This window comes from Triticum dicoccoides, chromosome 5A (assembly GCF_002162155.2).
Source record: "Triticum dicoccoides isolate Atlit2015 ecotype Zavitan chromosome 5A, WEW_v2.0, whole genome shotgun sequence".
NCBI classification, from domain to species: Eukaryota; Viridiplantae; Streptophyta; class Magnoliopsida; order Poales; family Poaceae; genus Triticum; species Triticum dicoccoides.
The window spans coordinates 20,867,918-20,940,006 of NC_041388.1; the positions used below are offsets into that span (position 1 = coordinate 20,867,918).

The window sequence follows — 72,089 nt, forward strand, 5'->3', positions numbered from 1 at the left end:
TGAAGCATGGCATGGCAACGTGCAACAAACAACACTACAAATTAAGTGGAGCTCAATATGCCACGGAGTTGCATATTGAAGAAAACACCACATGACTTATTTAGTTCTCTCTCGTTAGGTACTCAACAATATTAAATGTTGGTTAGCATGGAAAGGGGTGAAGCAAATGATAACTACCTATAGGCAAGTTTAAATGAGGCCGGAACAACAAAACAACATTTCCGGAAAAACCTCATATGCATATATTAGGTTTGGTACTGTTCTGCCCTAAACCATATTTTAGAGTTGTTAAACATGCAAAGCAAGTACCACATGTTAAACTAGGCAAAATTCTACCCCATTTACATATAAAGGTTATTTAAAACCGAGCTACGGTTATTAAGTTATGAATTAAATCATTTTAACAAGTTATTTAAGCAAATTTAAACAAACAGCAGTTTAAACATTTTAAACATGATTGAAAGTTGGATATTACTAAAAAGATGAAATTCTAAGCATTTTACATATATAATGTTTTAACAAAAGATGCATAGTTGTTGAGTTATTATATGCATGAAGTTTAGGGGCTACACTGTAAAACTGGCGCTCTCTGGAATAATAGACAAATCACAGACGCTAGAAAAAACATACGCGGGCCGAATTGGCTGGCCCAACAGGAGGAAAAAGAAAAAATAAGAGGAGGGGGCGCTTGGGGGCTGCTCACCCTGGGCCTGGCCCAGTCGGTGGGAGGCAGGGCTAGCAGGCCTCCTGGACTGGCTGGATCGACGAGGAGGTGGAAGGGGGCGCAGTCAACGCGAGCGGTGGCTGCGTGCGTTCGTCGTCCTACTCGAACGAAACAGATAAGCGGCGCAGGCGGGGCAGTAGCGGGTCGGCGAGGAAGTGGCTTCGGCAACCGTAGGTTTGGAGGCCGGGGCGGGCTCCGTCGGTGGCCATCCATGGCGCTGCTGGTTCAAGGAAAAAGAGAGGGAGATGTGAGACAGGGAAAGATGCAGGGGGAAGACTCAGGAACGGTGCAGGGGGCGCGGTGACCGAGAGAGGAACTGGGGGAAGGAGAGGTGCAGCAGTCGAGGATAGACGGCGGCGAGGTTCAGCGAGGCAGGGCTGATCAACGCGAGCGCTTCCCTCGCTCGCTCGATGCAAACAAAACAGAGGCCGCGACAGGGGACTTGGCGAAGCAGGGAGGTTCAGGCGGCGATGGACTTGGCGCATGGCGAGGCTAACGAAGGAGGTCGTGCTCTGGTAGATTAGAGCGCGGTCAACGGAAGCGGAAGCAGCGAGCGGGTCTTGGCCTCAGAGCAGCGGGGCGGCACATCTTATGCGGGACGACGGAGGTCGAGGCCATGGATGCTCCTGTCGAAGGAAAAAAAGAAAGGTTCAGAGAGAGCAGAGAGAGACACGGGAGAGATAGAGAATGAGAGAGGATGAGTGACGAGGCTCACCGGAGATGGGGGTGAGGGCGTCGAGGATGGAGGTTCCGTCGGCGAGGTTCGATGAAGGTGTCACACCCTAGCTAGTTCAAGCATTAGAGTGTGCATCATATTTAAATTCCCTTAAATTTGAAATGGGGAAGACAGAAACCCCAGCACCCCCAGGAAACAACTAGGGTTTACTAAAATTATTTTCAATGAACCCAAAATGCCCTTCACAAAATGTTCATCATTTCTGGTTGGGCTAAAACCCCCGGTAAAAATGGTGCACTCTTTTCTAGGACATTCTGGATTCTCTGAATTAAATCATAAGTATTTGAATTTGGGCATTTAAATGCTATAAAATAATTTAAATGCTCAAATAATTCTGGAAATAAGTGTGGGCTGTTGGGAATAATCTAAACAGAGCCCCTGATTATTTTCAGGATTTTTAAAGATGTCTAGGTATTTTTAATAAAACCCAACAGTTGCAGAAAAATAGATAAAAGAAAACAAACAAGAAAAAGGAGAGAGAGAGAAGTTACCTGGCCGCAGCCCATCAGCCGGCCCACCTGGCGGCCCAGCGCTATGCTGGCCCATGCCAGCCAGCTGCTTTGTCCCCGCCAGGCAGGCAGAGAGCTGACGACGGCAGGCGCGAGCTCGCCACGGCGCCAGCAGCTTGCCGCGTCACGCGCCTGGACGCTGGATAGGCTCCACGTCGCCGCCCCAACCCGCGGACACCTCACTCGCCCCTGCCTCTCTCCCTCGCTCTCCCGCACCATGGCCGACGCACCTGCCGCCGTCTCACCGCCGTAGTCGCGCCCTCCGTCGTTCCCGCGCCGAGCCACCGTGTCCAGAAGCTCCGCCGCCCTCCACTCCTTCGAGCAAGCCGAGCCCCGAGCGCTCGCTTGCCCCGCAGCCTCTGCAACAACCTCGCCTGACTCCGCCATCGCCGGAGATCCTCTTCGTCGTCGCCACCGCATCATCTCATCCCCGACGGCGCCGTCCATTTCTACATGACCGATGTGAGCCCAACTCCGTCCTCCCCCTCTCCATTAACCCCCTCCTGCACCGTGTGCACCGTACCACGCTCACCCGAGCTCCCGCCGCCGCTGAGCTCGTCGCCGACGTGTCTCCGACCACCCACCGGCCACACCATTGCGACCAACGCACTCACCGCACCCGCAGGAGCCCGTAGCACCATTCCACGCGCCTCGTCGTGCCCCGCAGCCTCGGTTTAGGCCTCGCCCGAACTCCGGCGGCCGCCAAGGTCGTCGCCGGCGATGTTTCCAGCCACCCTAGCTCCACCCACTGCCACCACCCGATGCGGCTTGCTCCCAGCTATGCGTAGATGCTCTCTGCCGTCGTTTTGGTTGCCGGAGCACGAAACCCGCAGCCCTCCGCCGCGTCTGGCCTCGCCGGCGGCTAAACGCCGGCGAGTTTGACTTTGTTTGACCCCTGGGTGGGCCCAGGTTGACTCCCCTGCGTCTATGACAAGTGGGCCCCCCCTCTGCTAATTAACCCAGATTAATTTTAACTAAATTTAGTTAGTTTAAATAACTGCTGACATGCGGCACCCACTGGTCAGGTTGACCTGGACATCCCCGTTGACCACTGACGTCACCCTGACGCACTGCTGACGCAATAACTAATTTCTGGATTTATTTTTATATAGAGAATTCCAGAAAATATCCAAAACTTCTAAAAATCATAGAAAATCAACCATAGCTCCAAATGCAAAGATTTATATATGAAAAATGATCAGAAAAATTCAATCTATCCATCTGTAATGGTTTCATGCATGAGAAAACAAGTTAACCTTGCTGTTTAAGCAGAATAAGGTAATGCACTAATAAGGCCATGTTTAATGAGCTAATATTTGAATCTTTGAGTCAAATGAGTTCATCCCCTTATGTTTTAGCTTGCATTAGGCCAAGACACTTTCATCTTGCCATGTCATAGCATGCATCATATTGTTGCATATTGCCATGTGTTGATTATGTTCGGTGTGTCTTTCGTGGTAGGTTCTGCCTCCGAGGATAACCCCGAGTATCCGTCTGAAGGGCAGTACCCTACTACCTCTACAACAGGCAAGCAACCCATTGATCATTCCGATACAAACCCATGTTCTCGCTTTTGCTCTTGTTTACTGCATTAAGACAACGCGATTCAAACTGCTGTGTGCTACGATAGTTGAACCCTTATCCTCTATATGACCTGTCATTGCCACAGTAACTATATGAAACCCACTAGCATGTGTAGGAGTTGATTGAGCCATGTATGTGATTCCTACCTTGCTATGCCTGCTATGCTTAGAGTTGTGTTAGGTCTGGTTCATCTGGGTGATGGCTAGAGTGATATGATTATGTCGGTAATGTGAGGGATGTGTTGAACATGTTTTGGTAAAGGTAACGATGAGAGGCCATGTAGGATTACATGGTGGGGTGTTTCATTGAGACCGTCCATAAGAACTGAGATCTGTATGCGTGATTTAAGATTCAGCTACTACCACACATTGGGCCCTGAAATATGACCCCGCTCGACTTACTGACCCCTCTCGCCCTCTGTCCAGGAGTTGCAACTAGTTTCTGGTGTTTGTAGGTTATGTGTTGGTGGCCGTGCATAGCGCCGACCTTAGGGGTGGGCTATGATGCGGTAGATACACTATGGCCGGGTATGCCGGGCGCCCGTTTAGCGTCTCGGGACTCTGTACACATCGTTTGGGGCCGTTGAGGACACCCCGGCCAGATTTCCTTGCGGATGAAACCTGAATAGGCGATAAACCTGGACTAGAGACTTGTGAGGTTAGTCAGGTCATGGTCTACACCCATGTCGGTTTTCGCTTGAAGTCTGCCGAGCACATGTCATGTGCAGACGCTAAGTGGTGGAAACATGTGTGACGAAGTACACCCCTGCAGGGTATAAAACTATTCGAATAGCCGCGTCCGCGGTAAAGGACTACTTGGTTGCCTATTCAGTTCATAGACAAGTTAATGGTTACTACTAAAAGACTCAAGAAAAGTGTGAGTACCGAGGATGGCCCTCTCGTAGGATGACGAGAGAGGATCCCCAGTGGAGTATTGTGTTGGTGAGTAGTGGACTCGTGTGCGAAAACTATTTTACTAGTGGAGTTCCGTAGGATAGCTTAGTCAAGAGTCAAAGCTGGCTTGCTGCAATAACCCCACCACCTTCTTGAGAATGAGCATGTATAGTAGGTTCTGTTGTAAGACTTGCTGAGTACCTTTGTACTCATGTTTGCTTAATTACTGTTTTCACACGACAACACCGCCCCCTCCGATGGGTTCTACGTAGACCTTGACGTCGACGAGTGACTAGCCACCCAGGTGGTGATCCTGGCCATGGAGGGCCCTATGTAGATAGACAGGCTTCGAGAAGCCTTCTTTCTTTCTAGTGTCTGTACTCAGACTAGTTGCTTCCGCATGTGCTTGTATGATTGTATGACTTGAGTGTCGGGTCATGTGACCCCTATCTATATGAACATGTTATGTATGGCTCTCTGGAGCCTTTAAATAAAGTACTTGAGTTGTAGAGTTTTGTTGTGATGCCATGTTGTATGTACTCATATCGGGCATATTGTATGTATGATTGAAATTCTTGGTATGAGTGGGATCCGACAATCTAGTTGTTTATCCTTGGCAGCCTTTCTTATGGGGAAATGTAGTCTAGTGTTCCTCGAGCCATAGTAGTCCGCTACAGCCCGGTTCACCGGAGTCCTGCTAGCCCAGCACTACTGCTCAGGACACTTGACTGGCCGGCATGTGTTTCACATCGTTCCTATGCCTGTCCCTTCGGGGAAATGTCACACAGTGACATCCGGAGTCCTGCCTAGCCTGCTACAGCCCGGGTTCCTTGGAGTCCTGTTAGCCCAGTGCTACAGCCCGGAACCACTCGCTGATGACCGACATGCTCGATGTGATTCATGTATGCCTGTCTCCATAGATCTGTGGCGCGTTGGGTTCACGACTAGCCATGTCGGCCCGGGTTCTCTGTCATATGGATGCTAGCGACACTATCATATACGTGAGCCAAAAGGCGCAAATGGTCCCGGGCCATGGTAAGGCGACACTCGTGGGATACCGTGCGTGAGGCCGCAAAGTGATATGAGGTGTTACTGACTAGATCGATGTGACTTGGAATCGGGGTCCTAACAGCGTTGGCATCAGAGCCGGACTGCCTGTAGGTTCGTTGAGCCAAACTGGTCGATATCGAGTCTAGAAATGCTTTAGTTATATGTAGGGGAATTGATTGTGGAAGGGAACGTAAGGCTCTTTTACTCCTTTACCTTATGTCCTCTGATCTGAGTCATTCTCTTCTCATTCAACATGGGTTAAGGACTAGGCTCTCTTCTTCTATCAGGTTCACGTGTTACTAATCTGTAGTAGCTTATAGGATTGTTGTTACAAGCCCCAGTTCAGTTTCTACTATTTTAGTATGTTGCTAATTGAATCAGAACCTTGATATGATGTTGTTGAGTGGTATTGCAAACTATTGTGGATGTCTCAAATCTTTTTCTGAGCATTTACAGCTGTTATGCTGTCCAATTTTCCCTAGAAATTCTAATGTCTTTACATTGTGGTTGTGCTTTAAGATGGCCAACATGTTCAAAACCAAGTGGTTCGCTTGACTCGGTGCCTCGACGTGCCCGGTCATACTGCTATGTTAGTCCGGGTAATGATCGAGACGGGTTACCGTTGGTATCCCGAATACACCATCGAAGAGCAATTCCGAGACTTTAATCAAAGCCAATATTTCTACACCGTCAGGATATTTCCTTCTTATCCTGGATCTACCAAGCCCCTTCACTGTTTCTACGGACTCGGGGTTACTGTTGAGATGGTTGTGCAGGATGCTGCCTATTCCATGATGACCATCATGCGAGTCCGGACTGGCCTGCTTCGGAACACCGACTTCCGTTACATGCCAGCTTCACTTCCGGGAGCGTAAGGGTATCGTCAGGCTATCTATGCTGACTCCACTCAGGAGAACTCATTAACTCGTACCACTGCCGAGATGCTCGAAGATAAGGACCGAGAGAATTGGGCCTTGAGGCTGGAGCTTTTCAATACCCGTGCTGATCATTGGGCCACATTGACTTGGTTTGCACCTGCGGTGCAAGCTGGATGTATGGATACAAGGGATCTGTATCCTGTGAGATCTGCTCTGCCAGACATGGTGGATTGGCGTGATGTGGGAGGCATCACCCCACCTCGTGGTCCCCGCAGGCCACCGTTTGTTGGTCCAAGACCTCATCCTAGCCCCTATGGTCCACAAGCTCCTCAGGACCGTCTGTTTCCGGATGATCACGTTGAACTTCCAGGCTATGGAGGTGACTTCTATGAGGACTACTATGGAGCTGTCTGAGTTAGTAGTAGTATCACCAGTATTGTAATAGTTGTATCTCCACTGTCCTGCGTGACTTGTGGGATATGACTTTGTGTGTAATCAATTCCGGAGGTGTAGACAAATAATGTATAGGAGCTTGGAATGCCTCCGATGAGATGTAACGTCTTTCATCATAGTTGTACTGTAGCCTGGGCTTGTACTAAACTATGTATGATGTGTATGACCGTTGGTATATATATGGCAATTTTATATTACCATGACATACGGATGAACATCTCTGCATTCCATGTTATCCATTACATTCTGCACTTCCTTGCTAAGTTTGAGCCATCCTTATCTAAATCGTTGTCTTGTTTTCTCCTAGGATGGTCAACACCCGCAGCAACCCTGCTGCCCCAGAGCAGGGGGAAGCTAGTGCAGCTAGGGGTGAAAATCTGCCTCACCCGCCCTCTCTGGCCGAAGTGATGCTGGAGGCGGAAAGAAACAAGCATGAGACTAACTGCCTGCTAGAGCGGATTGAGTAGAACACTACACGCCACCCGCGAAATGACTTGCTGTCAATCAATGATTTTGTCAAGCTGTACCCACCAAAGTTTAACCATTCCGTCGAACCCCTCGACGTGGATGACTGGCTTCGCAGCATTACCCACAAGCTACATTCTGCCAACGTAGCTGAAGCCGACAAGGTTACTTATGCTGTCTATCACCTCGAAGGCCCTGCTAGCCTCTGGTGGGAAAACTTCGAAGCTATGCGCCCGGTCGGCCAAATTACTACTTGGGCTGAATTCAGTGAGGCTTTCCATGAGCATCACATTCCGGAAGGTCTCATGGATCGCAAGAGGGAGGAGTTCTGCAATTTCACCCAAGGAAGACTGACTGTGGATGCTTATAGTCGTGAATTTGGGAATCTGGCATGTTATGCTCCTGAAGAGGTATCTACCGACGCTAAGAAGCAGGCAAGGTTCCGCAAGGGACTCAGCCCTGAGCTTCACCGCGATCTTCGTCTGCACGAGTGCACCTCCTTTCAGAAGTTGGTCAATAAAGCCATCAGTGCTGAGACAGGCCAGACTGATTATGACACTTCACGCAAGCACTCCCGTGATTTTGGCTCTTCATCCGGCTCTGGAGCTCAGAAGCGCCGGGTGTGGATCCCAAGCACGGCACTGACACCCAGGTTCATCCCGAGGCCATCCTTTGAGGCGCCTTGTCCCAACCAGCAATTTGCACCGCCCAAGCCCTATGGTGGCCCCGCTGCTAATGCTGCTCCACGCCCCAATGTGGTGACATGTTTCAAGTGTGGAGAGCCGTGTCACTATAGCCGAGAGTGTCCCCAGAACAACAACCCCAATCAAACTGGAAAGTCCGTTGGCCGTGGTAAGCCCGCGAGAAAGACATTCTATGCCAAGCCGGTCACCACTGCCCGTGGCCATGTCAACTATGTTTCAGCCGAGGAGGCTCATGAGAATCCTAACATCGTCCTTGGTACGCTCCTTGTTAATTGCCATCCGGCATCTGTTCTTTTCGATACTGGAGCATCTCATTCATTCATATCCGAGAACTATGCTCGATTGCATAACACGACATTCTGTGACATGCCCTCTACCATGGAAATTCAAACCCCTGGCTCTAGATGGCAAACTTCTAGAGTAAGCCATGGGAACGAAATTCTTGTCAATAGACTTGTCTTCCTTGCATCCTTAATAGCTCTCAAGTCCTTGGACATAAACATCATCTTGGGTATGGACTGGATGTCAGCTCATTATGCTAAGATTGATTGTGCCACTAGAACCGTTCAACTTACTCACCCATCGGGCAAGACAGTCAACGTCTTAACTCGAGTGGCCAAGCGCCAACTTTACTCCCTAGATGCCAACCCCCTTCCAGACCTTGAAGATGTTCCGATAGTCCAAGACTTTCCGGATGTCTTTCCAGAAGAACTGCCAAGTGTTCCACCTGACAGGGATGTCGAGTTTGTGATAGACCTTGTTCCAGGAACCGTTCCAATTTCTAGAAGACTCTACAAGATGGCACCCTTAGAACTAGCCGAGCTTAAGAACCAACTCGATGAGTCCTTGAAAAAGGGTTTCATCCGTCCTAGTTCCTCTCCTTGGGCTTGCCCCGTCCTCTTCGTCAAGAAGAAGGATGGAACGGATCGAATGGTTGTAGATTACCGACCTATCAACTTGGTCACCATCAAGAACAAGTATCCGCTTCCCAGGATCAATGATCTGTATGATCAGCTCGCTGGATCCTCAGTCTTTTCCAAGATGGATTTGAGGTTAGGCTACCATCAGATCAAAATCAGAAACGGGGACATTCCCAAAACGGCCTTTGTTGCTTGTTATGGCCAATACGAGTACACCGTTATGTCCTTTGGTTTAACCAATTCCCCAGCTACCTTCTCCCGGTTAATGAACTCGGTCTTCATGGAGTATTTGGATTCGTCGTAGTATACCTCGATGACATACTCATCTACTCCAAGAATGAAGAGGAACATACCGAACATCTAACGTTGGTATTGATGAAACTTCGAGAGCATCGCCTTTATGCCAAATTCTCCAAGTGTGAATTCTGGTTGGCAGAAGTGACCTATCTAGGCCATGTAATCTCTGGTAAGGGTATTGCTGTCAATCCCGAGCGAGTTCAAGCCATCCTTGATTGGACTCCACCTGAGACGGTCAAGCAAGTTCGGAGCTTCCTTGGCTTAGCGAGCTATTACCGCCGCTTCGTCAAGAATTTCTCCAAGGTTGCTAAACCTCTAACTGAACTCCTCAAGAAAGATAAAAAGTTCGAGTGGACTCCACAGTGCGAGTTCAGCTTTTAGGAACTGAAAAGACGCCTGACATCTGCTCCCGTACTGGTACTACCAGATTTCTCCAAGGACTTTATTATCTATTGCGATGCCTCGCGACAAGGACTAGGTTGCGTACTCATGCAAGATCGTCAGGTAATTGCCTATGCTTCACGGCAATTACACCCACATGAGGAAAATTATCCCACACATGATCTAGAGCTTGCAGCTGTAGTCCATGCACTTAAAACTTGGCGACATTACCTTCTCAGTAATTGTTGCGAGATCTTCACCGATCACCAAAGTTTGAAATATATCTTCACCCAACCAGATTTGAATCTCAGGCAAAGATGTTGGGTCGAGTTGATCTCGGATTACGACCTAAGAATAACTTACACCCCGGGCAAAGCCATTGTCATGGCTGATGCACTAAGTCGTAAGTCCTATTCTAACAACCTGATGTTACAACAAAGTCAACCACTTCTCCATGAGGAATTTCGTAAGCTTAATCTTCACATTGTTCCTCGAGGATTTCTATCCACCCTGGTGGCAAAGCCTAACCTTACGGATCAAATCATAGCTGCCCAGAAGCGTGATAAGGGCATTTTCCGAATTAGGAAAACATTGCTAGCGGAGTTGCTAAATGTTTTTCCATGGATGAGCAAGGTGTTGTCTTCTTCGAGAACCGTTTGGTGGTTCCCAGGAAACAACATCTACGCCAGTTGATCCTTAAGGAAGCTCATGAAACCCCTCTCACCATTCATCCCGGTAGTACTAAAATGTATCAAGACCTACGCCAGAGGTTTTGGTGGACTAGGATGAAAAGAGAAATCGCTCAATACATTGCTAGCTGCGACGTCTGTCGTCGTAATAAAGCAGAGCATCAACGGCCTGCTGGCACCCTTCAACCTTTGGCTATTCCTGAGTGGAAATGGGATAAAATCAGTATGGATTTCATCACTGGGTTTCCCAGGACCAAAAGAGGGAATAATGCCATCTTCATCATGATCGACCGTCTTTCCAAAGTAGCCCACTTTCTACCTATTCATGAGAGTATCACCGCTAGCCAGCTAGATGATTTATACATCTCCCGAATAGTGTCTCTTCATGGTGTCCCATTGGAAATTAACTCAGACCGTGGGAGTCTCTTCACCTCTTGATTTTGGGAAAGTTTCAAAAATGCTATGGGAACTCGTCTCTCTTTTAGCACCGCCTTCCACCCTCAATCAAGTGGTCAAGTAGAACGAGTTAATCAAATTCTGGAAGATATGCTCCGAGCTTCTATCATCTTGTTTGGAAAGGGTTGGGAGAAATGCCTTCCATTCACGGAGTTTGCTTACAACAATAGTTATCAAGCTAGCTTGGGCAAGGCTCCTTTCGAAGTTCTCTATGGACGAAAATGTCGAACGCCTCTTAACTGGTCAGAAACCGGGGAAAGACAACTCTTTGGCCCGAATATGATTCAGGAAGCAGAAGACCAGGTTCGCGTTATTTGTGAGAAATTGAAAACAGCCCAATCTCGTCAAAAGAGTCAATATGATCGTAAACATAAGCTCATGACTTATGAAGTCGGCGAGAAGGTTTACCTTCGGGTTACTCCATTAAGGGGAACCCATCGTTTCGGTATCAAAGGCAAATTGGCTCCTCGTTACATCGGACCTTTTCGCATTCTTGCCAAACGAGGAGAAGTTGCCTACCAATTGGAACTACCTTCGCATCTTTCCAGAGTTCACGATGTCTTCCACGTTTCTCAACTCAGGCGTTGCTTCGCGGATCCTATCCGTGGAGTGGACCATGAAACGCTTGATCTACAAGATAATCTCTCATATCGGGAATATCCCGCTCGTATCCTTGATCAAGCCGAGCGTACCACTCGATGCCATAACATCAAGTTTCTCAAGGTTCAATGGTCACACCATTCCGAGAAAGAAGCCACTTGGGAAAGGAAGGATCGTCTTCGACTCGAGTACCCCACCTTCTTTCCAGAGGATCCTAAATCTCGGGACGAGATTCTTTTGAGTGGGGGTGAGTTGTCACACCCTAGCTAGTTCAAGCATTAGAGTGTGCATCATATTTAAATTCCCTTAAATTTGAAATGGGGAAGACAGAAACCCCAGCACCCCCTGGAAACAACTAGGGTTTACTAAAATTATTTTCAATGAACCCAAAATGCCCTTCACAAAATGTTCATCATTTCTGGTTTGGGCTAAAACCCCTGGCAAAAATGGTGCACTCTTTTCTAGGACATTCTGGATTCTCTGAATTAAATCATAAGTATTTGAATTTGGGCATTTAAATGCTATAAAATAATTTAAATGCTCAAATAATTCTGGAATAAGTGTGGGCTGTTGGGAATAATCTAAACAGAGCCCCTGATTATTTTCAGGATTTTTAAAGATGTCTAGGTATTTTTAATAAAGCCCAACAGTTGCAGAAAAATAGATAAAAGAAAACAAACAAGAAAAAGGAGAGAGAGAGAGAACTTACCTGGCCGCAGCCCATCAGCCGGCCCACCTGGCGGCCCAGCGCTGTGCTGGCCCATGCCAGCCAGCTGCTTAGTCCCCGCCAGGCAGGCAGAGAGCTGACGCCGGCGGGCGCGAGCTCGCCACGGCGCCAGCAGCTTGCCGCGTCACGCGCCTGGATGCTGGATAGGCTCCACGTCGCCGCCCCGACCCCGCGGACACCTCACTCGCCCCTGCCTCTCTCCCTCGCTCTCCCGCACCATGGCCGACGCACCTGCCGCCGTCTCACCGCCGTAGTCGCGCCCTCCATCGTCCCCGCGCCGAGCCACCGTGTCCAGAAGCTCCGCCGCCCTCCACTCCTTCGAGCAAGCCGAGCCCCGAGCGCTCGCTTGCCCCGCAGCCTCTGCAACAACCTCGCCCGACTCCGCCATCACCGGAGATCCTCTTCGTCGTCGCCACCGCATCAGCTCGTCCCCGACGGTGCCGTCCATTTCTACGTGACCGCCGTGAGCCCAGCTCCGTCCCCCCCTCTCAATTAACCCCCTCCTGCACCGTGTGCACCGTACCACGCTTACTCGAGCACCCGCCACCGCCGAGCTCATCGCCGATGTGTCTCCGGCCACCCACCGGCCACACCATTGCGACCAACGCACTCACCGCACCCGCAGGAGCCCGTAGCACCATTCCACGCGCCTCGTCGTGCCCCGCAGCCTCGGTTTCGGCCTCGCCCGAACTCCTGCGGCCGCCAAGGTCGTCGCCGGCGACGTTTCCGGCCACCCTAGCTCCACCCACTGCCACCACCCGATGCGGCTTGCTCCCAGCTATGCGTAGATGCTCTCTGCCGTCATTTTGGTTGCCAGAGCACGAAACCCGCAGCCCTCCGCCGCGTCTGGCCTCGCCGGCGGCTAAACGCCGGCGAGTTTGACTTTGTTTGACCCCTGGGTGGGCCCATGTTGACTCCCCTGCGTCTATGACAAGTGGGCCCCCCCCTCTGCTAATTAACCCAGATTAATTTTAACTAAATTTAGTTAGTTTAAAAAACTGCTGACACGCGGCACCCACTGGTTAGGTTGACCTGGACGTCCCTGTTGACCACTGACGTCACCCTGATGCACTGCTGACGCAATAACTAATTTCTGGATTTATTTTTATATAGAGAATTCCAGAAAATATCCAAAACTTCTAAAAATCATAGAAAATCAACCATAGCTCCAAATGCAAAGATTTATATATGAAAAATGATCAGAAAAATTCAATCTATCCATCTGTAATGGTTTCATGCATGACAAAACAAGTTAACCTTGCTGTTTAAGCAGAATAAGGTAATGCACTAATAAGGCCATGTTTAATGAGCTAATATTTGAATCTTTGATTCAAATGAGTTCATCCCCTTCTGTTTTAGCTTGCATTAGGCCAAGACACTTTCATCTTGCCATGTCATAGCATGCATCATATTGTTGCATATTGCCATGTGTTGATTATGTTCGGTGTGTCTTTCGTGGTAGGTTTTGCCTCCGAGGATAACCCTGAGTATCCGTCTGAAGGGCAGTACCCTACTACCTCTACAACAGGCAAGCAACCCATTGATCATTCTGATACAAACCCATGTTCTCGCTTCTGCTCTTGTTTACTGCATTAAGACAACGCGATTCAAACTGCTGTGTGCTACGGTAGTTGAACCCTTATCCTCTGCATGACCTGTCATTGCCACATTAACTATATGAAACCCACTAGCATGTGTAGGAGTTGATTGAGCCATGTATGTGATTCCTACCTTGCTATGCCTGCTATGCTTAGATTTGTGTCAGGTCTGGTTCATCTGGGTGATGGGCTAGAGTGATATGATTATGTCGGTAATGTGAGGGATGTGTTGAACATGTTTTGGTAAAGGTAACGATGAGAGGCCATGTAGGATTACATGGTGGGTTGTTTCATTGAGACCGTCCATAAGAACTGAGATCTGTATGCGTGATTTAAGATTCAGCTACTACCACACATTGGGCCCTGAAATATGACCCCTCTCGCCCTCTGTCCAGGAGTTGCAACTAGTTTCTGGTGTTCGTAGGTTATGTGTTGGCGGCCGTGCGTAGCGCTGACCCTAGGGGTGGGCTATGATGCGGTAGATACACTATGGCCGGGGTATGCCGGGTGCCCGTTTGGCGTCTCGGGACTCTGTACACATCGTTTGGGGCCGTTGAGGACACCCCGGCTGGATTTCCTTGCGGATGGAACCTGAATAGGAGATAAACCTGGACTAGAGACTTGTGAGGTTAGTCAAGTCGTGGTCTACACCCACGTCGGTTTTCGCTTGAAGTCTGTCGAGCACATGTCGTGTGCAGACGCTAAGTGGTGGAAACATGTGTGATGAAGTACACCCCTACAGGGTATAAAACTATTCGAATAGCCGCGTCCGCGGTAAAGGACTACTTGGTTGCCTATACAGTTCATAGACAAGTTAATGGTTACTACTAAAAGACTCAAGATAAGTGTGAGTACCGAGGATGGCCCTCTCGTAGGATGACGAGAGAGGATCCCCGGTGGAGTATTGTGTTGGTGAGTAGTGGACTCGTATGCGAAAACTATTTTACTAGTGGAGTTTCGTAGGATAGCTTAGCCAAGAGTCAAAGCTAGCTTGCTGCAATAACCCCACCACCTTCTTGAGAATGAGCATGTATAGTAGGTTCTGTTGTAAGACTTGCTGAGTACCTTTGTACTCATGTTTGCTTAATTACTGTTTTCACACGACAACACCGCCCCCTCCGATGGGTTCTACATAGACCTTGACGTCGATGAGTGACTAGCCACCCAGGTGGTGATCCTGGCCATGGAAGGCCCTATGTAGATAGACAGGCTTCGAGAAGCCTTCTTTCTTTCTAGTGTCTGTACTCAGACTAGTTGCTTCCGCATGTGCTTGTATGATTGTATGACTTGAGTGTCGGGTCATGTGACTCCTATCTGTATGAACATGTTATGTATGGCTCTCTGGAGCCTTTAAATAAAGTACTTGAGTTGTAGAGTTTTGTTGTGATGCCATGTTGTATGTACTCATATCGGGCATATTGTATGTATGATTGAAATGCTTGGTATGAGTGGGATCCGACAATCTAGTTGTTTATCCTTGGCAGCCTTTCTTATGGGGAAATGTAGTCTAGTGTTCCTCGAGCCATAGTAGTCCGCTACAGCCCGGTTCACCGGAGTCCTGCTAGCCCAGCACTACTGCTCAGGACACTTGACTGGCCGGCATGTGTTTCACATCGTTCCTATGCCTGTCCCTTCGGGGAAATGTCACGCAGTGATATCCGGAGTCCTGCCTAGCCTGCTACAGCCCGGGTTCCCCGGAGTCTTGTTAGCCCAGTGCTACAGCCCGGAATCACTCGCTGATGACTGACATGCTCGATGTGATTCATGTATGCCTGTCTCCATAGGTCTGTGCCGCGTTGGGTTCACGACTAGCCATGTCGGCCCAGGTTCTCTGTCATATGGATGCTAGCGACACTATCATATATGTGAGCCAAAAGGCGCAAACGATCCTGGGCCATGGTAGGCGACACTCGTGGGATACCGTGCGTGAGGCCGCAAAGTGATATGAGGTGTTACCGGCTATATCGATGTGACTTGGAATCGGGGTCCTGACAAAAGGCGGCGGAGGCAAGATGCAGGAGCTCCTCGTCTCCATGGAGGTGCTCTAGCACGATCAGATCGAGCGCTCCTCGCTCGGGGATGCACTGCTCGAGGAGGAGAACTGCAGATGCGGCTCAGGGCAGGGGAGGAGCTTGGGCGCGTTGGGGGGAGGTCCTACTGGAGGTGGTCGACGGTGACGTTTGGGTGCCCGGCGAGCTGCGGCTCGTAGCCGGCAGCGACGGGAACAGAGAGAGGTGATGCTCGGGCAGAGGAGGCCTTGGGCACGGGCGCGCTGGACTGCAGGCGCAAGGAAGCTTCAGAACGGGAGCTCCTCTCCCGATCAGATTTGGAGGAGGAGGCACCGGCGAGGTGGATCGAGTGGGGTGCTGGCTCTGGTTGGCTGGGTTTGCAATTTGAGGAGGGAATTTTGGATCGGGGATGAACCCGAGGAGGATTTGGAATGTGGCGGCGGCGATGGGACAGACTACCTAAAATCTAGGGTTGGACTAGATTAGGTGAGGTTGGGCTATAAATATAAGGGAAAGAAGGAGTTTGGATCATCCGATCGAAATCGGACGGTTCATAAAGAATAGGCTAGGGAGTCCAAATAATAAAACGGTGATATTTTGTAGATGTTTGGGGATGATCCGGACCCAACGGTGACAACTGTTCGGGTCGGGTCCGGGGAAGTTTCGGACATGCACGCGAGGGGTCGGTTGGAACTTGTGGGTTGTGCAGAAGGGCTCGAGCTGAGAGAAGAGAAGAGAGAGAGGCCTGGCTACTGTTTTCGGAGACCGAAAACATCCAACGTTAGACCGGCTATAATGCCGCTACAGTCATCCGTTGGGGCATCAAACGGACTCCGAATGCGATGAAATTTGGCAGGCGGCCTACTGACAACCTAACAACAGCGCATGCCAACTTTCAACCCATTCCGAGAACATTTTCCAGCCACATATAAAATAATATTTCAGAGGTGCCGCGGGCGCGTGCAAGTGTGTCTGGGCTCAGAACGGACAACGGAAAGAACGAGAAGACCGGGACGGATGCAAGTTTTGAAAACATGATAATGCAATGCACATGATGACATGACAAGATGCAACACGCAAGCGAATGACATGACAACGACAGCGAATAACTGGAAGACACCTGGCACATCGGTCTCGGGGCGTCACAATGAAGGACGATCTGGCGTCACCCACGCCGCACAGCCGCTACGCGCGGATCGACGGGCCCTCGTCGCCACCATGACGCCACCCCGACATACGAAGGAGGAGTTGCCGCGCACGATCACCAAGGCGCGTGGCCGCATCCTCCACTTCCTTGGTGATGGTGGTTTTGGCGGTGCCTCCAGCTCTAGGGCCGTGGTGTCCAAGGCCAAGCGCAAGGCGCGACAGCAGGTGAGGTACCACCGGCACAATGTTGGTCGCCGATCCGCATTCGCCAAGATGAAAGTGGCGCCGAAATGGGTCTGGAATGACCTCACCACGGCGTGGGCGCTAAACCGCTCCGTCACCACCGTCGAGACGGCCGCTAGGTGCCGCCGCCTCCTTGACGACGAGCTCACCAAAATCGGCAAGGAGTGGTCGCTTAGCAACTGCTCCGCTAACGCTGGCAGGGGCAAGGCCGCCGCCAGTGCCTTCGGCAGTGGCCAGGGCGACCCTTCGCACCGCGCAACAGGAGACGGAGCGGCTCCTCCGCGAGCATCAGGCATCCGTGGACCTCCAGCATCCTTACGCCGCTAGCTAGAGGGACGACGACGACGATGGCACGAACGCCGGACAAGGCAGCCACACTTACGAGGTGGTCGTCTGATATAGGGTTTAGTGTTTTTTAAATATTTTTTTAGTAAAACCGTCAAAATGTCATCCATTTATGTAAATTATATTAGATCTTGAATGAAATCCGTCCGGTTTGACCGAGTTTCATCCGGTTTGTTAAATAGATTTTGCAATGTATGCGACTAGAGTTGGATGACTCCTTCCGCATCCGTGTCCGCGGACTGCCCCCCCCCGTCCGCGGACAGACGCGGAAGAAAATTTGCGTGTTTACCGTTGAAGATGCCCTAACTATTTATATTTCTTATACATCAGCTTGAAATATATTATAGGAAAATAAGATGAGTGGGGGCAAATATTTCAGGCTGAGTGGGGCAACGCAATACATACCAAGCCATAAAGCTCACAAGGTATATTTGCTCCTGATCCTCGCGTTACTAAAAATGCCATAAAAACATTAAATTTGGGTAAGTGTCATCTGTGTGGCACGAAGCAATTTTGCCCTGACGTTTTTGATAGCAACTTTAGTTATCTGAGAATGGCAATTTTAGTTGTGAAGTATGACACTTTCTGTTTGGATGACAAGTTTTATCTTTTGGATGACAATTTCAGTTGTAATAACACCATAGCGGTGTTACTTCATGCCACACTCACACTTGTGGTACTTATTATTTGGATAGATTTGCAATGATCAAACCCCGAACGTTCGAGATTTATCATTTCCGTTTATCAATGCATCATGACCTAAATTTTTTTGTTTGCAAAAACTAAGATATGGATTGAAATCATTTATGCAGTAATTTGAAGTAGAAGTACACTACAGATCATACTATTTTTTTTTCGAGAGTACAGATCATACAGTTTTGACAAGTGAAAAAAAAACAGAACTATTCTCCGACCCCAAATCTCCAACCCGCCTCTTCCGCTCCAGGCTCTCGCCGCCGCCGCCGTCTCCAGGCTCCCGCCGCCGTAGGGTAGACAGCGCGAAGGCTTCAGATGGCTCCCGCATCACCACCGCCTCCCTTCGCCGGTCAGGAGCGTGGACGGATCGAATCGCCGCCGCCGGACACGCCGCTCGTGGGACGCACCGGCGGCGCTCGGCGGCAGGGCTCCTCCTCCCCAAGGCCCAGCCATACCTCTCGCGTCGGCAGCCTCCAGTGATTTGCTCTTCCTTTCCCCTGGATCTCACGTTTTTGAGAATTTCACCTAAGCTGCTAGGTCTCTCTCCCAGGTCACTGAAGAATACAGTGCCGATGGAGACTACGGTGGGCACACCGCCGGAGCTGCCGGAGGAACTCCTGATGACCGTCTTCGGCACCCTCGAGATCCCTGATCTTGTACGCGCTGCTTCCGTCTGCACCTCGTGGCGCTCCGCCTACACCGCACTGCGCAGCCTCGGCAAGCACAAGCAGGCCCAGACGCCGTGCCTGCTCTACACCTCTGAATCTGCTGGTGACAATGTTGCGTGCCTCTACAGCCTCGTGGAGAAGAGGGTCTACAGGCTGACCCTGCCGGAGCCACCTCTCCGCCGCCGGTTTCTTATTGGGTCCTCGCTCGGTTTCCTGGTCACCGTCGACCATATATCTGAAATGCACCTCGTCAATCCTATCACTGCTCAACAGATTGCTCTTCCTTCAGTGACCACCATGGAGTACGTGAAGCCCATCTTTGATGACTCGGGTGCTGTCCACGAGTACCAATACCCATGTCATTTTGCAGGACGAGCTTTCTTCGCGCCATCGATCGTCGCTCGCTGTAAGCTGCGAGAACAACTCCAGATCAAGGCGTTTCTGTTTCATGATACATCCACGGGAAGCTACATCGTGGCGCTCATCCACGAGCCATTCAACCACCTCTCGTTTGCAAGAGTAGGGGATGAAAAGTGGACCTTGCTGCCACCACACCATCACTATCAGGACTGCACCTACAAGGATGGGTTGTTGTACGCGGTGGATATAAAGGGAGAAATCCATGCCTTCGATCTTAACGGTCCTGCTTTTACAATGAAGATTATCAGGGGGATCGACGAGGATTTTTATCCCGATGCCATATACATTGTTGAGGCCCCATGGGGTGGTCTGCTGCTTGTTTCAAGATTTAAAGAGTTTGAGGATCCTGCTGAAGATGGTGACCCTGAAATATATGTTCCACATACTACGGAAATCAAATTACACAGAGTTGATGATGGCACAGAGAGGCTTGTGGAAATCGATTGCTTGCCTGACCATGTGCTATTTCTTGGGCACAACCATCCACTTTGTCTGAGTGCCAAAGATTACCATGCTCTCAAGGAAAACCATGCCTACTTTACTGACGATGATGAGTACAATAAAAACCGTAAGAGTAGCCCTCGTGATATTGGAGTAGTTGGCTTGAGCAATAATCGCGAGGTGGACCTTGTGTCTCCTCTGCTTTGGTCCAACTGGCCTTCTCCAGTGTGGCTTACACCCAGCCTTACGGTGATGAAACTGCCATCAAATGACCGTTGGCTCAGTGGATGGGATCATGTACTCTCGAGACCATCACCGACTGAGGCTACGGTAGGCACTACACTCCTGGAGCTACCAGAGGACATCATGATGCGTGTCTTTGCCACCCTTGAGATCCCTGACCTCGTACGTGCTGGTGCTGTCTGCAACTTTTGGCACTCTGCCTACACCGCCCTGCGCAAACTTGGCACACACAAGCAGCCCCAGACGCCGTGCCTGTTCTACTGCTCTGAATCTTCCAGCGAGAATGTTGCCTGTCTCTACAGCCTTGTGGAGAAGAGGGTTTACTGGCTAACTCTCCCGGAGCCGCCTCTCCACAGTAGGTTTCTGATTGGGTCCTCTCTTGGCTTGCTGGTCACCGTCGACGAGAGATCTGAAATGCACCTTGTCAATCCGATCACTGGTCAACAGATTGCTCTCCCTTCAGTGACCACGATGCAGCACATGAAGCCCATTTGTGATGACTCGGGTGCTGTCCACAAGTATGAATACTCAAGGCACATGGCAAACCAAGCTATCTGCCCTCCAAAGATAATTGCTCCAGCTGCCCTGAGGGAAGTCTTCCACCAAAAGGCTCTTGTGTTTTATGATACACCCACAGGGAGCTACATAGTGGTGCTCATCCACATGCCGTTTGGTCAGCTATCCTTTGCAAGGGTAGGGGACGGTAAGTGGACCTGGCTGCCACCTCACACTGATTATTTTGACTGCACCTACAAGGATGGGCTATTGTATGCAGCGACTCTAATGGGAGAAATTCACACCTTTGATCTTAGTGGGCCTGCTGTTACAATGAACACTATCATGGGTGTGGATGATGATGACGATTTTGAGATTCAGGGAGCATACATTCTTCAAGCTCCATGGGGTGGTTTGCTGCTTGTTTGGAGATTGAAAGTGTATAGTGGCAATCCTGATGATATTTCATCACTTACACTGCACACCAAAGGAATTAAAATACATGAGGTTGATGTTGCTGCCAAGAAGCTTGTGGAAATTGATTGCCTGCACGGCCATGCGCTGTTTCTTGGTCATAACCAGTCACTCTGTCTCAGCACTAAAGAATGCCCTGCTCTCAAGGAAAATCGTGTCTACTTCACTGACGATAATGAGTACATAACTGTACATAAGGATAATCGTCGTGATATAGGACTACTTCGCTTGGATAATAATAGCTGGGAAAGCCTTGTGTTTCCTCAGCTTTGGTCCAACTGGCCTGCTCCTGTGTGGATTACACCCAATCTTACAATGATGAAACTATCGTTAAATAAGTAGGCCGGCTTCAAGAAGGCTTAATTGCATTGCTTAGGACTATGAGCAGGAGTAGGAGGAGGCTGGTTTCGACAACGCAATTACAAATTCTGGCATCAAATGACCGATGATTCAGGAGGTCGCGTGATGCATCGTGGTGTCAAGTTATCATCTATCAAGTATTTAAGCTTCATGGACATGTTTGTTGTTGTATCGTGTGTGGGACTCTGCAAATTTATCATGTCTTGTGACTGATGTGTGTGTGTGGTTGTGTCTTTTTATGACTCCTGGGAGAAGTCAGAGAAATAAGAACTTTGCTATGCTTGTTTTGTGGTGATTTGTCAGTTGTGAACTTTTGATGATCACTAGAACATTTGCAAGCTGCTGTTTTGGACCCACAGTGTTGTTGTTTGGAGCTGATGAGCAGCTGCTCCTATGAGATAGATGTGCTCTAACTCTTCCCATTTGTCAGTGTTGTTCACTCATTCAGTTAATTGACTTGCCATCTCTGATCTCTGTGACTGCTCGCTGTTGTATGCAAGACAGTAAGAAGCCAAGAAAAGGATTTCAATATTCTAGGGCAAGCATGAATTTAAATTGCTGCTGTTTTTCAGTTACTTTGAGTGATATATGTTTGTTATATGTACCACTGTTCTTTTGTACTGTATTTCCTATGACAGGTTCACATTAATTTCGTCTGATAACTCCATGTAGAAGTTATAAGGAAGCATGGTTGCATGTGTGAACTGAGTAACTGGGGATTTTATTATTCTTTGGCCTGATTATTATATTTTATCGAAAGGCATACTCATTGATTCATTCTGGACATTGTTTTGATAATGCAGGTAGAAGATCTCCGCGCAAAGAACGCCAAGCTGAGAACAAGACGTTGACCAGGGCAAGAAAATTAATACAAGCTGCTCTGGTACCCCAGTCTTTCTCTTTGTCTGTGATGTACAAATCGTCGTGCTCTTGTTAGCTTGGTGGAAGCAGGATTGCCGAGAGGACCTTTCTGTTGGTGTGCAGGTTGTTATGCTAAGTGTATCAAATAAGAAATTATTTTTCTTTATGACTAGGTACTTAGGCTTCTTGTCGACAAGCGGAGCAACTGTGGCAGTGACGTCCTCCTTGAGTGAGCACAAGTCCTGCTCAGCCGCTATTTTCTTGGATGCAAAACATGCTTATGAATTATGATACAAAGACTTAGGCACTCGAGGTACTTACGTGGTTTTCATCAACTGAAAAAAGGTAGCTGAAGTCTATACCTTTTAAAAATAGAATGAAATTCCAGACATGCCTTTTTATCTACACAAATAATAAGTTTCCTCTTATTTTCTTTTTCACCAGCTCATTTCAGATATCAAGGTTAGGAGTTTTATATGGTAGCATTGGTATTTGTCTACCCCAGCTTAGCATATGAATGATTTGTTTCGATTTTTACATGAGAAATCTTTTGTCAGTGATGGAAAATGAGTTATTGCTCATCAATTCAGCTCAGGGGGACTGTAGCAGCATGTGTTTTATTGGGCTGTAATTTGTTAGTTCAGTGCTAATTTTGTGCAGTGTACGTGCTCTTCATTAGCACGAGGGATAGTAGGTCTTGCATGTAGAATTTTTGGGTCTCAGTCATTGAATATACTAGCTATGTTCAGCAGCAGGGCATTTGTTTTTTTCTCAGGTTGCTTCTGCTGAATGTGTCATTATCACCTAGGTAATTGATGTTTTTTCATGTAGATAGCCCCAGGTATTATGTCCAGTCAATCAGTTTGTTTCTCCATTTAGGCTGCCAGTAAACAAAATTCAGTGGAAGTTAGTAGGATTCAATGTGTATAATTCAGTCCAGCAACAATTAGCCTTCAACAGTACAGACATGAATTGTTCTTCTGGAAAGAATCGAAGACTTCTAAGTTCACATGACCTGTCTAAATAGGGGAACACCCAACAACTCAATACGTAACACAAACGGTTCCTCCCAAGGATAAAATTCCATAATACACATGATAGTTCAGCGACAGAAACCAAATCCACAAGTACATTACGCTGCCACAGCATATCAGATTACAGTTCAACAAAGTGAATAAATCGACAACTAACTACGCTAGGCTGCAAATAAGTTATGGTAGTTCAACGACAGAAATTAAATCAACAAGCGCACTAGTTTTGTGAAATAAACAGTGTCCTTGGTATTTAAATTCATGCATGGTGAGTTCCAGATGGTTCATATAGACAAATGATCATAGTAGAGAGGTTGAATGATTCTTACAAGTCTTTTCATTTTTCCTTAACAAAATAGTTAAGCGACGGCAAATATATCTCCTGGTGCAAATTCTGAACAGGGAACACATGAGTAGGGATAGTGACGACAGCACGTGACGCACCATGATAGATAGTCGTCCAGACCTAGGGGCTCATGAAGTGGCATGCCATCGATGCTGTATTCGGATCGACGAGGCTCAGAGGTTCCATCCATGAGATTAATTGGGCCATTGTCCTGCATACCTGGAGTCTTCATATCAAATCCCAAGTAGATTGCGTCGGCGCCAATGGAGGGGAACACCGAAGGTGTGACAGATAGGGCATGTTCAAAGCCGATAAACACCGCGCGTCCACCGAGCCCGTGGATGGGCACCATCTTCCTCGAATCCAAGTCGACCCGGTACACCTCGTATTTCGTATCTTCATTATTGTCATTGTTGCCTTGCCCTCGGTACACGAATAGGAGCTCCCCGCCGTTGTCCACGGGATGGAAATCATAATTCCTTGTCCTGTCTAATGATGTAGGCAGGTCGGCGGCGATGACCAGCCGCGGCGGTTGGCTTGCACTAGTCTCCAACACCATCACCGCCTTGTGGGTGAGGCCATAGAAGCGGTCGGCGAAAGACAGGGACAGCAAGAAGTATGGGCAACGACGGACCACCGTCGTCCAGTGGCCGTCGCCTGGCTTGGCGACGGCAAGTATTCCATACAAATCGAAATCGACCGCGACGGTGCTGTCATCGGCAAGGCCAGCGCCTGACACGTGCAACGCTTTCCTTGGTGTCTTGGGATCCCTCGGGTTCTGGTCGGCGGGAGGTCGGCCGCCTGGCGGGTGAGCGGGTTGAGCAGCCGGACTGCCCATGTCCCCCTGTGGAGGAGGACGAGGAGGCCCTCCATGGTGGGGCCGAACACGTCGTGCCCGTCGAGCTCCGGCAGGTCCACGTGCCTCGAGCAGCCGGTGGAGGAGTTGATGAGGCAGTGGCGCCCGCGGTGTCCCGTGCCCCTGAGCATGATCCACTGGCGCGGGTGGAAGCGGCGGTCCAGGACGCCGTGCTCGCGCGGGTCAGTGGAGCAGAGCCGCCACGGGCGGCAGACCGCGCGGAAGCAGACGTAGTCGGCGACGTCGTTGGCGAGGAGGCGCTCGGCGATCAGCCCCGCCGGCCCGTCGTCGAGGTTCGTCCAGTCCCGACGTGTCCGTGTGCAGGAAGAAGAAGGGTGGGAGACGAGCTTGGCTTGCGTGGAGGGCGACGACGACGGTAGCTCCGACATCTCGCTCGGCGGCGGCGGCGGCGGCTGCTGGAGGACAGCAGATTGAGGATCTCGTTTCTGTCTCTCCTGCGTCTCGATGGTAACGCAGAATTCTGATGCGGTGTATCGCCCCCATGTCGCGTGCCCATGCAGACGAGCAGGCCCGGCCTCGTCCGTTAAAACTTTCAATTTGAGACCTCGAGGGCCTCAGATATTCTGAAAGAAAAACTGGGTTTATTTTTTTCTCAAAAAAAAACTGAGTTTACTCCGATGCGGAATTGTCAGTTTTGGTGAAATTTCACCACCCTAATCACTATAGAAGCCTAGAGGTTGATATTTATCTTGAGAACACATTGGTTTCTATTATATGCTTTGGGTTATATGTGTCTATTAATTAATCTATTTGCACCTTTCATTTTTCATGTTGACTGCTTGTTAGATCCCTTAAATATCATAAAAAAGTTTGATTTGCATATGTAGGCTCTCTCTTTTCCATCAATGTACAATCACCGGAAAAAACCCAATGCATGAATCTTCTTCTTTTTTTGCATCCTACTATAGAATTCAAAGTCATTTGCCTTTGGTTATCAAATGTTTAAGCTTTCTTTTAACCTTTCTAATATTGTTCATTGCAAGTTTTCATTCGTCTCTGCACGTATGCATGCGAGTTGTGGCTCCAAGATGCACATATAAAATATAGCTGGCCAAATGGGCCGGGCCAAACAGGTCAGCCCGCAAGCACGCCGGCACGGCCCGCCATGGGCCAGGCCAGGCACGGGCTAAACGGGCTGTGCCTGGCACGCGGCACGCCTTGGGCTGTGCCTGGGCCTGGAGCCTGGGCACGCAGGCTGACACGGCACGGCCCGTTTAATTTTTTATATATATTTCAGATTTTTTTATAGATGTATACGTAAAATATAGCCCAATAGGCCTAAGAACTAGTCCAACAGGGTGAAAATATGCAGCCCAGCGTGCTAAACGGGCCATCGGGCCGGCCCGTTTACTAATCAGGCCGTGCCTGGGCCAAGGAGCTGCGCCCGTGGGCCGGCACGGCACGGCCCGGCTATTAAACGTGCCACGGCGGGCCGTGCCGAGCCAGGCACGATTAGCACAGGCCGTGCCGTGCCGTGCCGGGCCGGCCCGTCTCGCCAGGTATGATATAAAATTGTAATTGTATGTCATGCCACAGACTGTGAGTGAAGTATTGTGTGTAAATGCCAATTTCTTGTCTCAGTTTTTCCTTCAGGAGACTGATGCATTACTAATGGCAGTTATGTAATTTACTTCTGGTTCCGTCTTTTTCTAAATAAAATCATAATGTATGGTTTGAAAACTACTTTTTTTGCGGGGTATCGAGAACTGCAATTTGATACATTGCCAACGAGATGCATGTTAGTGGACACGTCTGCGAAATCCATGCATGTCCACATTCATGGTTTTTGTATTAGGTCGTTCTTTAAATCAACATTGATTAGTTTATTTTCCCCTTTGTAGACGGTTATGGGCATCGTAGATACGCCCACTTACATCCCTAATTTTCAGAAAATTTTCCACGGTGCAGGAAGTTTAATAATCATCATGGAAAGTGAACTAAACTGATACAGTAGAAAGTGTTAGAGCTGCATTTTCTATATATATGTGTACGTGTTGTATACCCGTTGCATTTCCTTGTTGTACAAGTTGATCTATCAATATAAAAAGATGCCAGCCGGTTGAGGCTAACCACAGCAAATAATTCCTTTTGACTTGGTATCAGAGCGGGTCAATCCGACCTAGGGTTTTGCCCGCACACGCACTTCCGCTGCCGCCGCCGCCGCAGCACTCCGACGCGATGGCCTCCTCCGCCGCGTTGCAGCTCTCCACTTCCACGAGCACCTCGTCCCAGCCCTCACTATTAGGAAAAAAGCTTATACACAGCCACTTATTAGTAGCGTGTTATATTGACCCGCGGTACTGCTACTTAGTAGTAGCGAACTATATTGACCCGCGCTACTAGTAAATATTACTCGTAGCGCGTGGATAAAAAAGCACTCTACTAGTAAATATCCCAATCGTGTCCTGCAGACAGGTCATAGTAGTAGCATGGGTTTGTTGGGCCGCGCTAGTAATAGAAACGTAGTCGTAGCGCGGGTCACGAAAAGCGCTACAACTAACCCAGCCCACCCAGCCCAGCGAGACAACCAACCTAGCCTAGCGAACAACCTCCATCGCTCTCTCATTTTCTCCTCTTCCTCCCGTGAACCCTCGCCGCCGCCAACAACGACGGGCGATTCCGACTACTTCCGGTGGCCGCCGCCGGAACTGCACACCCACGAGCTCTCCTCACGTCGGTGCTTCCTTCCCTCCGGCTAGATCCGCTCCTCGTGGTGGCAAGCACTCGCGCGCGACCCCTCCCCGCGGCTAGGGTTTCGGCTGCCTCCAACTCCGGTGCGGTGCGATTGATACGTCTCCGTCGTATCTATAATTTTTGATACATCACCGCGATCTACACCAACACCTCCGCCATCTTCACCAACATCTCCATCACCTTCCCCCCTCTATCTACAGCGGTCCACTCTCCCGCAACCCGCTGTACCCTCTACTTGAACATGGTGCTTTATGCTTCATATTATTATCCAATGATGTGTTGCCATCCTATGATGTCTGAGTAGATTTTCGTTGTCTTATTGGTGGTTGATGAATTGCTATGATTGATTTAATTTGCTTGTGGTTATGTTGCTGTCCTTTGGTGCCCATCATATGATTTCACGCATGGATCACACCATAGGGTTAGTTGTATGTGGATAGGACTATCTATTGGAGGGCAAGAGTGACAGAAGCTTCAACCTAGCATAGAAATTGATGCATACGGGATTGAAGGGGGACCAATATATCTTAATGCTATGGTTGGGTTTTACCTTAATGAACATTAGTAGTTGCGGATGCTTGCTAATAGTTTCAATCATAAGTGCATAGAATTCCAAGTCAGGGATGGCATGCTAGCAGTGGCCTATCCCACATAATACTTGCTATCGGTCTAGTAAAGTAGTTAATTGCTTAGGGGCAATTTCACAACTACTACCACCGCTTTTCCACACTCGCTATATTTACTTTATTGGTTCTTAACCTAAGAAGCACCTACCTTTTATTTACTTGCTCTTTATTATCTTGCAAACCTATCCAACAACACCTACAAAGTACCTCTAGTTTCATACTTGTTCTAGGTAAAGCGAATGTCAAGCGTGCGTAGAGTTGTATCGGTGGTCGATAGAACTTGAGGGAATATTTGTTCTACCTTTAGCTCCTCGTTGGGTTCGACACTCTTACTTATCGAAAACTGTTGTGATCCCCTATACTTGTGGGTTATCAAGACCTTTTTCTGGCGCCGTTGCCGGGGAGCAATTGCATGGGGTGAATATTCTCGTGTGTGCTTGTTTGCTTTATCACTAAGTAATTTTTATTTGCTGTTCTTAGTTGTTTTCTATCTTTAGTTATGGGTAGGAAACGCAAAATACCAAAAAAATTAGTTGTACCTACTGAACCAATGGTTGAAGAACCAATCAAAATCTATCACACTGCTGAAGCCTATTACTTGGATCATCTTCGATCCCTATGTGCTCGTGCTGAAACCCCAACTAGCTTAGTTGAGGGCAAATCTTTAGATGAGCATGCTTGTTTTGTGTGACACCGAATATCTGAAAAAGGGAAAACTTTACTGGATCAAATTCATCGTTTGCAATGCTATGCTTGGAGTTTATGTGAAATATATGATTATACTTGTTGTTCTGAAGACCCTAAGAAACACCTTCCCTACCAATGTTTGTTTAGTGATAATGGAATCGTATCCTCTTATGCTAAGGGTGTTTATAGTTACTATGATGTTCAACAAATTGAAGAATTTGTTGCTTTTAAGGGTGCTTATGAAATTGCTTCTTTGATTGAAAAGTATGATGCTACTCTTTACAAATCTGAAAATTTTGCCATATTTAAATATTGCTATGATAATTATGCTTCTAATGCCTATGTTGAACCATATATTGAGTACTACTCCACTGTCCAAGAAGAGACTGATATTTTGCAGGAGTCTATGGAAGAAGAAATTTATGAAACTGTGAGCTCATTGGATGAAAAAGATGATGAGAAGAGCGAAGAACAAAAGGAGGAAGAACGGATTAGCTACCCGTTCCCACCTTCTAATGAGAGTAACTCTTCAACTCATACATTGTTTAATTTCCCTTCGTGCTTACCGGAGGATGATTGCTATGATGATTGTTATGATCCCATTGATTCTCTTGAAATATCCCTTTTTGATGATGCTTGCTATGCTTGTGGCCAAGATGCCAATATGAATTATGCTTATGGAGACGAACTTGCTATAGTTCCTTATGTTAAACATGAAATTGTTGCTATTGCACCCACACATGATAGTCCTATTATCTTTTTGAATTCTCCCGACTACACTATATCGGAGAAGTTTGCACTTATTAAGGATTATATTGATGGGTTGCCTTTTACCGTTGCACATGATGATTTTGATGAATATAATATGCATGTGCTTGCTGCTCCTACTTGCAATTATTATGAGAGAGGAACTATATCTCCACCTCTCTATGTTTCCAATATGATAAAGTTGCAAGAAACTGTTTATACTATGCATTGGCCTTTACTAGGTGTGCATGAATTGTTCTTTTATGACATGCCGATGCATAGGAAGAGAGTTAGACTTCGTCATTGCTTGATATATGTTGCTTTGTTCTCACTACTAAATTACAAATCATTGTTAATTAAAATTGGCTTTGATATACCTTGGGATCCGGGTGGATTCACTACTTGAGCACTATATGCCTAGCTTAATGGCTTTAAAGAAAGCGCTGCCAGGGAGACAACCCGGAAGTTTTAGAGAGTCATTTATTTCTGTCGAGTGCTTTCATATAGTTTTAAAACAACAAAAATAAATAGGGGAAAGGAAAGCGGAAGTGAGAAAGACAAGCATTGTTGAAGTGGGAGAGCTCCATGAACTTTGTTCATGCTCACGGCAACTTTGTGAATCTTGATTACAGAAACTTTTCAATAAAAATAATTATCCCCTTGTACAATTCCATTGTATTATAAAAATAATGTGACAAGGTTTGCCTTTAGGATGTTTACATTTGCTTGATGGTTTGTACGGTGCAGGACAGAAACTTTGGCTGTAGTGTGTGATTTTACATTTTTAGCTGAAACGTCAAATGGTTCTGATTCTTTTTGCACTGTCTTCCTAAGCAAATTTTTTATTTTTACTAATTTTGGTAGAATTTTCAAGTATCAAAAGTATGGTGAATGTTCAAATTATTACAGACTGTTCTGTTTTAGACAGATTCTATTTTTGATGCATAGTTTGCTTGTTTTGATGAAACTATCGATTCATATTAGTGGATTAAGCAATGAAAAAGTTATATTACAGTAGACACAATGCAAAAACAAAATATGAATTAGTTTGCAACAGTATCTAGAGTAGTGATTTGCTTTATTATACTAACGGATCTTACCGAGTTTTCTGTTGAAGTTTTGTGTGGATGAAGTGTTCGATAATTGAGAAGGTCTCGATGTGAGAAGAAGGAAGAGAGGCAAGAGCTCAAGCTTGGGGATGCCCGAGGCACCCCAAGTAAATATTCAAGGAGACTCAAGCGTCTAAGCTTGGGGATTCTGGGGAGGCATCCCCTCTTTCTTCAACAAATATCGGTATGTTTTCGGATTCGTTTCGTTCATGCGATATGTGCAAGTCTTGGAGCGTCTTTTGCATTTAGGTTTTTATTTTTATTTTTATGCACCATGCTGGTATGAGATAGTCCTTGGTTGATTTATAGAATGCTCATTGCACTTCACTTATATCTTTTGAGTATGGCTTTATAGAATGCTTCATGTGCTTCACTTATATCATTTGAAGTTTCGATTGCCTGTTTCTCTTCACTTAGACAACCGCCATTTGTAGAATGCTCTTTTGCTTCACTTATATTTGTTAGAGCACGGGCACATGTTTTGTAGAAAGAACTAAACTCTCTTGCTTCACTTATATCTATTTAGAGAGATGACAGGAATTGGTCATTCACATGGTTAGTCATAAAATCGTACATAAACTTGTAGATCGCTGAATATGATATGTTTGATTTCTTGCAATAGTTTTGAGATATAAAGGCGGTGATATTAGAGTCATGCTAGTCGAGTAATTGTGAAATTGAGAAGTACTTGTGTTGAGGTTTGCAAGTCCCGTAGCATGCACGTATGGTGAACCGTTATGTAACAAAGTCGGAGCATGAGGTGTTTATTGATTGTCCTCCTTATGAGTGGCGGTTGGGGACGAGCGATGGTCTTTTTCTACCAATCTATCCCCCTAGGAGCATGCGCGTAGTACTTTGTTTCGATGACTAATAGATTTTTGCAATAAGTATGTGAGTTCTTTATGGCTAACGTTGAGTCCATGGATTATACGCACTCTCACCCTCCCACCATTGCTAGCCTCTCTAGTACTGCGCAACTTTCGCCGGTACCATAAACCCACCATATACCTTCCTCAAAACAGCCACCATACCTACCTATCATGGCATTTCCATAGCTATTCCGAGATATATTGCCATGCAACTTTCATCATCATCATCATATACATGACTTGAGCATTTATTGTCATATTGCTTTGCATGATCGTAAGATAGCTAGCATGATGTTTTCATGGCTTGTCCGTTTTTTGATGTCATTGCTACGCTAGATCATTGCACATCCCGGTACACCGCCGGAGGCATTCATATAGAGTCATATCTTTGTTCTAGATATCGAGTTGTAAGTAAATAAAAGTGTGATGATCATCATTATTAGATCATTGCCCCAGTGAGGAAAGGATGATGGAGACTATGATTCCCCCACAAGTCGGGATGAGACTCTGGACGAAAAAAAATACAAAAAAGAGAAAGGCCAAAAAAAGAGAAGGCCCAAAAAAAAGAGAACAAAAAAAGGAGAGAAAAGGAGAGAAGGGGCAATGTAACTATCCTTTTACCACACTTGTGCTTCAAAGTAGCACCCATGTTCTTCATATAGAGAGTCTCTTGAGTTATCACTTTCATATACTAGTGGGAATTTTCATTATAGAACTTGGCTTCCAACGATGGGCTTCCTCAAATGCCCTAGGTCTTCATGAGCAAGCAAGTTGGATGCACACCCACTTAGTTTTAGTTTGAGCTTTCATATACTTATAGCTCTAGTGCATCCGTTGCATGGCAATCCCTACTCCTCACATTGATATCTATTAATGGGCATCTCCATAGCCCGTTGGTACGCCTAGTTGATGTGAAAATTTCTCCTTTTTTGTCTTCTCCATATAACCCCCACCATCATATTCTATTCCACCTATAGTGCTATGTCCATGGCTCACGCTCATGTATTGCGTGAAAGTTGAAAAGGTTTGAGAAACGTCAAAGTATGAAACAATTGCTTGGCTTGTCATCGGGGTTGTGCATGATGTGAATGCTTTGTGTGGTGAAGATGGAGCATAGCCAGACTATATGATTTTGTAGGGATAACTTTCTTTGGCCATGTTATTTTGAAAAGACATGATTGCTTTATTAATAGGCTTGAAGTATTATTGTTTTTATGTCAAATGATAGACTATTGCTTTGAATCACTCGTGTCTTAATATTCATGCCATGATTAGACATATGATCAAGATTATGCTAGGTAGCATTCCACATCAAAAATTATCTTTTTTATCATTTACCTACTCGAGAACGAGCAGGAATTAAGCTTGGGGATGCTGATACGTCTCCGTCATATCTATAATTTTTGATTGTTCCATGCCAATATTCTACAACTTTCATATACTTTTGGCAACTTTTTATACTATTTTTGGGACTAATATATTGATCCAGTGCTCAGTGCCAGTTCCTGTCTGTTGCATGTTTTTTGTTTCGCAGAAATCCAATATCAAACGGAGCCCAAACGGGATAAAAACGGACGGAGAATTATTTTGGAATATTTATGATTTTTGGGAAGTAAAATCAACGCGAGACGGTGTCCGAGGGGGGCACGAGGTAGGGGGCGCGCCCCTGGGTGTCAGGCGCGCCCCTGACCCTCGTGACCACCCCGTAAGGCGGTTGATGCCCTTCTTTCACCGCAAGAAAGCTAATTTCTGGATAGAGATCGTGTCAAAATTTCAGCCCAATCGTAGTTACGGATCTCCAGGAATATAAGAAACGGTGAAAGGGAAGAATCGGAGAACGCAGAAACAGAGAGAGGCAGAGAGACAGATCCAATCCGGAGGGGCTCTCGCCCCTCCTGTGCCATGGAGGCCATGGACCAGAGGGGAAACTCTTCTCCCATCTAGGGAGGAGGTCAAGGAAGAAGAAGAAGGAGGGGGGCTCTCTCCCCCTCGCTTCCGGTGGCACCGAAGTGCCACCGGGGGCCATCATCATCACCGCGATCTACACCAACACCTCCGCCATCTTCACCAACATCTCCATCACCTCCCCCCCTCTATCTACAGCGGTCCACTCTCCCGCAACCCGATGTACCCTCTACTTGAATATGGTGCTTTATGCTTCATATTATTATCCAATGATGTGTTGCCATCCTATGATGTCTGAGTAGATTTTCGTCGTCCTATTGGTGGTTGATGAATTGCTATGATTGATTTAATTTGCTTGTGGTTATGTTGTTGTCCTTTGGTGCCCATCATATGATTGCGCGCGTGGATCACACCATAGGGTTAGTTGTATGTTGATAGGACTATGTATTGGAGGGCAAGAGTGACAGCAGCTTCAATCTAGCATAGAAATTGATGCATACGAGATTGAAGGGGGACCAATATATCTTAATGCTATGGTTGGATTTTACCTTAATGAACATTAGTAGTTGCAGATGCTTGCTAATAGTTCCAATCATAAGTGCATAGAATTCCAAGTCAGGGATGACATGCTAGCAGTGGCCTCTCCCACATAATACTTGCTATCGGTCTAGTAAAGTAGTCAATTGCTTAGGGGCAATTTCACAACTCCTACCACCGCTTTTCCACACTTGCTATAATTACTTTATTGGTTCTTAACCTAAACAGCCCCTACCTTTTATTTACTTGCTCTTTATTATCTTGCGAACCTATCCAACAACACCTACAAAGTACCTCTAGTTTCATACTTGTTCTAGGTAAAGCGAACGTCAAGCGTGCGTAGAGTTGTATCGGTGGTTGATAGAACTTGAAGGAATATTTGTTTTACCTTTAGCTCCTCGTTGGGTTCGGCACTCTTACTTATTGAAAACTGTTGCAATCCCCTATACTTGTGGGTTATCAGCGATCTCCTCTCCCCTTGATTCATGCCATCTCCTCTCCCCTTCTTTCTTCTGTCCCAACCCCCTCACTTATTTCTTCGGTTCGGTGTAGTAACAGCCCTCCTCCATGGACGAGGACGACCACCATGGCACGCACGTGGTCGAGTTCGCCGCCGCCTACTCCGGTGCGGTGCTGGACCAAGGACCTCCGCCTCAACAGATCCTAGCTTGGGTAAGCACCCCCGTCCCCGTGGCTATTTCACTTTCTTCCTGTGCCCCTCTTCTGTGTTCTTCCATGAATCCTCTAGTTTCAGTTAATTAGCAGCACAACCACAGCCACACAAAGGCGTAAGCATTGTTGTAGGCACCCCACCTAGCTCGCTCCAGATTCTGCAGATGTGCTCATCTCAACTAATAATCAATATTTCTTTTTGCAAATAAGTTCTATTTAACAAAAACAGTAGTTCAAACTCCTTTAAAAATTAGCAATTCAGTGTATTTTCTTGATCCGTGTTGTAGCTTAACTTATCTTGTGTTGTTACTGAACTGCAGATAAACTTGTTTGGCTGTAGCCATACTAATGTTGTACTATTACCAAACCTGTGTTTTGGCTCAATTTGAATTGCTGCATATGAAACACATATGCATGATTTGAACCGGCGGCGCTTTGGTGTTACCACCATACAAATTTTGTTCTTCAGATATGCAAAATTATTCATTGTTCATCAGTTGCTTAGGGGGACATGGTTACCTTGGTGAGTCATCTCTAGTGAATTAGGTGTTGAAAATGTTTTCTTATGTATGTTTAAGTGGGAAGTCCGATCATTTGCTGCTCAAAATCCGACAAATCAAAGGAGGAATGCACGAGAAGCAAGTCTATCATCAATGGCAAGGTTGGTCGTGTATTCCTATTCTTTGAGTTTTCTCTGTTTCAACCATACAATTCATCAAGCATACGGTATCGTCGTTGTAACCTTTCAATTTGGTAGCTTGGAAGTAGTTTACAGTTACTGTATTGTGAGTGTGTGACCTGAAAGTAAGGTAGCAAATTACTATAGATACTACTTCAAAACCATGTACTCCTACTCACTATTTCTATGTGTCATGTGTACTACCAACTTACTGATGTATCTTTAATTCCCATAGTCTACAAAATTCATGCTTGCTACTGTATGTTTGTGCCCCTAGCTTGCATGCTGATGTTGTATGTGCATGGTGGTGGCCTCCTTCCTGTTGTTATTTGCTCCATATTGAGAATTGTTTTGTAAAAGATAATGAGATGGACGCAGTTAGGAGATGATGCTAGCAAGTTCAAACTCTCTTGAATGGATAGATCATAGTGCAGTTAGGAGAAGTGATATTATGAATATGTTGTATGCAAGTTCAGTGTGTATTAGAAAAAGTTCAACATTAAATTATATAGCAAATTCACTACACGGGGATTTGGCAAGAAGTTTTGTAAAAATGTTTATGGCGATTTGCTCCGACATGATTTTGTGTGTGTATTTTGGCAGCTCAACAAGATGAACCATACAGGCGAGGAACCTCCTAGGCGCAACAACTCCTCCGTCCAAGTTGAGCACTGGGCGCCGTCAACCCTGTTGGCCACTAGGACGTACTCCCTCCATTCGGAATTACTTGTCTCAGAACTGAATGTATCTAGAACTAAAATACGTCTAGATACATCCATTTCCGCGACAAGTAATTCCGAACGGATGGAGTACGGGGCAACGATCGGCAGTCTCGGCGGACCGGACGCCAACATGCCAATGAGGCTGAGAGCCACAAACAGGTAGCACCTCGTGATCCTGAGAACAGAGTGCTTCAGAATTCTGCATATACTTCATGTGTAGTACAATTCATATATGCACGCCTTGGTAATTTGAACAGGCTTATGCCTTGCCACCAGAACAATGAATTCAATGTTTTGCAGGATCCAACGTGTCGCTAAGGCTGGCTGTGAGTAGAGTGCGCACTCACAGAGGATACGAATCATATCTCTTGTACCGTGTGATCGTTTCATGGAACAACTAGCTAGTGCTCTGATTTCTTGGACTAGATGCCTAGTACAATCCATGTTAATTTTAGTCGCTGTAGTTTCCAACTCTGAACTGTATGCTAGTTTTTAATGTACTGTTACTCTGGCTGTCACTATTGATTCATGTGCATGTGCTAAAAAGAAATAAAATACCCTACTAGATTTGGATGTGGACTCTAACTAACAAGTTTTCACTTTCCCGACATGGGCGCAGGGTTGATTGACGCGGACTACCGCAGCCCGGTGGGCAGTGTGCTCTTCAACGACTTGGAGGCAGACTTCGCCGTTATGACCGGCGACCGCGTCGCATAGATGATCATCCAGGTAATCTCGACGCCGGAGGTCGTCGAGGAGGAGGACCTCGACACCATGTTCCGAGGGAGGTCCACCTGCGTCTAAACTCCGAGTCTTGGTAGATACATCTAGAGAAGTGGGCTGTTTAGGTTGGTGGAATGCTAGGGAAAGGTCCCCACCTTTCAATGATAGTTGTGTGCGTATGATATGGGATTTCGTGATTTCTTCCTGTTCAAATGTTCACTATTGTATCCATGAATGCTGCAAATGTTAAAGATGGTTCTATGACCCGAGCTTATTCTCTATTGGACGTGTGTCTGATGGAAGCAACTGCATCTAACTTTTATTTTTTTAATTCATAATTAGTTAGCAGTAGCGTGGGGGAACAGCAACTCGCTACTAGTATTTAGGATAGTAGTAGCGCGGGCAGCACACGCTACTACTAACTTTTTAGTAGTAGCGCGGGTGCCACCCACGCTACTACTAACTTTTAGCTGTAGCGCGATACTAGTAGCATGGGTACCCGCGCTACTAGTAGCCAATTTACCCGCGCTACTAGTAGCCTTTTCCCTAGTAGTGCCTCCGCATCATCTATCCCTGCCGGCGCCATCGTTTCCGCCCCTACCGGCCAGCCAATCAACACCATCACGGTGCGTCTAGATCACACCAATTTTCTTCTCTGGAAGATGCAGGTCGTTCCCAGCATCGCCAGCCAGGGCTGGTACGGCTTCCTCGACGGCTCCCACGGAGCGCCTCCGGCCACGATCACCGAAGGAGACGGTGCCAAGGCCGTGACCAAGCCCAATCCCGAGTACGCCTTGTGGTTCTACACAGATCAATGTGTTCTTAGCATCCTCGTCGGCTCCATGATGGAGGAGATCCTCGTCCATGTCATCGGCCGCACCATCGCGTCTTCTGTGTGGGTGTGCCTCGAGTCCATGTTCTCGGCGCAGAACAGGGCAGGGGTGCGCCAGATGCGGCATCAACTCTTGACGCTGAAGAAGAACAACCTCACCGCCGCCGCCTACTTTCACAAGATTAAGGGTTTTGCGGATGCCATGGCCTAGGTAGGTCGCCTCTCTCCGATGCTGAGGTGATCGACTACATCGTTGTCGGTCTCGGGCCTCAGTACAAGTCCCTCCAGCACTCTCTCACGATGTTGGCTGCCGCCGGCGCTGACAACCTCAGCCTGTCGGACTTTTATTCCATGCTTCTCTCCTGCGAGTCCCTCGAGGAGCAGAACACCTTCGCCCCCGAGTTCTCCACCTCCACTAATGTCGTGGCGCGGCAAGGAGACGACCGTGTAGGGGGGGGGTGCACCTTCGCCGACACCAACGACGGCCGCTCCGGGGGTCGTCCCACTGGCCCACAAGGAGGCGGCCAGTACAACGGCGGCCAGCAGGCCTCCCGCGGTAACAACCGCTCCAACCAAGGTGGTGGTGGTGGTGGTGGTGGTGGTGGTGGCAACGACGAAGGAGGACAGGGCAACGGCAGTGGAAGGCGCAACAACCGGCGTGAGCGGCCCCACTATCAAGTTTGCCGGTACTGGGGGCATGAGGCTCTCGAGTGCAAACAACGCTACAACCACGCGTTTCAGTATGACGAAAATCGTGCTGGCAATTCTGCCTCTTACCAACCTACCCGAAGTCAACCTTGGCTCTTCGACACCGGCGCCATGGATCATCTCACGAACAACATGAGCCAGATGAACATCTAGGAGCGCTACACCGGCACGGATCAAGTGCAAGTCTCCAACGGTGCAGGTTTGTCTATTACGCATGTTGTCCACTCTCGTTTACCTGGTTCATCCACCCCAATTGAACTCAAAAATATTCTTCTCGTTCCTGAACTTAGCACTAATTTTCTCTCCGTCTATCGCCTTGTCTCTGACAATAAAATCTTTGTTGAATTTCATAAATTCTTTTTCTATGTCAAGGACAAGCTCACGAAGAAAATCCTTCTTCGCGGTAGGAGTCATGGCGGTCTCTACCCTCTTCTGTTCAGCCGCACAGTCACTTCTGGACGTCATGCGTCTTCTGGCGTTAGGCTGACTACCGAGCAGTGGCATCGTCGTCTTGGTCATCCTTCGAATAAAATAGTTCATACCATTGTTACCTCAAATAAATTGTTTTGCTCTCCAAACATTGAGTCTTCTGTGTGTGATGCTTGCCAACGTGCTAAGAGTCATCAGTTACCATATAATTATTCTACTCGTGTTTCTACATCACCACTTGAGCTTATTCATACCGATGTTTGGGGGCCTGCTTTGCCATCTTCCGGGGGTTTTAAGTACTATGTCAGCTTCATTGATGACTATAGTCGTTACTGCTAGATATACTTGATCAAGCATAAATCTGATGTTGAGAGCATTTTTTACACTTTTCAAAACCATGTTGAGCGTCTCTTGAATGCTAAGGTTCGTTCTGTTCAGTCAGACTGGGGGGGGGGGGTGAGTATCACCGTCTCCATGCTTATTTTCAGCACACCGGCATTGCTCATCGTGTGTCTTGTCCACATACCTCCCAACAAAATGGTATAGCTGAATGCAAGCACTGTCATCTCGTTGAGACGGGTCTAGCTCTCTTGCGCACTCCTCGCTACCTCTTCGGTTTTGGGACGAGGCGTTTCTTACTGCTTGCTATCTCATCAACAGGATGCCTACGCCTATTATTAACAATGCAACACCCGTGTTTCGCCTCCTCAACATGCTTCCTGAGTATTCTTTTCTCTGCACCTTTGGTTGTGCGTGTTGGCCTAGTTTGCGTAAGTATAATCCACGTAAACTCGAGTTTCGCTCTAGGATGTGTGTGTTTCTTGGTTATAATCCCATGCATAAAGGCTACAAGTGCCTTGATCGCACCACTGGTCGTATTTACATCTCCCGTGACATCGTGTTCGACGAGACAGTGTTTCCCTTTGCCACTCCCGGTGCCACTGTTGATGTCTGCAAACTCCTTCCCGTGTCGTTTCCGTCAGATGAGCCAGTTACTCAGAGTACCGACACGCGTAATTATGACATTACCTTGGTACCGGCTAATGCACCTGGTGTTGTTGTTAGTTCTCCTATGCAGGTTCCCGCAGCGTCAACCCCGCCGCTCGACGTCCCTGCTTCATCGGCGTCACCGCCTCTGCATGCCTCGGACGGCACGCCAGGGCCCGGCTTGCATGCAGGCACGCAGGCCACTCCCGGGCCGGCACCGCCTCTGTATGCCTCGATCGGCATGCCCAAGCCCCGCTCGCATGCAGGCACGCCCCGCTCGCCCGGGTCGGCCTCTCGTGCCGCTCCTAGTGCCGACCCCGCCCAGGCCGACACGCCGGTCCCGGCCGTTGACCACGGCCCGTAGTCTCGCTCTCCATCGCCCGAGCGGTCATCTGCCTCCCCAGCTCGTGACGGGTCTTCACCTGGCCCGTCCCCGCCCACGTCTTCGGCCCGTGAAGGGTCCACTTCGTCGCACTCATCGATGTCCTCTTCACCACCCGCGTCGCCGCCTGCAGCGCCTCCCGCTGTTGAACCAACACGGGTCATCATCACGCGACGGCGCAATGATATTTCCCGTCCCAAGGTGTATCGGGATGGCACGGTTCGATATGATCCCTATCGTCGTTGGGCGTTTATGGTGGAGCCAGCATCTCATCGCACCGCTCTCTCTGAGCCAGCTTGGCGTGCTGCTATGGAGGTTGAGTTCGAGGCACTTCAGGCTAACAAAACATGGATATTGGTACCACGTCCACCTGGCACTAACATTGTTGGCAGCAAATGGATCTTCAAAATGAAGTTCCGTCCCGATGGTTCTGTTGATAAATACAAGGCGAGGCTAGTGGCTCGAGATTTCACACAGCAGTACGGTATAGATTATCATGATACTTTCAGTCCTGTGGTTAAACCAGTCACCGTTCGCCTGGTGCTTTCCCTTGCTGTCTCTCGCGGTTGGTGTCTTCATCAGATTGATGTGAGTAATGACTTCCTTCATGGTTTTCTGTCTGAGGAAGTATATATGCAGCAGCCCCCCGGTTTTGAGGATTCACGGTACCTGTCGTGGTTTTGTCACGGCAGATGTCCTAGAGAAAGGACTTAGTCGTGGAGACATCGCGACGGGTTAGCTTGAAGGGGTTAAAGCAAACACAAGGACGCAAGAGAGTTTATACTAGTTCGGCCCCTTCGGTGAAGGTAAAAGCCTACGTCTAGTTGTGATGGAATTGATGGGGTTTCGATGACTAGGGAGCAAACAAGCTTCACCTATGTCTCGAGCTGTTGTCTGTCGTCCTTGAACCGCCGCCGGGTCGTCCCCTTATATACACGGTTGACTCCCGTCGGCTTAGGAATCCCAATACCGGCTCATAGATATGTCCGATTTGGTCTCTACTTATTCCTAACTTACAATATAGGTTAACTACTAACGTCAGTTTACGGCTACAGGCCTTGAACCGACCATGGGCCTTGAGCCCTCCTCTGTCTTCTTGGGCTTTAACATACTTAACTACTGACAAGGTTAACCCGGCCCAGATAGGCCGGTTTACGCCCAGTAGTAATATCCCCAACATTAGGCCCTAGATTGATTTGAACGGGTTCATGTCAATCCTTTTATAAAAACTTCACCTTCAACATCTTCTTATAAATTGGTAAACCGCCATGATGTCATCTTCTCTGATCGCTGTAAGCCGGAGTGACGTCACCTGTCATAACGAATCTATCCATTATGTTTCTTTGTTTAATAGATCAGCGGAAATCGAGGCGACAGCTCCGTTTTGTGGCCCTTTGATTGTCGTGCCTGACTTATGTTCTTTCGCCTTATAAATAGGACCGAAGGGTCATTTCTTTTCTCCTTCCGTGCCTTCTTCGTCTTCCTCGCGTCGCCAGCCTCGGAGCTCCGCCGCCGCCGTCGACCTCTGCCTCATCCTTGGCCGCTGCATCAACCTGAGCGCACCAGAACACTGCGGCAACCTTCCGCATCTTCCTCAGCTCCGGTAAATCTTCTATCCTTTCCCCCGCAGATCTGGCCTAGGGTTTCATAGTTCTTTAGTGTTCATCGTCTGTCTCTTGCTCATACGATAGATCTTTTGATGAATCTGCAAGTCTTTACTCTGTGCAATGATAGTTGTTTGACCTTTCGCCTTCACTTATGCATCTCAAACCATAGATCTATATGAACGTTTTGCTCATTGGTTCGGTACTGCTCCCTTGAACCTCTAAGTATTTATCTTTTTCCTGAACTTGCTTCAGATCCAATGCTGTAAAGAACTCTTGTGAAACCTGTTTCTGCGTACCTGTCCATCCGCAATCTCAGATTTTTAATGCTTATATCAGGCGGTTTAACCTTATAGAAAATTTTCCAAACCGGTATATGCCATTAGTCCCCTTGTTGAACCGCCAGATGTTGGTTGCTTCATGAAACTCCGGTTCAGATAGTTCTATCTTCGGTTTACCAGTGCATATACCAATCGTACCTTGATCAAATGCATTTTTGAACCGGGATCTTCTACCTTGTAGATTCCATCATGGACAAGCAAGTATATGAGTGCAATTGGGTTCCTTCTCGCGTCACAGAGGATCAACTGGACGATTTAGTCCTGATTGGCGCTTTGGGCAGCAAAGATACCATCCATTGGAGGGCTCCTGGCAAAGAATGCCCTCCCACACCTCGAGAAGGAGAGGTTGTTGTTTTCGTAGATCACTTAGCCCGGGGCTTTAAACCGCCCGGTTCTAAATTTTACCGGGATGTCTTAGCCGATTTCCAACTCCATCCGCAAGACACTGGCCCCAACTCTGTTACAAATATGTGTCACTTCCAAGTGCTCTATGAGGTGTTCTTTCAAGAGGAGCCCACAGTGGAATTGTTCAGAGACCTTTTCCATCTAAACCGCCGTACCGAGTTTACTGATGGCTCTAATACGGAGTTGGGTAGCATGGCGATTCAGAAAAGGAAAGAGGTCACATACCCTCACGCCAAGCTGCACAGTCACCCCAAGGAGTGGAATCAGACATGGTTCTACTGCAAAGACACCTCCCCTGCTGGTGAGAATCCCTTGCCTGGCTTTCGTCCGGAGTGGCTCAGCAATACACACCCTTTTCCTCAGAGATTGACTGCCCAGGAGAGAAGCAAATATGCTCCCCAATTGTCAAAGCTCCGAGCCTTTATGGCCAACGGCTTAACAGGGGTTGATCTCGCTCGCTGTTGGATATCATGGAGCATACTGCCCCTTAGTCGGCGCTCCAAGATGATCATAACAACATATAGCTCATTGAGCTAATGCTATTCCAAGATGATCATTTCAGGAAAGCTCAATGATTGGCATGGCATGGATGGTGAAAGTGGAACCCTCAAAATGCTAAGGACAAAGGATTGGCTCTAGCTCATATGCTCAAGACTCTTCATTTTACATTTTAGTGGTCCAAGATCACATTGAGTCCATAGGAAAAGCCAATACTATCAAGGAGGGATGAGGTGTTGTTTAATGAGCCTCTTGCTTCATGTGCTTAATGATATGCTCCAAAATCCTCAGCTACTTTCCCATATCCACATTTGACCTAAACCCAAAGCCAAACTCGGCCCTACCGATTCTTTCAACCCGGCGCCACCGAGTTTCACTTGTCATAGCCATTGCCAAACCCTAAGCAAATCGGTTCTACCGATAGGGATCTCGGTCTCACTGAGATGGGATTGCAATTTCTCTGTTTCCTTTTTGTAACTTTTTGGTCTCACCGAAAGAGCGGATCGATCCCACCGAGATTGCAATGTAAACTCACTGTTTCCTTTTCGTAACATTTCAGTCTCACCGAGAAGAGCGAATCGGTCCCACCGAGTTTGCCTAATGAACCCTCTGGTTAGCTTATTACCAAATCGGTCTCACCAAGTTTGTGTAATCGGTCTCACCGAGATTACGTTATGCCCTAACCTAACCATATCAGTCCTACCGAGTTGCATGTCAGTCCCACCGAAAATCTCTAACGGTCACTAGGTTTACTATTTCGGTCCGACCGAGTTTGTTGATTCGGTCCCACCGAGATTGGTAAATTGTGTGTAACAGTTGGATTTTGTGTGGAGACTATATATACCCCTCCACCTCCTCTTCACTCGTGGAGAGAGCCATCAGAACACATCTACACTTCCAACTCATATGTTCTGAGAGAGAACCACCTACTCATATGTTGAGGCCAAGATATTCCATTCCTACCACATGAATCTTGATCTCTAGCCTTCCCCAAGTTGCTTTCCACTCAAATCTTCTTTCCACCAAATCCAAATCCTGTGAGAGAGAATTGAGTGTTGGGGAGACTATCATTTGAAGCACAAGAGCAAGGAGTTCATCATCAACACACCATTTGTTACTTCTTGGAGAGTGGTGTCTCCTAAATTGGCTAGGTGTCACTTGGGAGCCTCCGACAAGATTGTGGAGTTGAACCAAGGAGTTTGTAAGGGCAAGGAGATCGCCTACTTCGTGAAGATCTACCGCTAGTGAGGCAAGTCCTTCGTGGGCGATGACCATGGTGGGATAGACAAGGTTGCTTCTTCGTGGACCCTTCGTCGGTGGAGCCCTCCGTGGACTCGCGCAACCGTTACCCTTCGTGGGTTGAAGTCTCCATCAACATGGATGTAGGATAGCACCACCTATCCGAACCACGGGAAAAACATCCGTGTCTCCAATTGCGTTTGAATTCTCCAAACTCTTCCCTTTACATTATTGCAAGTTGCATGCTTTACTTTCCGCTGCCAATATACTCTTTGCATGCTTTCTTGAATTGTGTGATGATTGCTTGACTTGTCCTAAAATAGCTAAAATCTGCCAAGAACTAAAATTGGAAAAATGTTAAGTTTTTATTTGGTCAAATAGTCTAATCACCCCCCTCTAGACATACTTTCGATCCTACACGCACCGTGGCACAGTGCGTCATTACTAGTTTAAACTAGTAATGACGCACTATGCTATGGTGCGCCATTAGTAGTTTTGCAAAAAAAAAACAGTAGTGGCGCACTGTGTGGCCGGTGCGCCATTACTAATGCTAACTAGTAATGGTGCACCGTGTGGTGATGCGTCATTAGTATGTTTGGAAAAATAAAAAAAATTGTTACTAGTGACGCACCATGTGTGGTGGCGCACTAGTGACGCACCATGTGTGGTGATGCGTCACATGGTGCGCCACTGCTATATAGTAGTGGCGCACCACATGACAGGTGCGTCATTAGTGTCCATTCCATCTATAGCCCTTTTCCTAGTAGTGAACATCAGGTACTCGGATAACTGGCATGAAGGCCAACATGATGTTGCTACTTACTTTTGTGAGGACCTATATTGGCTACTTCAGAAAAAAAACAGAACTGAATCCATGCTTAAATATGAGGTTGTCCAAACGAATGTAGCAGGAAAAATAGAGCCCCACCTGTTACTCTGGGCACCACATGCAAGCAGTAAAAATAATGCATAAACCAAAATGTGGTAGGCAACACAAGTAAGCAAAAAAAAATATTTATTTTCCACAACCATGTATCCAAATCTGCACGAAAAAAGGCAATGTCATATTGCTTATATCCTGATCGAATAAGCTTCTTGGAAACACAACTCTAATAAGGACCAAAAGGAATCAACTGGACAAAGGAATATATAACAAAATGGAGCAACAGCCAAACTTGAAAGGTTTCATTTGCTACCCAGTGGAGCAGCCTTTGTCGGATTGTCATTTCGGACTGATTTTGCATATCACTTCTCTTATGCTTGGGTTTCCTCACATCATTGTGTCACATCGGCTATAATCAACAGTCATTCATGTGTGTAGTTCTGCTAGCTAGCTGGGGGTTTCCATGATTTAATTTATCTGATGCACGTGCAAAACATTAGCTTTTAGAGAATTAACCTCATAGTAAACTCTATTATGCTCACTAAGATTAAATAAGTCAGTCAATAGATGTGACATATCCAGGTTAATTTTATTTGCAAACCTCGAAAATGACATTATGATTTGCACAATATTATAACACATGGCACGATGAAGAAGAAAAATACCTTTGATGATCATGCCACTTTAATTGCATAATTCCTCCATCCAATGTTCTCTCTTTCCCTAACATAAGAATTTTGTCGTATGGCATGTAACAGTCAATTAGCATGTCTAGCAGGAATTATCCTATTAATGTTGACTTAATAAATCTAGAAGGCTAAGAACCTTTGTTCTAGTTGATCATTAAGCACTGAGTCTAGCACTATGAGACTGATACATGCCAAAACAAAGGTTTAAAGTGTAGGAAAAAAGCAAACCTGGCATATCCACTTGAGTTTAGATGATGTATAGCTTATTGTATAAACTTGAATATCTTTGATTAATACTATATTTCTGAATTAGTGCCAGAAGCATGCATGGTCCTGAATCTGAAAATAAAACATGGAGCCCAATCATGATACACTTCTTAAAGGAAAATTCACTATAACTGTATTGTTCTACATGGAAAATACCATGCCCATTGTGATATCTACTGGAATATTACATATCATGCACTCCAATTAACGAGTAAGAGCATATGTAAATTTGTAAAATCATAAACCAACTTCTGAAATTCTAGTGTAAGGTGGGAACATGAAAATAGTGTGCAAGTATAGACTGTACATTCCTCTAGCTAAAGAAAAGCCTGTGAGCACAACTTCTGAATGCATGTGTATACGCTCCAGTTTTTAGAAGCTTCACCGATACCTATACTTTAATGTTTTTATAACCAAGATCATTGTCTTATCCTTGACTTGCAAAGAGTATGGAAAATCCAGGGCCCTACAGAACCATAATTGCAAAACCTCATATAAACAACATGGACACTCCCTAAATATTGCAGCATATAACTGTACGTATGTAAGGGCCCGAATTTCCCGTTTCGACCAAGTTTCAAGCCATATATATGGATTGTTCTAAAGATACGTCTGTTGCTTCCAGTATTGAAGTGCATATCAATCCGAAATCTCAGCAGCAAACATCAGTGTTAGAAAAACAAGGCTTCTGATACATGGGACTAATTCTAAAACTATAAACAGAGAAGTAAATAGTTCCCCAAATTAACACAATACCTCTTGTGTTATAGAACTATGATACCAACTCGTGTGCATCTACAAGATGTTTGCAACATAATAAGGTCAAGATCAATACATTAATTCATACTTGAACAATTTTTAGTTTTAATCTAGATAGTGAAACATCCTAGTGGCTACAGCCTAATGCAGATGCAGGCATGCACAATGAAAATTGATACTAACCTCTTCCCTGAGCCGAGCTTGAACCAAAAGGGAGATGACTCTAGAGGGCCGAGCTAGCGGTGGGGCTTGAAGATGAGGAGGTCAAGGGAGACGACAACGAGGGCGGCGGTTTGAGCGGGCCGTTCTCCATAGCCACCCGCCTACACGAGCCTCCCGTGCTTGCTTCCCACTTGCCGGCACAGCAGTAAAGCGTGCAGCTTCTGCCCGCACGCCGCTAGCTATTCTGCCGTACAGGGAGGTGCCACCGCAATGGAGACGAGGGCGGCGTGAGGAGCCGGAGAAGAGCGGTGAACTGCGGCGGATAGGTTATCGTGCAGAAGAGAGTGAGGGCGGGGCGGGGCGGCGTCGTCCACAACCAGGACTGCGGCCACCGCGACGACGATGCGGATGAGGAGGACAACGATGGTGAGGGTAGGAGCCTGGGAGGCATGGGTTGGCCACGCGAGTCCTCCTAGCGGCGAATCCGGATCTGGAACGGCGAGATGGCGTGCGTGGCGACGATTTTTTCACGGAGACAGATGCGATCGTAAAGGAGGGGCTGCGGGAGAGGGAGTCATGGAACGTGTGTTCGTGGGTAGTGTTTTTTCTTTTTTCTTTTTTTGTTTTTAATTTTGAGCGGGAATTGGAGGTGGGGTCAGTCGCAGGGGGATCGAAAAGGGAGATCGAACCATCACGACGTTCGATTCTCCTTTAATAGTGGAGGAAAAAGCAAACGTGAATTACTCTAAATCCACCAAACTTAGTGTACACAAATAAATCAGCGCCGTCAGATCTAACCCACTTAATTGTATCTAAGAGCCCGTATTACTTTGATGATCTGCCATTGAAACGAATGGATGAGATTAAATGTTCTGCCAGTCTGCCACCTTCGTACGGTCTCCACGCATGCCCACTAATCCGCTCACGACGATCATCCCCCCGAACAAACATCATCGTATCAGTTGTAACCAAAAAAAAATCACGTCTCCAACTCCAACCATAGCGCCCACCTCTCCCCCAGCCGCCACACAACTCCTCCCTATTCCCATCGCCGCCGCCTGCCACTCCTCCTCTGCTCTGCTACCCAAGGCGCGAGGAACCAACCTCCCGAAGCAACCGGAGTGGCAAGCGGCGGAGGAATGGAGAGATGGCGTCTACGGCGGCGGGCGTCCTACATGCGGATCAAGCACGAAGAGGAGCGGCGTGAGGCATCCTGGAAGGAGCCCGATGTTGCCGCGCGCCTCGGCGAGCTCCGCGACCAGATCCTCGCCGCTTGCGCCTCCTTCGCCGCACAACACTCTGGCTGCTCCTCCGTCCGCCGCGGCGGCAACCTAGGTACGCCTCCACCTGCCCTGCCTACCCGCTTTGCAGGCTTTCAGATAGGGTCTCCGATCATGGCGAACTGAAAGCACCAGCCCAGGAAGAGCTCGACAGCGTGGAGGTCCTCTCCAGTCCAGCCAGCAGTACGTGACCAGCCCAGAGATCCACAACCGAGCCAAGCACTTCTCCATTCTTTTTCTTCTTCTATTACCTAGCCAAAACAATTTTCTTGAGAACAATCATATCTGGTTAGGATGCACAGATGAACCTAGAACCTACAGCACAAATAATGGAGGAGCGACAACAATAGAGGATGGACCTGTGGTTGCTTTCCAGCTCTTTTCTTCAAAACAATCTGAGAAAGAGTGCAAAGGAAATTGGAGCATATATAGGCATAGGGCAACAGAAAATTGCTCAGGAATATCTCCATCTTATGCTTATTGCTTTGATGTACAGTGACCTATAAAAGGGTCAAAACAATCAGCGAGATACTTCTCTGGGTGTAGAGCTCATTGACATACACCTAATTTTTTTTTTACATTATTATTCTCAATAGTATGGTTGAACATTCATTACCTTGTGTTTCATACTTGGTCCCAGCCTCCCAAGCTTAAATCTGAAGTTGTTCTGTATAGGGGAGTGAATTGTATGAGAGTGTGTTTTCAGGCTTAAATCCGAAATTCTTGTTATACTATCTGTGCATGCAGTTCGTATGGTAGAACCAATCGATTTGCAGAATATGGCATGATCGGGAAGGGTAATTGGTGCGGCCACCGGAAGGCTCGGCAGTGCTGATCACCGGAGCTACACTACCGGCGGTGCCATCCAAATCCTCGGTGACGCTCAAGGTATATACAATGTACACACGAAGGTGTCCACATGCAATTATCTAATTATTGGATGCATCAGATTAACGTGCTCAATGAATCACATGTGTATACTTGAGACAAATGAATGTATTACTGGTTAGTCAATTTTTTTATTTATCCTTTTTATGTGTCCTCCAGGGTGACCATAGTAGCATCTTGAGCCCAAGTACAGTGCTGCCATCTAACGCTTCCTGCAATTTTTTAGCTCCAGGAATTTGGACTGTCCTGCAAGAAGAATCAGTTTGAGAAGGTTGGTCTATGCTACTTCTCTAGGGCTGAGTATATACTCTTTGTTTGTTAATTGTAGTGATAGTTACTATTATTGAATTGCTAAGGTGGCAAACTGAAACTTATTGAATTACTAAGGTGACAAATGAATTGCTAATGTCGAAGAACCCGAGTCATCAGCCCCACAAGTAGAACCAGGTAATACCAATAATGTCAAGATTTACTGTCGTGTTGAATGTTACTTCTGTACCAAATAAGGCCTCTAAAATATGTTGAAGTATCTTCCAGTTTGCACAACTTAGCCTACATAGGATGCCACTCAAAACTGTATTGAAAAACCTGTGTTCTTATGTTTTAAATCATGACGATGCAGTAAATTAAACTTTAAGGAATTCAAATGGAGGTTCTGAAGAATGAATTGAGAATCGTGCTACCTTCCGGATCCACACATATTTTGCCTGAACACTTATTCAGATGTTTGTTTCTTCACAATACTTTAGCTCTGTAGATTGCAATGCTTCAGCTATGCTGCAAGCTTGCAATTGTTCAACACGAGAATAAAATGGGCTTAAGCAAATAAAAGGTACAAGGAATGTATGTTCCACCAAATCCAACATTTGCAGGCAACAACAAATAACACAATACTCCAGAGTAAATCATAATGCAGCTGGTGTAGGGGTTATCAGCTACTCCAGTGTTGTCATGTTTCTTGCTACTTACTAGGCCTGGGAGTTTTTTCAGTTTCTACTGTTCGGTTATTTTGTATATTCGGTTAGCAAATCTGGAAACCGAAATAAGCTTGCAAATCTACTAACCGAAACACCGCTTAACCGAAAAATCGGTTCGGTTTACTACCGAAATTTATACACAGAACATAATGTGCAGATTTCAGTTTCAGATTTTGTCACTTTAAACAGGATTTTAGAAAGAAATCAATGGGAACAGAAACAAAAAATAGAAATAAACGCAGCACATCTGGTGGAGCGCTCATCCGATCCGGTAAGTTCTGTTGTCGTGGAGTGGTACGCGGCTGGATCTTGGAGAGAAGAAAGAGGAGCGCATATGGCGGTGGCGAGCTAGCGACGACAAGCGCATGTCGCGGTGGCCGGCAGGGAAGATTTGCGCGAGTGGCGGCAGCGGCGTAGTCCAGCCCATCAATTCAAATTCTGAAGATGACATGTAGCCTGAATCCAAGAGGAATTCAGTTGTTCGAAGACTATGTTCTTTTTTGTATATCTTGTTCACAGTTTGCATCTCTACCATGTTTACTTGGACAAGTATTATAAGTCCTTCCATGTTCACTTGCAATTTCATCTTGGATTATGATTGGTTTTTTGTCTACTCCAACTTCGCATACACCCTCAGAAGATAAGTACAGGGTTTGTATTGAACTTCACCTTTAGAGATTTAGGGATTGTTGGCACTATAGAATTCAATACACATGAATTTAATGTGTTACTTTGGTTGAGGCGTGCGTTGCACGTGCACGCTTACTAGTGAGTATAAACAAACTACCTCTTATTTTCATAATTAGAAAATGCTCTTATGAAACTTTTGTTCCATGACCGGCAGTGTGATTCCCCCCTCCCCTCCCGTGAGCGACCACGGGAGGGGAGGGACCCTAGCCGCCGTCGGCTAGTCCCCCTCATCCCCTCGCCGCCGTCCAGCGTTGGCGGCGGCGGGGCAGCCTCTCTTCCCCCGCTGGGACTGGACCGGCGCGGGACAATGTGCCCGAGCGACGACGCGACGGCAAGGCCTGGCGGCTGCGTCTCGGGCTCCTGCTGGTGGCATGATAGGCCGTGGGCCGCGGTGCGGCGTGCTGTGCTGGCGGCGGCGGGAGGCCGGGGTTCGCCCCGGGTCTGGCGGCCTGCGGGTACGGGCACATTGGGGCATGTCACTAGTGACGGGTCGTGGTGCAGGTTGCGGATGCGCCCGGTGGTCACCGGCTGATGCAGCTTCCTTGGCAACGGCGTGCCTGCCTGGTCCTAGCCTCCTCCGCCCGGCTTTGGAGGCTGGTCTTCGGTGGGCGGCGAGGGGTGGTGGCGGAGGGCATGTGTGGGTTGAGGCAGTGGGTGTGCTGCTTGGCGGCGGTGCAGACTTGTAGGGGCCCCGGCGGCACGGATCTGGCGGCCGGGTTCGATAGGCAGTGCGGGGTGGTGGCGACGACACTCCCTCTCCTTGATCAAGGTCGGTGGGGTCTTCGACCTAGGGTTCTCGCTCGGGCGGACTAGATCTATGCCCGAGGCGGATCTAGTAGGGGTTGTTGGGCTTGGTCCGGAAGGGGTCCACGGGCGGCGAGGTTTCCCTCCTCATAGGCACGGTGCGAGGTGGCGGTGGCCGTAAGATCGATGCATCGTCGGATGGATCGACGCCAATGGTCACAGACATGGCATCGTGGAGGCTTGCCAGGGCTGGGGCTGGCCTTGTGGCGCTCGTCAGCAGTCACTGGATCGTGTCCTCCCCCGTCCATCTGAACTGAGTGAGGACATAGGCATGGGCGCTTCTTACGGTTGAGGCGCTAATCCAGATTCGGTGGCTAATGCCGGGCTAGGAGTGGATGGAGGTGCCTCTACTTTTCCTGTCATGGTCTCCTTCCTAGCCTGAATGTTCTCATTCGGTTTGATCGATGCATCCCAGCGAACTAGTCATTCGGTCTGGGGAGATCCCAAACTGAATGTTCAGGAGACTAGTATGATGTCCATGCTTTGCCACGGAGCCGTTGCCTTAGGAGGTGGTCAAATAACGTTAGTGTCCTTGTGTCCGTTGCACAATTTACGACTATTGAAGATAGCAAAAATAGGTGAGCGGCAATGCAATGTCAGAGAATTTTAAATGACCATACTAGGTTGGGAAGAGAAACTAAAACCAAGATTGATTTTGAGTTGAAGTCACAGTTTTGTATTTGTTATTAAATTGTGACTTCTACAAAAAAAAGTTGGCCTCACATGAAAGCAGTGTATTTATTTATTTATGATAGATTCTACATGTAAGTAAAGTATATTTGTTTATATCTCTTTTGAAAGATTGCTAGTTTCACATGTGGTGATGCTCGTATTTGTTTATTTGAAAAGGATGTTGTACCCACATGTGAAGTCATCACCAACTTCAATCTTTATAAGTAGAAAAGATATCGACGTCTAAAAAGTTAGATGAGTCTACGGCTGGGCCGCTGTTTTTGTCTGACTTGAACGGACACGCATGACGCACAGACAAAACGGGTTGTGCGTTGGAGCTGGCATTGGCTGAGAAGAAGGATCAAGAGAAGCAAGAGAAGTGGCAACTACTCAAGTAAAAGTCCGACCACAAGGCCGTCACTGAGGAGAGAAGAGCCAAAGCCGTAGAAAACAAAGCCGTGGCCAAACTCCTTCAAGAGAAGAACAAAATCATGATAATGAACCAAAATGAGATGAACGATGTCACGAAATAATAGCAGTTTTGTTCGGGAGAGTAAGCGGAGGGGGGAAGGAGAATTTCAGTTTGCCGCCCCTCTCCTACCGACGGCGCATGCGTGGCGCGGCGGCTACATCCACGCGTCCTACTGACGGCCGCCTCTCTCCCTCACCGGGAACCCGACTGACAATTTCCCTCCGGGTGGTCACCTCAAGTCCTGAACATGTCGGGGGCTGTGGAGCAGCTTTGTTCTGCAGAGCAAAAGGACTGGCGATGTCAATACATAGAGGACCACCTGCTGGAGTAAGTTCTTCGCCCTCCATCTGCTAAATTCGAGTTTGGAGGATGCTACAAGGTATTACTATGATATTTTGTGCTGCTTTATCTTCTTTTCTATCCCCTTTTGCTGCCATGTGTCGTTTCAAGTTGAAAACTCTACTACTCCTTTCGTTCATTTTTATAAGTCGTTTCAAACAACTGAAATTGACCTGTTTTACATATTATCTGAAATGTCTACAAGGTCTTATAAAAGTGAGGAAGTAGTAGAGAGTTTCAACAACATTGTACAAAAATGAATTTGGCCGAAGACTGGCCGGCCGGCCGGCATGCATAATAATTGAGTAGTGACTTTTACAGTACCGTGTGATTGCAGGCAAGCAATTAGACTAGTCCAGCGGCCGGTTTCTGGCGACAAAATTCCATGAACAAGACCTGATTGAATGATTGAACGAGCTCGTGCTTTGACCGTGGACTCCCTGGGGCTTGTAGAATGTGGCCAAAGATCTCTGCTAGTGTGGCTCTGCTACATAGCTAAATACTAGTCACACTCAGATCATATAAGAGTGTTTAGATTACTAGTTTAGTGATCCAAACACTCTTATATTAGTTTACAAAGGGAGTACTTCATACGATGCTTCCCCAGCTACCCAGCGCTTGTACTTCCAGCATGTTTCACATAACCATTCTCTTGTTCACCACCCTCATCATCATAGCCATCACTTCCTTTTCACAAACGGTGTATGCACTGGCGCTACAACCCCAGAATGCCTACGGCGGCGGCTGCATACCAGCCGAGAGGGCCGCCTTGCTCTCCTTCCACAAGGGCATCACAAGCGACAACGCCCGTGTCCTCGCCTCGTGGCACGGACATGATTGCTGCCGGTGGAGGGGCGTCAGCTGCAACAACCGAACAGGTCATGTCATCAAGCTTCACCTTCCCAATACAAGTCCGGACCTTGACACCTATGGGTGTGGTCATGCTCATTCTTTGGGGGACAAAGTTGTGGAAACTGATACCTATCATGTGTGCGATGATGCTAATTCATTGTACGGTGAGATAAGTACCTCTCTGCTTTCCATGAAGCATCTAGAGCACATGGATCTTAGCATGAACTGTTTGCTAGGGACGAATAGCCATATTCCTCAATTCTTGAGCTCCATGGAGAACTTGAGGTATCTTAACCTCTGCGGCATGCCATTTACCGGTAGAGTTCCTTCTCAACTTGGTAATCTGTCTAAGTTGCAGCATCTTGACCTTGGTCAGGGTTATAGCGAGATGTACGCGGCAGACATCACCTGGTTAACAAAGCTACCATTGCTGCAGTACCTTAGCATGAACGGAATAAATCTCTCTAGGATAACTGACTGGCCTGGTACATTGAATATGATTCCATCTCTAAGGGTTATCAATCTTGCTGCATGCTCACTTGATACTGCAAGCCAATCACTTCCCTACCTTAACCTCACGAAACTAGAGAAGCTTGATTTGTCTGAGAATAATTTCGGCCACTCAATTGCATCAAGTTGGTTTTGGAAAGTAACGAGCCTCAAATACCTCAGTCTTCGTCTGAATTTCCGTGCAAATTGGTTATCCGGCAAACTTCCCGATGCACTAGGAAACATGACGTCGCTCAAGGTCCTTGATGTGTCAGCAACCAATCTGAATAAGACCGGAAACATTGAAAACCTTTGCTCTTTGGAAATCCTCGACCTCTCTAAAAATCGTATGATTGGAGATATAGTGGTGTTGATGGAGGGATTGCCGAGATGTGCACGGGGGAAACTGCTGGAGCTGAATTTGCATGGAAACGAATTCACCGGGGCCCTGCCATATTTTATAGGGGAGTTCAGCAGCTTGAGCATGCTTGACCTGTCTTGCAACAACCTTGTTGGACCTATACCGCCTGGGCTTACGATTTTGGTGCATTTAACCATCCTTGATCTCGACTGGAATCTACTCAACGGTAATATTCCAATTGAAATTGGTGACCTTACTGCTCTGACTTATTTGGACATAAGCCGCAACAACTTGACTGGAATTATACCAGCCGAGCTTGGAAAATTGAAGCGTTTGGCTTACCTCAATCTTGCACAGAACAAAATTACTGGACCTATACCACCAGAGGTTATGCATTCAACTAGCTTAACCTTACTAGCCCTCTCCAGTAATCACCTCAATGGAAGTGTACCCACTGAATTAGGTTCTTTGAAGAATATGGTTGGACTGAACCTAAGCAACAACCACCTTAGTGGTGTCATCACGGAAGAACACTTTGCAAACCTAAAAAGTTTAAAGGGCATAGACTTGTCTTTCAATAATTTGAAGATTGTAGTGGATTCAGATTGGCGTTCTCCCTTTAGGCTACAGGGTGCAGATTTTGCATCATGCCAAATCGGTCCTCTCTTTCCAGCTTGGCTTCAGCAGCTGCAGGGAATTGATTCACTTGACATTTCGAGCACCGGTTTAGAGGACAAGTTTCCTGATTGGTTTTGGCATACATTTTCACAAACAACATATCTCGACATCTCTAACAATCAAATAAGTGGCAATTTGCCAGCACATCTGGATGGCATGGCTTTGGAAATACTCTACCTTAGTTCAAACCAGCTCACTGGGCCAATACCTTCTCTGCCGCAAAATATCACTATGTTAGACATCTCCAACAATAACTTTTCAGGAGTGATACCATCAAATTTTGAAGCCTCCAAACTTCAAATGTTGCTTATATATTCTAATCAAATTGGTGGGTACATTCCAGAATCCTTCTGCAAATTGGAACAGATGTTGTATCTGGATTTGTCAAATAATTTCTTGAAGGGGAAAATTCCTGAATGTTCTGACATCCAAAAAATGCAATATCTTCTGCTCGGTAATAACAACTTATCAGGAGAATTCCCAGCATTTTTGCAGAATAACACGGATATGGAGTTCTTGGATCTCGCATGGAACAAGTTGTCTGGAAGATTGCCTACATGGATAGGAGATCTGGTTAATTTACATTTTGTACTACTGAGCCACAATGCATTTTCTGATAATATTCCAGTCGACATAACAAGGCTTTGGAATCTTCAATACTTGGATCTATCATGCAATAATTTGTCTGGTGAAATACCTTGGCATCTATCAAACCTAACACTTATGAAAAAAGAACAAAAGGAATTCCTGGATATGGGTGATGGAGTCACTGGAAACTACACCACGATGGGAGCTACTCACCTTGGAGAAATATTGTCAGTAGTTACAAAAGGGCAGCAGCTTGTATATGGTAGAACACTTGTATATTTCGTGGGCATTGATTTATCAGCTAACTCCTTGACTGGTGAAATCCCTACAGACATCACTTCCCTTGATGCGCTGATGAATTTGAATTTATCATCAAACAAATTGAGTGGACAGATTCCGAACATGATTGGCGCCATGCAGTCACTGGTATCCCTTGACCTCTCTGAGAACAAGTTCTCTGGTGAAATCCCGACGAGCTTGTCAAGCCTGGCATTGTTGGAGGCCTTGAACCTGTCCTACAACAATTTATCTGGAAGGATACCCTCTGGCCGCCAACTTGACACCCTCAATTCGAACAACCAGTCAATTATGTACATCGGCAACAGTGGACTCTGTGGGCCTCCTCTCCAAAAGAATTGTCCAGGAAATGATTCTTTCATCATCCATAGCGATCTTGAAAGCAGCAAGCAAGAGTTTGATCCACTGACCTTTCATTTTGGTCTTGTGCTGGGACTTGTGGCAGGGCTCTGGATAGTGTTTTGTGCATTGTTGTTCAAGAGGACATGGAGAATTGCCTATTTCCGGCTCTTCGATGAGGTGTATGATCAAGTCTACGTATTTGTGGTTGTGAAGTGGGCAAGGTTCACAAAGAACACAGCCTCAGAATAAGCACTTTTTCCCTCTGAGTGGGAGCTCTGGACTATTAATTAACCAGGGTGAGGAAGATCTTCAGCATCACATGTTTTATCGTGTACGTTGTTTATACCTCCAAATAAAGATGAAGCTATTAGTTCTTCTGATACATTTATGACATCATTATTATATACTTATTGTGGTACATGCAAGAATTATGTATTGTTCAAATATCCCGTTACATGTAAGACTTTACTATTTTTCTGGACCATAATCATGAGCTTCTTTTTCTGAATATTTTGAACTCGTTTCTGCGACCGGGATGAGTTAATTTTCATTGTTGTTGTTGCAATGGATTATTCATCTAGAGCAAATAAATCATGGAAATTCTTGCAGAACTTCAGCTTATAATCCTGTACGCTATGTACTCCCTTTCTCAAGAGTACAATGCACATGATGATGTTTAGAACTGCATATGGTCCTGATGTGCTGCTTTCTAATTGGTTGTGTGAAGCATTCAGACTACTTGTATGGATGAAGTTTTCCTTTTACCATTTGCAGAAACCAATTTATGCATCTATTGGTTTCAGTCCATTGGGTTCTCTCTGGTAATCAAGTGCTTGTACAGTTCTTCTGAATTTTTGCTGCACTGAAGCGTATGGGTAAACAGAGAGTGATTGTGAAGTTGTAACCAGTACTCTTCTCCATTACGAATGCTTGGTACAAAGTACGTACTTGGCAGAGAAGTAAACATTAATTCCTCACCTGCGGTGGGACGGTCAGAGGCTTGTTATGTAAACTGTAATGTATACTGGTTACAACTTCACAATCATGAAACAGTTTCTACGGTCAGAGACAGTCAGAGTAGAGTACATTATGTGTAGATGCTGGTTTCTTGTCTCATTTTTCTCTTTAGGTTACGAGTTTCTCAGCATCAGGGCCGTACGTTTGTGGTGATGAAGATTCAGATCAAACATTTCATGTTTCAGTCGCACATGCCGCATGGGTGATGGCACCTTGCAAAAGCAGAGTCTTGACAAGGTCTGAAATTTGGAAGGCATTTAGTAGTGTTGGTCTCCACTTAAATGCAAGATTTTCGCTGGATCCCAGGTTGGTTTCCATGCCGGCGACTCGACTATACCAGGCAGAGCTGACCGCGTACTAGCAGCAGAGACAGATTCGTGGGCGCAGTAAATCCGATTCCGAGCAGCATAGAGAGTACAGAGCAGCATTCATCAGTTAGAAACAAACAAACTAACAGAATACTACTACAAATCTCTATCATTTTCTCTCACGCGACACTTCTCCCACAAATTAGCAACAAAAGGCAGCAGCAACCGGAGAAATGGTCCTCAGAAATCACCGACACACAAACAGAGAGCATCGAGTCAGGGAGGAAGGAGAAGATAACAAAAGTGCCCACCCACCCAAGCAAGATGGAGAAAGCCCTGGTGCCCTGAAGACAGTCTGAAGATCATTGTAGATGGGGTCCAAAGATAATCAAGCTGGTGGATGGGGTGCAGCCCTACCATTTTTACCTCTCATAAACTGCAATTGTTCGACTCAAACACCTTTTTTTTTAGAAAAGGAAGATGACCCCCAGCCTCTGCATCTGGAAGATGCATACGGCCACTTTATTGATTATTCTCGAGGACCTTACAAAGTATTACAACAATGTGCCTGAGTATTACAACACCTAACCCTTCGCTAATTACAAGTCCAATTATACTCTGATTCGCAAAACACATATTTTAACACTCCATTTTGACAAATATAGCATCGCCATCTTGAAGCCTTCATGCACGAATCTTCATCTACCTGGACTAGAATCATTAAACATGAGCTCCGCTGCTACTCCTTGACTTCACATGACTCCAGCTGCAATTGTAGCTCTTTCTTTTTCTCCATGATAGTCAAAACTCTCATGAAAATTAAGTTCTTTCGGACTCTTGTTTTGAATGCATCACAGGTCGACCATAAAGTCACAATATCCAGCAACATTGTTGTATCGTCACCTTGGTAACTTCTTCCCTAACCTGAGTGAAAAGGACAACTCACATATTGAATGCCACTAAAAGAGTTTCTTAACTCACAGCCCTCGCTATTGTTGATTGAATGTCTAAATTTGAAAGATTTTTTTTGTTTCACCCAAACCCGTACCCTTACCTACACCCGTCTTAATATTTTCGCCTAATATTGTAACCTTACCCGTAACCCGGGTTTTAAATTGTTCCATACCCATACCTGCTCGGGTGCGGGTAATACCTGCAGGTAAAAATACCTATCTCGGCCACCTTGCCCACTTCACATTTCACATGTATTTGAGCATTTCAGCTTATAGACACAATGTTTCAACATTTCATTACATATATTTCAGCAATTTAACATATATACACAGCATTACAACACATATACACAACATTCCAGCATATATATTTCAGCATTTGAACATTAATTTAAGAATTTTAACGCACACACACAGTCATTTTAGCCACGTAAGCTCGACACACAAAAAAAGTTCAACACATAAATAGGTTCAACACACAACTAATGAATGAATTCATGACCAGTGTTCATGACACATGCCACCTACATGTTAAAATGAATTAGTATAAGGGTACGCGTGTATGGGTATTGTCTTCCCCTACTCGCCCCCAGCTTATATAGCTGATGAGTAGAATTTTTTTCCATTATAAATTCATGGATATTTATTTTTTCCAAACCCTTATATATAGGAAAATTCGCATCTGATCCTGAGCACAGCTGATCCTGAAATCACGTTCGATGTCTCTCCTCGGGATGCATGCGTTTTCCGTATTCCACACTGTATGCGACAAACGTATTGCCAAAGTATTCCAGGGCGGGGCCCACACATTAATTTGCTGCTCAGCCACCCCGTCGGACCGGTACAGGATACTCGTGGATGGATCAGGTTTCTTCCTGGGCCTCCCTGTTCCGTTGCAACGCCGCGTGTTTGACGGACGCAGCGAATGGCAAACTACCAGCCGGTGGGTCCCCACCCCCTCCACATTCGAGAAAATCCATCCCCGACGCCGCTACCAGATCAGGAGCCATGTCCGCCTCTGTGCCTTCTTCATCGTGCACGCAGCCCGCATGCAACCGCGTAGGGCAATTTCACAGGGAACAAGTGCAGACATTAGGGCATCAACCAAGCTAGTGCAGCCCCCATAACCCACACACCACTAGTACTAGTGCAGCCGATGATGTACAGCAGTGTATGTATAGCCGATGATTACTAGCCGGTGTACAAAAAGACACAAGATTCAGTAAATTCAACGTTTTGCTTGCTTTCTTGCTCATTCAGAAAGACACAAGATTCTGAAAGTGTACAGAACGACACAAGACACAAGATTCAGTGTCCAGCGAGAGAAACCTCAAAATTCAGAAACATGATGAACTCAACATGCGGTAAACATGATGCCCATTCGGTAAACTCAACAGGATTACAAACTACTGCTTAGTTTCCTGCTTTCTGCTGTTTTGCTTTGAAGACTTGGCCTGACACAAAACGGAAATAGGTTGATCGTCAGTGAGATGAACAAGAGAACTAATGCATTTGCAGATGGTCATTGGCATAATCGAAAATATTGTACATAAATGGTCATGCTCACATATTTGAATCCAGTTGGTAAATAATTACTTGTGCAAACCAAATTTAATTCGAGCATGAGGTTTGGAGATCGTTTCTCTTCTAGGATATGAATTCAGAGATAATTCCGTACATGGAAATCACAATATGAATGCTTGACTATACTATGTCTTCACAAAAGGCAGTTTAATTAGCAGAAGAGTTTTGAATGACGTGTACTAGGATCTTATAAGTTAACTCGTGTATATCCTTTTTTTAGATTGGCTGCTGTATAATTTGAAAGGTTTGCACCGTTCTTGAAGAGAACAGGATGTGTGGTTTAATATGGCTACTACCTGAAAAAGACTTTTACAAGTATGACTAAGATTGATATGGACAGTTAAACTTCTCACATATTTACCTGTTAGGTGCAAAAAGCAATTAAGTTCAGAACACCAGTCTCCCCCTCAAGCGTCAGGCATTAGCAAGTACTGATTCCAATCTTACTATTTTCTAAGTTAGCTATCCGTTTGACAATTTCCCAGCAGCTTTAAGAAGGCATAGAGAAAACTAGAGTAAGACACGAGATAGAAATCTACTGTATGTTGTGCAAGTTCCTGAGCAATTGGAAAGGAATGATCAAGGAAAGAGCAAGCTGTCAAGTTGTTGCTCCGCAAATAATTAGCAAAGTTTACGGTCTGATCAGCTGTATAAATCTGCAATTGTTTTCTGAATGGAGTGACATGACAGGAACTTTATGACAAGTACCCCAACATGATTGTATGCTTTTAGCACTAACTAGGCCTTATCAGAAGAATCTGAATAGTGCCCTGAAAAAAGGATTCAAAGGTTCAGTTCTCACTGGACTCAAAATACCAGCATCCTGGTTCTCACTGGATTCAAAGGTTCAGTTCTCACAAACCACCAATACTGCCTTGTTAATTTTTCTAAGACTTGTGACTGCAGCATCATTTGTTTCTACAAAACAAGTTAGTCAAGAATAATATCATTTGAAAAATGAACCATCACATAAACAAGGTTGTTTGCTGAAAACAGACACTACCTACGCAATTCACACTACAGAAGTTCAGAGTAATTCTTAAGCATGTAGTGGCACTTGAAAAAGGATACGTATTTGCTAAAGCACGTACAGGTTACATCTTTGAGTGCCGTTTGAGGCTAAAGCATGTGTAATTGAATTTTTTTAGGCTATTAGCATTTCAACAATTCCATAATTCTGATGGGAATACCTTGGTGAGGATCTTGATGAGGCTTTTCACTCGTAGTTGCAGCTAGTTCCTCTTGGAGCCCTTCGTTCTTGGAGGATCTTGACGGGGGCCTTGCAGATGTGGACGGCGACCGAACAACAGCTCCAGTGTTCGAGGGAGGCAGGGGAGGAAGAACATCTTCAGCTCGTGGGGGATATTGTGGAGAAACGGCAGACCCAATGATGGGGCAGCTTCCACCGGAGTGCGTGAGGGAGTCGGTGGAGGAAGAACATCCTCGTGGAGATAGCGCCACGCGCACCGCTGACCGTATCATCGGGGCCGCCGAGTAGGTGTGCACAGTCTCGGGTAACTCCGTCTTGATTGCAACTTCCATGGCTCTCGCTTGATCTAAAATTTGCACATAAAACAACATAGTTATCTCGCTTGATCCTGCTTTCCTCATCACGTCGTACTCGGTAGGTAAATTCTGGATCGTTCCACTGCATCTCTTTGAACACAGCTAGTGTCTTATGTACATCATCGTCAGCCTGGTCTCGACTTATCCTGCCACACAGATTGCGCAGCGTCCACTTTTGTGAAAGGCACATTCTGGGTTGAACCAAAAAGTTGCCAACTATGTTGTACACCTTGTTCAAGTTCACATTGTTCACCCTAAGCTGCTTCACCAAATCCTTTGTGCTTGTGCGATGGCCAATGAACTTTCTCACCGCGATGACCAATGAACTTTCTCACCGCAAGTAAGAGACAACCAATGGTTGTGGCTTGACCTGTGTTAGCAATGAACCATCATTGTCTGCAGCTGTAAGTAATCTGATCATTGCCGGGCACTCGCACCGGCAAGACCGGTTATTCTGCTGCTCAGGCCTCCCCTGCAAAATAATTGTTTTCTATGTGTCAGATTTAGAAAATGAATTCCCGTGCAAGCAATATGTTAAAAATCTGCCAAATCTTTTGTTTTCGGGTCTTAAGTGCTAACCGAGCATCCACAAACGATCTCCTGCATATACTTTGTCCGCTCGACGTTCAGCCGGCTCTTGCCATATTGTATACCAAATCCAAGATCCTAAGATTACAGGTTATAGAAATCGTATGGTTCCCTGAGTGAGTCAAAACTCACCCCAATCTCTGGCTTCACTATAATCTCTGCCAAAATTCACCCCAAGATTACAGGTTATAGAAATCGTATGGTTCCCCGAGTGAGTCAAAACTACAGGTTATAAAACTCACCCCAATCTCTGCCAAAATTCAGTGTTCTTTATCTCTGGGGGTTTGTCAGCAAACCTCCTGATTGTTTCTTCTAATGAAGTGACTCTACCTGGACAGAGTGCCCTATCCGGAGGGGCATGTCCACTCTTAACCTGAAATTGAATTCACAGTTTTGAGATGATGCAATCCTTTTACATATAACAGTGGGGGCGTGATTTTTGTGTATCAGCACATTTGTATATCCCGATCTGCCCACAAAACACTATGTATGCTAATTACACGCATGGATGACGACCAAAATTAGGGGATTAACTAGTTGACAGTAGTAGTAATGTCCCCCAGACATCTATCGACATAGGCACTAAAAATGCAAAACCATGGATCCAGAGATAAAGAACACTGAATTTTATGTATACCTTCTGGTCCACCCAGGTGCCTCTGGAAGGTGCAGTCGACGGACTGGGTTGGCTACTGCTTCCTCTTGCCAGCGGAATCGCTCTGCTCAGCAGCGCCGCCAAGTTGCCCAGGGAAAAGGCGGGCGTTTTCAGTGGGATCTGGAGAGCGAGAAAGCGAGTAAGTGGTGCGAGCGCAAGGGGAATCGAGGGAGGCTGAAAGGAGAGGGGGAATCAACTCACCGTCGTTGGCCGGTTTGGGGGCGCCGGGACCGGAGGAGGCGCCTGAGGAGCTTGACGGAGGGGGACGCGTCGGTGGAGGTACAGTGGGTTGAAGTGCCGGCGGCGGCGGAGGAACCTAGAGGGTCGCCCCTCCGCGCTCTTTCTGTCGTACGGGAGGGTGACGCGAGTGGGACTAGCCTCTGATAAAAACCTGTTTGCCGCGCGCGCTTCGGCTGGTTTTGCGCGCCCGCCTGCGCTGGCTCCAGCAGCCGCGCTATAATGCAGCGCGCGCGCCGCTCCAGCAGAGCGTAAAAATACAACGCGCGCGCCGCACAAACCACATATACATGAGCAAAAGTGATGAAACAAACAAAATAAATCAACAATAAATAGTTCAATTTCGTTATCATTACAACTCAAACAAATAGTTTATCGTTCAATACAACAAATGCAATAAACACAACAAATAGTTCATGAACAATACAATGTCGAATGCAGATATCATCATGCTCTTTGTCGTCCATGCCATGCCCACCACTCTTCAATCAAATCATTCTGAAGTTCATTGTGCGTTGCTTGACACCGAATGGCATGATAGGAGGCAATAAAACGAGCTACCCTTTCAGCCCTCCGTCGCACTCGCACCGGATATCCCAAGAGCTCATACTGTGAGTAGTCTAAATCTTGGCCACGCTCATTCTCGATGATCATGTTGTGCATGATCACACAAGCGTGCATGATGTACCAAAGCATTTTTAATCCCAAAATCTAGCTGGTCCTCTCACAATAGCAAATTGGGCTTGCAAAATTCCAAATGCTCTCTCCACATCTTTTCTAGCCGCCGCATAAGCATTGTGGAAGTCAAGATTTTTCTTACCTTCCGGCTTTTTCAACGGCTTCACGATGGTTTGCCACTTTGGATAGATGCCATCCGCTAGATAATAGCCATAGTTGTATGTACAGCCATTTGCTACAAACTGCACCGGTGGCAACTCACCGTTTGCAATCTTATTCATCAGTGATGACCGGTTGACAACATTGATGTCATTCAAAGATCCAGGCATTCCAAAGAATGCATGCCAAATCCAAGTCTCCTGATCGGCCACCGCTTCAAGGATTATAGTGGAACCCTTTTTTTGGCCGTGGAATTGCCCATGCCATGCCTTTGGACAATTCTTCCAACTCCAATGCATTCAATCTATTGAGCCAAGCATGTCAGGAAAACCGCGAGCTTTGTTCATCGCCAATAGCCTTGCGACGTCTTCAGCATTGGGAGATCTCAAATACTCCTCGCCAAACACTTGCACAATTCCCACTGCAAAGCGCTTGACACACATGATGGCTTGGCTCTCACCCATAGCCAAGTGATCATCAACAAGATCAGCCGGTATACCGTATGCCAACATCTGTCACCTTCTGAAAGGTGCTATGCCCGAGCTCTCCGGCAGCATTCCTCCTTTGCTGAAAAAAACGGTCATGGCTCGCTAGTTTCTCTACAATGCGCCTGAACAACTCGGTGCTCATCCTAAACGGGCGACGAAAATACGACTCGGGGTATATGGGATTCTCCGCAAAATAATGCCTGATCAATCTGTTGTGGGCATCGATCCTGTCCCTCCAAATTTTCTGCCGACCCATAACCGAACCACCGTGCTTCGGTTTTTTTTATATGCATAGCTAGGATCATTGCAAGATCTTCTTCCTCTTCAATATCAAATTCTTCTTCGAAAGAATCATACGACGAACTCATCTACAATGTTCAATATTATACTATTAAAACTACAATTCAAAACATGCATCAAATTCATGAAGTTTGAGCAATACATACCTTGTGGGCGTTTTGTCAAACACCTTGCGGGCGTGGCGCGGCAGCGAGCGCTCGGGCGCTGTTCCTCGGACGATGGAGGCGCGCGAGGGCCGACGGGACTAGGAGGGGATGGGGCGGAAGCGCGGGCACGCGGGGATAGGCCGGGGAAGCCTGAACGATCGCCGGGGGCGCGGGCGGCGGCGGCGGCGCGTCCGGACGGGGGGTGGAAGTGGGAGAGGAAGTGCGGGCGCGAGCGCTGGAGTGTGCCGCGCGCTGCAGCGGGCGCCTGAAATACACCACGCGGCTAAGTGTTTTCGACCGCGCGCCCAACCCGTTATAGCGCGCGCGCCGTTTTTGCGCGCCCGCTGGAGCGACCCGCCGCGTTGCGCGCGCGCTAAAACAGCCTAAGTTGCGGCGCGGCGCTAGTTTAGCGCGGCTGTTGGAGATGCTCTAATGGCGGTTATCTCTGCTTGGCGGCAAAACTAAATTATTCAGAGCAGAGCAAAACTACAATGATTCAGTTCAGGTGGTGTTCTGTCTGAGAACGCGTGTTATGAAGAATGTGGCTCTGTCCAATTGCTATTGCATTATTGGAATGTTCATTGTCTTGTTTTGTACCCAAAATCATCACGCTTGGGACTAGGATAACAACTTAGTGTCAGATTTAAACCAGGGCACAGAAAACCATTGAAACTGCGCCTAATGCGTAACGCGGAGCACCGATGCTGGAATTTGGTCGCGAAAACAGCAAAACTGACAGGTGGGTCCCGCCTATCAGGCCGACATGGCAAAGACCAAGCACACAAAAAAACTTTGACCGGCTGAAGTGGCAGATGAGATGCAGGCCCCGCCTGTGATTGACACTACATGGTCATCTTCATTCCATTTATATTCCTATGGAGCATTTGCGTTGAGAGCTTGTGAGCGGCCATGCCCTTGCGATCTGAGAGGTCCATGGCCATGGCAGCCGAGCCTGCGCCTAGCTCGACGTCTAAATCCTCCTCTCCATTTTCCCTTCGTCTAGAGCCCACTCCCATCCTCCAACCCCTTCCCCGCTGCTGTCCGAGACCTAGCCGTCTACGCCACTGCACACCAGCGTGGCCGCCGTCGTAGTTTCGCCGAGACACAATGTCCCAGAGCTTTGCCTCTTCACGCTGGGCATCCTCGATGACGAACAAGAGCCGAGACACCGCACAAAGACCGAATCGACCGCGTCTTCAACCTCGAGCCGCCGGCTTTCGCCGACGAATTCACCACCTTCAGAGCACCCCTGACCTCGCTAGCCTGCTCAACTGAATCGCCATGAGTCCCTCTCCTTTTAACCCTTTCTACCGTAGTCGATTTCGCTCTGTAACTAATTCCTCCGCCATGCCCGAGAGCTTCGGCCGCCGTACATCTCCGCCACCGTCATGCCTGAGCACTGTACTGAGATCCCGGAGCTTCCGTGAGGCCATCTAGAGGCTTAGCTTGCTCCCTTGCAAGCTGTAACTCGGAGATCGCGCTAGCCCGAGCTTTGCCACCGCCCAGCTCACCGTCGTCAATGCTACTGGCCACCCTAGCACCTTACCGCCGGTGCGACCCCGCCGGCGGGCCTGATAACCCACAAGTATAGGGGTTCGCAACAGTTTTCGAGGGTAGAGTATTCAACCCAAATTTATTGATTCGACACAAGGGGAGCCAAAGAATATTCTCAAGTATTAGCAGTTGACTTGTCAATTCAACCACACCTGGATAACTTAGTATCTGCAACAAAGTATTTAGTAGCAAAGTAGTATGCAAGTAACGGTAACGGTAGCAAAAATAGTATTTTTGGGTTTTGTAGTGATTGTAACAGTAGCAACAGAAAAGTAAATAAGCGAAGAACAATATGTGAAAAGCTCGTAGGCATTGGATCGGTGATGGAGAATTATGTCGGATGCGGTTCATCATGTAACAGTCATAATATACGGTGACACAGAACTAGCTCCAATTAATCAATGTAATTTAGGCATGTATTCCGAATATAGTCATATGTGCTTATGGAAAAGAACTTGCATGACATCTTTTGTCCTACCCTCCCGTGGCAGCGAGTTCCTAGTGGAAACTAAGGGATATTAAGGCCTCCTTTTAATAGAGTACCGGACCAAAGCATTAACACATAGTGAATACATGAACTCCTCAAACTACGGTCATCACCGGGAGTGGTCCCGATTATTGTCACTTCGGGGTTGCCGGATCATAACACATAGTAGGTGACTATAGACTTGCAAGATAGGATCAATAACTCACATATATTCATGAAAACATAATACGTTCAGATCTGAAATCATGGCACTCGGGCCCTAGTGACAAGCATTAAGCATAGTAAAGTCATAGCAACATCAATCTCAGAACATAGTGAATACTAGGGATCAAATACTAACAAAACTAACTCGATTACATGATAAATCTCATCCAACCCATCACCGTCCATCAAGCCTACGATGGAATTACTCATGCACGGCGATGAGCATCATGAAATTGGTGATGGAGGAAGGTTGATGATGACGACGGCGATGGATTCCCCTCTCCGAAGCCCCGAACGGACTCTAGATTAGCCCTCCCGAGAGGTTTTAGGGCTTGACGGCGGCTCCGTATCATAAAACGCGATGAATCCTTCTCTCTGATTTTTTTCTCCCTGAACACGAATATATGGAGTTGGAGTTGAGGTCGGTGAAGCGTCAGAGGGCCCACGAGGCAAGGGGGCATGCCCCCCACCCTCGTGGATAGGGCGTGGGCCCCCTGACGTGGATTCTTCTTCTAGTATTTTTAATATTTTCAAAAAATATGTTCCGTGGAGTTTCAGGTCATTCCGAGAACTTTTGTTTCTGCACATAAATAACACCATGACAATTCTGCTGAAAACAGCGTCAGTCCGGGTTAGTTCCATTCAAATCATGCAAGTTAGAGTTCAAAACAAGGGCAAAAGTGTTTGGAAAAGTAGATACGACGGAGACGTATCAACTCCCCCAACGGCTCCTGTACAGACAGGCGTTGCGAGCGTCTCTGGCGATGGTGGCGACGGGGGTGGTGTTTCTGCGCAGGGCCTGGCCGCCGACGACCACGGAGGCGGTGCTCAGGTTCCGGCGGTGGCCTCGGAGGCTGGCTGGGCGGTGGCTCGCGCCCCAATCCCCAGGCGGGCGGCTGCGCCCCCCCAGGGCGGCGCTGGGTGGTCGAGAAGCCGCTTTTGGGCGCTGGCGGAGGACGAGTCGGACTGCGACGAGGAGGCGGCATATCCGAGCAATGCCTTCGACAAGTAAAAACATCGCCATTGCTAGGTATAACCAACTAAGGTATGGCCTAGGCTTTCACCTCGGATCTCGAGACTAAGTGCTCGACTAGCACCACCATCAGTGTCACTTATGTGTTATCGCCACCACTTTTCCACAATCCTATCAGCTATATGCGATTTGAATCGCTGCCGCTGCCCAGCCATTCCTTTACGTCAAGTCTTCGTCCATCGGCAAAGTCAACCATCAAGTCTAGAGGAAAGAACCCTCACAAAGACCATTCAATGGTCTCCGCAACAAGGCCGCCGCCACAGGCTGGTCACCTCGCCGGAGTGAGCCCTGCCCAGGCTCGTCGGTCCACGACCGAGATGTCCAGAACCGTAGCAGGAACGATAAGATCACCATCACTGCCGCGCGCTGGCCGGCCGATACGGTAGGCCGGTTCGGACCAGCCACCGCCGTTCTCGAGGACTGTCATGGCGCTGCCCATGCAGCCGACATGCCTGGCATCGTTGCATGAGAGACTGGGAGCCGTCGCCCCGGCAACCGCGCTTCGCCATGAGCAAGCCTCACGGCCATATCCCCGCGGAGCTGCGATTTGTGTAGGTCTAGATCGGGACAGGAAGCCATCGAGTGCAGCCGCCATGGCCATCACCCACCGGACGCCGCAGCTTGCCTCTCAACACCGAGCGCTGCATCATCAGCTAGGACGAGCAGCTTGAGGAGTTGCTGTCGATCTGAGTCGCCGCCACCACTGCAACAGCCACTGCCATGGACGCTGCACGCCCACCACCACGGCCGTGCGAGAGTAAGATCCCGCCGCCGCCGGCCGCCGGCAGGCTTTGCCCGGCAGCAAGGGGGAGACACGGAGAAGGGAATGCCGACGACGGGGATTGGCTTTCGCCCGTGCCGCCCGTGTGGAGCGATGCGGGCGTCTGTTTGCTATGATAGAATCTCCGTTAAATTCTGAAAATCAAACTCCCAATGATAATGTTGATGATGGTCATGGTGATGATCATTGAAGTTGGGATTGAGACTGATAGTGCGAATGAAGATGTTGGTGCTAATATTGTAGATGAAGGTGATGGTGCTAATATTGGCACCCGAGATATGATTGACGGATTCTGCTTTTTGATAGAACATGAGGGTAGTTTATTGCTTTAGTCCCCTTTTATTATATTTTTGCATTAGTAACTCATATATGTCTAAATATTGTGCAAAATAGAACATACTTGAAATAATATAATAAAGTGAAAGTATGCTTTAGGTATACTAGATCTTCTGTTATATGAGATTTTGAAAAGGTTGGGCCCAATTTTGATTTCATCCTAGGGCCCCGAATTTCTGGAGACGGCCCTGCTTAATTGACACATGGACATGAGTCCGACGATGGACCTGACGGGTATCACCGCTTTGCTTTTGTTGTTGTGATCTCCAGCGATTAGAGGCGTCATGTTGTAATTATGGGCGTTGCCGTTCTTAGAGCATCTCTAGCAGACCTCGTAAAAGTCGGATCCAGAAAATGCGTTTACAGTTCGCTGCGAATCAGATTTGCGGAGCAAATTCATGCATTGCAGATCAGACCCCGTATATGAAACTGTAAAATTTGAAAAAGAAACATTCGCGGGAAAAACTTGCAACGACATTCATCATACATAGTTGATCATCACACTACATCATAGATAGTTGTTCATCATACTACATTATAGTACTACAAGGGGGGGGGAGGGATCTGCTGGCCGTGCAGCGTACCCGAGCCTAGGCTACCAAAATCGACGGGCACGGAGGAGCTGGAGGAGCTCAGTCCTCCTTGAAAGTCGAGGTCGATCTAGACCTTGGCCTGCTCGGCCTTCATGCTGCGCAGGTCCGCCTCTTGGACACGTGCGCCTGCGATGCCGCAACGCCCTGCTCGAGGAAGATCTCCTCGATCTCGAGCTCGCGGCGGCGGCGCGCGTCGGCCTCCTCCTCCTCAAGGTGGTCCTCCTGCCCCGGGGGGAGGTAGTCTTCGGGGCCAATGACGCCTCAACGCGGCGGGTTCGCGGCGGCCTCGAGCTTGACGGCGAGCGACCGGAGCTCCTCCGGCTCTCTCCTAACCGGAGTGAGCCGCGAGCTCGAGGCACCCACGGACGAGCTCCCCGCGGATGAGTAGCCGGAGGAGGCGCGGCGGCGGACCACGAGGTCACGCTCATACTCATCGAGCTCGTGGCATTCGAACCCTGGCAGCGGCCGACTCCCATAGTTGAGCCACTTCCGCGCCCCCGCATGTGTGCGGCATCGGAGATGCGGCGGCGGTGGCGGTCCGCGTCATCCCCACCACTTCCGTAGCCGTCCATGGGTCAGGAAGGGTCGTTAGGGCTTTTTTTATTAGGCTCGCCGGTGGCGAGAAATTGGGGCGGAGGGGGAAGAGAGTCGCGGCGGAGCTTCCGGTGGAGTCCGAGCAAGGCATGATGGCTGGGCTGCGGTTGTCCTGGCTGACATCCCTTGCCATGTGAAATTGGGCTGGAGGTGGTGCTACCTCGGCCTAGAGCCTTCTGCTTTGGTCAATGGTGGTGCAGCTCTGCAGTGACGTGGTGGCGGCTTGTCCTGGGAGATCGGATGGGCGCAGCAGTAGGGGTGGTTGGTGGCGGTGGTTCGACTCGGGTCTGAGTGGCGTCGGGGCTGCTGGGCCTTATGCTTCTTGTGCTGCAGGTGAGCAATCTACCTTGATCAATTGGCTCTTTGGATGTGTGTGCTCAACACGGCGAAAGTCGTGCTCTCACCGGAGCCAACGACGGTGCCGCTTGTGGGCACCACAAAACCTTCTTGAAGGCGTTGTTGTAATGTTGAGCTCACCATCCTAGTCGCGACTTCAGGGAAACCCAGGTTCCAGGTCCGCCTGGAACGGATGATGGTGGCGCTATATGCGTCACATCCCTTCTTGAAGGCATTGTCTGTAGTAGTGGCGGAGCTATGTTGTAAGCTGCAGGTGCCATGCCCCCCCCAGCTTTGGTATAATATGTAAAGGAAATTGTTTTGGGGAAGAAAGATTAGTGAAACTAGAGTCTTTTGGTCCCCCAAACATTCATATTTATCTTTGGCCCCCCCAAAAGATGTTGCCTAGCTCCGCCAGTGGTCTGAAGTCGGCTGGTTGTTTTGTTGGGTAGCTGCTCGCTATGGAGATGTTGGTAGTGGTGGTGCGACTGAATTGGGGTCGACGGTTGGTGTGAAGTGGGATGGCGGTGCTCTGTCAACGTGCTTTTGGCTCGGTCATGCCTTGGAGTGGTATGATTTTTCATCCGAAGCCGGGTTAGCGGGGGCGTTATCCTCTTTGGATGACCTCGTTCCTGTATGACACCCTACCTCTCCGGGGTGTTGTTGGGTGGCGACCAGACGACCAACGTTCAAGGCTCTTCTCCTTGCTTGGTCAGATAAAGATGGAAGTTGAAGTCCTCCTTCTTGCTGGTTTTGCTGATGAGTTTGGTGAAGGGGGTAGGTGGTGGGACCTTCCATGGCTGCCGTTGTGGTGCTGCGAGCTTCGTGCTCTTGGCGTTGTCTTGGTTCATCTTTGCTCAATGATGCTGCAAGACGCCTCCCCAACTTGCTAATCGTTCCTGAATTTCCATGGCGGAGCTCCCAGTTAAGGTTCGTGCTTGTCACTCATTGATTGTGGATGCTCCTCTGTTGCATCGTGGTGTTTGGTACGCACGCTGGTGTGGTGCATTAGGCCGCTTTCCAAGTCTTGGTATTGTGATCCTTCGACGACTCCCCTCATCTAATTGTGCCTTTCATGGATTGTCCTTGGTCTTCTTGTACAATTTTGAAACCAATCAATCACTGGCTTACTACATCTAACAATTTGAAACCAATCAATCACTGGCTTACTACATCTAACAATTTGAAACCAATTACTGGAACTATTCGCAGAAACAGAGAATGAATATAGAACTGAATCTGGCAAACGACATGCCGCGGTCTTCACATACCTCCTAAAGTTCGGTGAA

The 72,089-nt window shown here is 47.3% G+C and overlaps 1 protein-coding gene, 2 long non-coding RNA genes and 1 pseudogene across 5 annotated transcripts; 2 read left to right on the forward strand and 2 right to left on the reverse strand.

Annotated features, from left to right (window-relative positions):
* Positions 1–18,327: 18,327 nt before the first annotated feature.
* Positions 18,328–21,499, forward strand: LOC119298849. The gene is made up of 2 exons (XM_037576154.1): positions 18,328–18,579; positions 18,654–21,499. Exons 1-2 carry the CDS (start codon positions 18,419–18,421, stop codon positions 21,184–21,186), a joined length of 2,694 nt encoding a protein of 897 aa, XP_037432051.1. The 5' UTR covers positions 18,328–18,418; the 3' UTR covers positions 21,187–21,499.
* Positions 21,500–44,742: 23,243 nt separating this feature from the next.
* LOC119296841 lies at positions 44,743–46,857 on the reverse strand. Its single transcript, XR_005145408.1, has 4 exons — positions 46,496–46,857; positions 45,515–45,625; positions 45,263–45,320; positions 44,743–45,074 (listed from the first exon to the last, which is right to left on the reverse strand). It is a non-coding gene; the product is annotated as an uncharacterized LOC119296841 (long non-coding RNA).
* Positions 46,858–47,649: 792 nt separating this feature from the next.
* LOC119299072 lies at positions 47,650–57,610 on the forward strand (annotated as a pseudogene).
* A 2,094-nt stretch (positions 57,611–59,704) lies between these two features.
* On the reverse strand, positions 59,705–63,241 carry LOC119298850. Of its 3 annotated transcripts, none has more exons than XR_005145993.1 (6): positions 63,076–63,241; positions 62,857–62,994; positions 62,462–62,592; positions 62,211–62,377; positions 61,256–62,103; positions 59,705–60,983 (listed from the first exon to the last, which is right to left on the reverse strand). It is a non-coding gene; the product is annotated as an uncharacterized LOC119298850 (long non-coding RNA). The 3 variants fall into 3 exon arrangements; XR_005145994.1 differs by having other exon boundaries at positions 59,705–59,935; positions 60,427–62,103; XR_005145992.1 differs by having other exon boundaries at positions 59,705–62,103.
* Positions 63,242–72,089: the final 8,848 nt, after the last annotated feature.

Bases quoted from the DNA above. Each gene is read 5' to 3' on its own strand.
- LOC119298849 (XM_037576154.1), top strand. From the start codon at position 18,419: ATGGCTCCCGCATCACCACCGCCTCCCTTCGCCGGTCAGGAGCGTGGA. The intron at 18,580-18,653 runs GTGATTTGCTCT...TCTCTCTCCCAG, and splicing joins TCTCGCGTCGGCAGCCTCCA to GTCACTGAAGAATACAGTGC.